Below are 72,089 nucleotides of genomic sequence, written 5' to 3' on the forward strand. Positions count from 1 at the left end.
TTTCTGGCCGTTCTGCACACTCTGCGCAGCCTGACAATATGACCGTTGGTGGGTTGGAGTCGACTCGCGCGATCAGGAGTCGACTCGGCTGTAGCAGGAGTCGACTCACGCTTTTCCGGAGTCGACTCGGCAACTGTTCCAAATTTGAATTAAAGTTGCCGTCTTGACTGGGAGTCGACTCGTCTTGACCTGGAGTTGACTCGCCAACTTCTGGAGCTGACCTGGCAATTTTGGAGTCGGCTCATCCACTGAAGTCCGTGGATCCAATTTTGAATTTTGTCCACTCGAGTCGACTCGACTGTCCTGGGAGTCGACTCGAATCTCAGAGCCCGAACTCCCGTTTCTCTGTCTTTTGGCTCATCCAGTCTTGGAGTCGACTCGAACTTCCTTGGAGTCGACTCGGCTCTCAGTTTCCGAAAGTTGGTCTTCTGCCTTTTGACGTGAAGCTTGTCTCGGAGTCGACTCGAGCTGTCTGTGAGTCGACTCGAATCTCAGACCCGAAAACTGCTCTCTGACTTTTCTTTGTGTTTCTCTTGGAGTCGACTCTTACTACCCTGGAGTCGACTCGTTGAACATTGGAGTCGACTCGCGCACTTCGGGAGTCGACTCGTTGACAGTTTCTGAGTTGAAGCTTTCTGTCCTTCTGTCTGTTCTCAGTCGGAGTCGACTCGTACTGATCTGGAGTCGACTCGAGCTCGTGCCAGTGAACTTGATACGCTTGGAGTCGACTCGTGATACTCGGGAGTCGACTCGAGTCTCAGACTTTGGTTCAGCAGACTTCTTACCTTATCCAAAATACTATGAACCAAATCTAGAGACACTTGGACAGGATTTTCACTGAAACACTCAATTGAATTCATTAGTAATCACAAGATATACTCAAATGCTTTGAGCTCATCAAAATCAAATGGGGTTTTAATCAATCACTCCACATGGTGATCATCTACCCGTGCAAGGTGAAGATCTGATCTTCCTAATGGTTTTAAAAGTTTTAATTCTTACCTAATTACGAAAGGTCTCGAAACAACGTTCATGCGATGAACGTTGATCCCGCACATGCCCCCTTTCCGCTGCCATCTGATTTTTGTTTTGAAATATCAGCGGCATGGGCGGGTTCCCAACAGTGGTATCAGAGCCTAGGCTTCATAGATTAAGGTAAGAATTAAATATCTAAAGGCTTATTAGATCTGAAAATTGAATGATCATGCATGCTGAAAATTTCTGCATGCAGATTTTTCAGGGGTGCTGATTTTTGCATGCTGATTTTTATGTGATAAAATGATGATTCTAATTGCGTTGTTAATGAAATTACAAAGTTTAGAATCATGATTAGCATGATCAGCAACCTATGTCATGACATAATCAGTTAGTTTTTAGATCTGAAAATTATAATTGTTGCATATGGTGATGATCATAGGATTCAAACCCTTTTGGTATCAAATGTAATGACCTGCGATGTGATCTGCGATGTCATGTAATTTTTCAGATGCTTGCATGCATCTTATTTGATGTTTTGAGAGGCCTGCGTGCCTCCTAAAAGGAGATATAATTTATTTTTATTTTTATTTTACATCTGGTTGTATTTCTGTGATGTGATGTATGTCAACGATCAAGTCGAAGACGATGCATGAGATGAACAAGGGTCTAAGCGGTTGATGGCGATTGGATCAAGAGTTGGTCAAGGATCGAATCAAGGAGGCTTGGAACCAATTCAAGAGTTGAAGACCAGTTGATCGATTGACGTGCATGTGCTTGTAATACGACCTAACTAGAATCCATGATCATCACCTATTTAAAGTTTAGCTTTAATTTGATGCTGCGATTATAACTGCCTATGATGTGCCGTTTGCATGTGATGTGAATGCGAGTCGGGTAGATAGGTTTACATGTGATGTAGCAAACCCAATTGAGACCTAAATCAAAACCTCCTCAATCAAGTCGAGAGTGAACCGACATGAGCAAGTCATATTAGATTAATTGATCTAATTGGTGTCTAGGAAAGCATAAAAGGTGGTTACTTAATTAGGACCTTACTCTCTGAGTAAGGAGAGCCTCCCACCTGCTTACCTGGCCAATTATTCGATTACCTCTTATGAAGGGCTCAAGTTGCAAACACTAAGACTTGATTAACCAATATTAAGTTAATAGGTCTTCCACTGTAGTAGAGCTGCTAAGGCCTTTCTGATGTTGATTTGTCTCGGCTGGACACAGTGGTCAAGTTGCATCGGGGGGCTGGACCTCTCTATAGACATGAGATGTTGCAGGGTAAAGGTGGGGTTGGGCACCAATAACTGTTAGGTGAGGACCCAATGACGACTTTATTCCTACGGTTATACGGTGGGTCTGACTTAACTAAGAAATGGGACCAATAACTGTTAGGTGAGGTCTTCATGGCTTAGAGACCAAGTTACACTGCACCATGCTTGAGAAGCATTGTACAAGAGTTGTACACTCATCCATCTATGTGTCACCAATAACTGTTAGGTGAGGTGGCATGTAAATCGGTGGGACCGCAGTACCCACTAGAAACCCTAGTCGTGTGGGATTTCCGTTTTCCTACCAGGGGAGTGTGAGAGATTCGAGAAAATAGTGGGAGTTACATTTGTTCTAAAAGACCTTAGAACAGATTAGGATCAAGTACAAAAGTCTAACTAGAATCTTTACTCTCTGCAGATACAATGTCAGCTTCAAACCCTTTGACCCGTATTCTTGAGACCAACCGACTGACCGGAACCAATTACAAAGACTGGCTTAGAAATCTCAAAATTGTTTTGGACTGTGAGAAAATAGGCTACATACTCGATTCAGATATCCCCACACTACCAACACGTCCTACTGATGTTCAGCGTGAGATGCATAAAAAGTGGTTGGATGATGACATTAGAGTAAAATGCTATATGATGGCATCCATGTCTAATGAACTCCAATGCCAGCATGAAAATATGAAGACTGCTAGGGACATACCGACACACCTGCAAGAGTTATATGGTGAGCAGAGTCGCACAGCTCATTTTGAAGTGTCCAAGAGGCTTTTCAAAGCAAAGATGCGCGAGGGGCAGTCTGTCCATGATCACGGTCTGACCATGATCAAGGACCTGGAGGAGCTTGAGAAGCTCGGTATGGACATGCACAAGGAATTACAAGTGGATTTGATCCTACAGTCACTTTCTGATTCATTTGGTCAGTTTATAGTAAACTACCACATGAATAAGATTGAATGCACTAAGACTGAACTAATCAACATGTTGGTAACTGCTGAGGGAGCCTTGAAAGGTTCAAGGGGCAATGTCCTTGCTGCTGAGTTGACTTCTGGTTCCAAGAGAAAGTCTACTTGGAAGAAAAAGAAGCCTGCTAAGAAGCAGAAGAAAGACAAGAAGCCAAAGAAGGAAGTTCAAAAGAAAAAGGCTAACGACAAAGAAAAATATTTCCACTGCAATGTCGAAGGCTACTGGAAGAGAAACTGTCCTTCATACCTCGAGAGCCTGAAGAACAAGAAAGGTGACACGCCTTCAGAAGGTATAGACTTGCTCATAATTGAAACTAATCTAACGGTTTCTTCTACTTCTAGTTGGGTTATAGATTCTGGTTCTAGTGCTCATTTGTGCACTACTATGCAGGGTCTAAAGGAAAGTAGAAGGCTGGCGGAAGGTGCGGTAATCCTTCGGGTTAGCAACGGGGCAAAAGTTGCTGCTGTGGCTGTGGGCACCTACCATCTGCGACTACCGTCTGGATTTAGTTTATTACTTAGAGACTGCTATTATGTACCTGCTGCTAGCAGAAATTTGATTTCTGTTTCATGTCTAGCACAGGAAGGTCATGTTTTTACTTTTGACAAAGACTGCTGTTCTATTTATTTAAGAAATAAAATAGTCGCACGTGGTTTCATGATCGACAGTCTCTATCATTTACATATGGATGTATCTGTGAATATTACCGAGCAAGAAGTGAGTGCCAAAGGATCCAAAAGATCTAGAGATGAGATAAACCAAAGATATTTGTGGCACCTCAGACTTGGCCATATTGGAGAGGATAGGATGAACAAAATGGATAAAGATGGGCTTCTCGGCTCATTGACTTCCGAGTCATATCCAGTTTGCGAGTCCTGTCTTCAAGGAAAAATGGCTAGATTGCCCTTTGTAGGACATGGGGAGAGGACTACTGAAATACTTACCCTAGTACATACAGATGTATGTGGCCCATTCGATGTGCCAGCCAGAGGACGTTATTCTTACTTCATTACCTTTACCGATGATTATTCACGATATGGGTATGTGTATCTTATGAGACACAAGTCTGAATCTTTTGAAAAGTTCAAAGAGTTCAAGAATGAAGTAGAAAAACAAACCGGAAAATCTCTTAAGGCTCTTCGATCAGATCGAGGAGGAGAATACCTTAGTGGGGAATTCCGGGACTATCTCAAAGAAAACGGCATAGTCTCACAATGGACACCTCCGGGTACACCTCAACTCAATGGGGTGTCAGAGAGGAGGAATCGGACCCTGTTGGACATGGTCAGGTCCATGATGAGCTTCACTGATTTACCTATGTTCTTTTGGGGAGATGCCTTACTCACAGCGATTTATTTATTGAATAGAGTTTCCTCTAAATCCGTTCCTACCACACCGTATGAGATATGGCATGGTAAGAAACCAAGTCTGGGTCATCTCAAGATTTGGGGATGTCCGGCCCACGTCAAGAGACTACAGGCGGACAAGTTAGAGGCTAGGACCATAAGTGCTCGTTTTATAGGATATCCTAAAGAGTCATTAGGATACAATTTTTACGTCTCAGAGGATCACAATGTGTTTGTGAGCCGTCATGCCATCTTCTTGGAAAATCAGTTTATCCTTGATAGAGGCAGTGGGAGGAAAATTGAGCTTGAAGAGAAAGTCTCTGAAAAGCAATGAGTCATGGATCCTATAGAACCCATTCATAAAGAGCCAGTACACGATGTCCCTCGACCACCTCGTAGATCTAGTAGGGTCTCCCATCCTCCCGATAGATACTTAGGTATACTAGAAGAGGATACCGAGGAAATGTTCCTAGTGGGAGATAGGGATCACATACAGGATCCCAAAACCTACAACGAGGCGATATCTGATATCGATTCCGAGAAATGGCTGGAAGCTATGAAGTCAGAGTTAGACTCCATGCATTCCAACCAAGTCTGGACCTTAGTAGACCCACCAGAAGGTATTGTACCTATTGGATGCAAATGGATCTACAAGAGGAAGATAGGTTCGGATGGAGAGGTAGAGACCTATAAGGCAAGGCTTGTGGCAAAAGGGTATAGTCAGCGCGAGGGCATTGACTATCAGGAGACCTTTTCACCTGTAGCCATGCTAAAATCCATCCAAACATTGCTTGCCATTGCAGCATTTCATGATTATGAAATCTGGCAGATGGATGTGAAAACTGCTTTCCTGAATGGATATCTTAATGAAGATATCTATATGGAACAGCCTTTGGGTTTCACTTCCAGTGATGGAGATCACAAGGTCTGCAAGCTGCAAAGGTCCATCTATGGACTAAAGCAAGTATCTCGGAGTTGGAACACTCGTTTCGATGATGCAATCAAAACGTTTGATTTCATCAAAAATGAAGAGGAACCGTGTGTTTACAAAAAGGTTAGTGGGAGTGCTGTCATTTTTCTCGTACTGTACGTAGATGACATTCTCCTGATTGGGAATGATATTCCCATGCTAACCTCGGTCAAGGTCTGGTTGTCAAAAGAATTCTCCATGAAAGACCTTGGGGAAGCATCCTATATTCTGGGAATAAAGGTCTATAGAGATAGATCTAAAAGGATGCTTGGCCTTTCACAGAAAATGTACATAGAGGAGGTGCTGAAGAGGTTCAGCATGGAAAACTTCAAGAGGGGTCTCTTACCCCTTAGGCATGGAATTCATCTCTCCAAGAAGATGTGCCCCAATACATCTGAAGAGATTCAACGCATGAGCAAGATTCCCTATGCATCGGCAATAGGAAGCCTCATGTATGCCATGCTGTGTACACGACCTGATATAGCTCTTGCTGTGAGTGTCACAAGCAGATATCAGTCGAATCCAGGTGAAGAACACTGGACAGCTGTGAAGAATATTCTTAAGTACTTGAGAAGAACTAAAGATTTATTCTTGGTTTTTGGAGGATCATCAGAGTTAAAGGTAGAAGGGTACACAGATTCAGACTTCATGACTGATGTCGATGACAGGAAGTCAACATCTGGATATGTGTTCTTGTGCAATGGTGGTACGGTAAATTGGAAGAGTTCTAAACAACCGATCATTGCTGATTCTACTATGGAAGCTGAATACATCGCCGCCTCTGAAGCTGCTAAGGAAGGCTTCTGGTTCAAGAAATTCATTGCAGAGTTGGACGTGATGACATCAGATGCTATAACACTCTACTGCGATAATAATGGCGCCATAGCCTTTGCTAAGGAGCCAAGGTCTCATCAGAAGTCTAAGCATATAGAGCGGCGCTTCCATCTCATACGCGACTATGTTGAGAAGAAATATGTAAAGGTGCAGAGAGCAGACTCCGCGGATAACGTGGCGGACCCGTTCACTAAGCAGCTGAGTCAGCAAAAGACTGAAGCCCACCTTGAGAAGATGGGCCTAAGATATATGATCAATTGGCTTTAGTGCAAGTGGGAGATTGTTAGATGTATGCCCTAGAAGCCAATTTGGCTGACACATTGTTGATTCTAGGGACATAATTTTGTACTTGACTGTTTATTATTGAATAAATAAAAGGCATCTTTTCATTCATATTATTTATGTATCTATGAATCGTCCAAGGAATTAATAAGATGATGATACATATTCTCAAAAGTTGAGAATTTGAGCCATGTATCATTGGTGATTAATTTCTAAATGCTCCTGATCAATGGATCATCACGAGGACGGTGATCGATCCGATCAGTGCACAGATCACTTTCTTTCTGGATGGACGAGACTTGAGTCCACAGTGTAGGGACACTGAAGTGATAGTGCAGGTGCTTGTTAGAGAACAAGGGTACTGAGCGTGACCAAGACAAGAAGTCACTTGGATGTCTATCCACTCGTCAGTGACTTGCTTGATGTTGCAGTAGTGTGACTGGTCCTTTGACCTGCGGTGCTTCGGCTACTCACAGTGAGGTTATTGTAGTTTGACTGCACACATACATGGTCTCTAGCCATATGGGTCCATGCAGTGTAGATTGGCTGCAGTAAGTTCACTGTAGGAGTAGGGTATGCACCTATAAGGAATCTATCGACCTTGATAGAAGAGGAGTGATCCTATGTGATTTGTTAGACTGAGTTCTAAGACCTTGGCCAGGGCAGTAATATAAAGTGGAAAAAGAGTTTTCCACTATCGAACTCAAGTCGAATAAATCTTGACATATGACAGACGATGGGGTTTGACGAGTTGTCCATGACCTCCGTCCTGTAGAGATCCACGATAGTAGGACTATATCACATATTAACTGCACCTAGAGGTTCATCTTTCTATTCTACTGGGTAGCCACTACATGCTGCTAGGTGTCACTGGTGGATGGTGGGACTCATAGGGATTATCTTGATGATCGATAAACCCTAATGAGTTGAGTTGGAATCGTTCCAACCCATTGAAAGGAGTTTTCAATGATAAAATGATAGAGATCACAATATATCTCACTACCAGTCAGAATAGAACCTATGGGGTCACACACACTAGAAGTATTGACTGATCCGATGGTTGAATAGTAATTATGAATCACGAGTAATCAATTCGATTGATATTCGGTTGAAGAAGGAACAAAGGGAATTAATTAATTGGACTTAAACACAAATTCTACTTCGGGTAGGATTCCTAGAGTCCTAATTCGATTAGGACTGGGAATCCTAGTTGGAGTAGGACTGGAATTCCTACTTGGAATAGGATTCCTACAACCCTAATGAGATTAGGAATTTTGAATTAAAATTGGATTCCTACTTGGAGTAGGATTCCTAGAAATCCTAATTGGATTAGGACTTCGGATTCAAATAGAGTCCTAATTGGATTAGGACTAAAATTAAATACATCCTAATTGGATTAGGATTCCTTAAGTCTAAATTAATTATTAATCTAATGAATCAACATGACTCCTAATTGGATTAGGATTGAAGAGTTCAATTGAGTCATGGTTCATTCAAGTTCTAATAGGATTAGGACTAGCATGGATTGAATCCAATTGATTCATGATTTGGTTAAAGCCTAATAGGATTAGGACTTAGCCATAAGAGGGACACCTAATCCTCCTTAGAGGAGGATTAGGGCATCACAAGAAGGAGGGATCACGCCCCTCCTCCTCTCCTTGTGTGCGGCATGAAGAGAGGGGCCGGTGCCCCCTTCTTATGGAATTAACTCTAGGGCTCCTAGATTGTAGGAGCCCTAGATGGCTATATAAGAGGAGGCAAGGGGCCGGCGCCCTAATGCACTTGAAGCCCTCCTCTTGCTGCCGCCACCCTCCCCTCTCCTCCCTTGGTTCAACCACAAGCAAGGTGCAAGGGAAAGAAGACCTTGGCGACATCCCTTCTTCCTCCTTTTGGCTTCAACGCATGAGAAAAGAAGAAGGCTGCGAAGGGCTTTGATCTTCTTCCTCTTCTTCATCCTTCTTCTTCCTCCTCTCAAGTGCAATCAAGAGTTGATTGAAAGAGAGGAGATCAGCCATCAAAAGAAGTCTTTGCAAGGGAGCTAGCACCCCGGGAAGACAAGAAAGATTTGATCGGTCCTCTACTTCGTGTGGATACCCGTAGAGGCCGGACGTTTGAACGGCTTCAAGCGAACCCTCTTCCGAAAACCACGAATTCAGATTTGCGGTGATCATCTACCCACGCAAGGTGAAGATCTGATCTTCCTAATGGTTTTAAAAGTTTTAATTCTTACCTAATTACGAAAGGTCTCGAAACAACGTTCATGCGATGAACGTTGATCCCGCACATGCCCCCTTTCCGCTGCCATCTGATTTTTGTTTTGAAATATCAGCGGCATGGGCGGGTTCCCAACAGAAAGATGCTATTTTTAATTTTTTGCCAATTTGTATAACTGCTTTCGAAAGACTGAAGTCTGAACTAACCTCAGCACCCATCATAAGGTCCTCCGATTGGAATCTGCCATTTGAAATCATGTGTGATGCATCTGATTATGCAATAGGTGCCGTCCTAGGTCAGCGAGTTGGGAAGCTTCCCTATGTGATTCATTATGCGAGCAAAACTCTGAAGGACGCCCAATTCAACTATTCTACCACTAAAAAAGAGTTGTTGGCTGTTGTCTTTGCTCTTGACAAATTTTGTCCCTATCTGATAGGATCCAAGGTCCTTATTTATTCTGATCATGCTGCCCTTAAGTACCTTCTCACAAAGAAGGATGTCAAGGCAAGACTCATTCGTTGGATTCTGTTGCTCTAGAAATTTAATCTTGAAATACGAGATAAAAAGGGATCCGAAAATGTTGTAGCTGACCACTTGTCCAGATTAATTATTGAATCATCTGGAGAATCCATGCCTGTATCCTAGACCTTCCCTAATGAACAATTAATGATGATTTTCCATAACAATGTTCCATGGTATGCTGATGTAGTCAACTATCTAGTTACTGAACAAATGCCCAATTTATGGACCAAACAAGAGAAATTTTGCTTCCTAGCTTGTGTAAAATGGTATTTTTGGGATGATTCCATACTTGTTCAAATACTGTCCTGATCAAATCATCAGACGATGCATCCCTGAACACGATCAAAGGAATGTCCTTTTCTTTTGTCATGACCATGCTTGTGGTGGTCATTTTAGTGGGAAGAAAATTGTTGCAAAAGTTTTGCAGTGAAGATTTTATTGGCCCACACTTTTTCGAGATGCGCATGACTATTGTAAATCTTGCGATCGATATCAACGATTAAGAAAACTTTTGAGAAAGAATGAGATGCCTCTGAACCCTATCTTAATTATAGAAATCTTCGATGTTTGGGGTATTGATTTTATGGGTCTTTTTTCTATGTTATTTGGGCACCAGTACATTCTTGTGGCAGTTGACTATGTATCAAAATGGATTGAGGCTATCGCGTATAAGACCAATGATCACAAAGTGGTGATCAAGTTCCTTAAAGAATCTATCTTTGCTCGTTTTGGCACCCCTCGTGCTATCATTAGTGATGGGGGGAAACATTTTTGTAATAAAATCTTTAAAGCCCTTATGAGAAAGTACAAATTTAATCACAAGGTCAGTACACCATATCATCCATAAACAAGTGGACAAGTTGAAATTTCCAATCGGAAAATCAAGACCATCCTTGAAAAAAACTGTTAATACATCTCAGAAGGATTGGTCTCTTAGGCTAACAGATGCACTGTGGGCATATTGGACGGCTTACAAAATACCAATTGGAATGTCTCCATATAGAACTATCTATGGCAAGGCCTGCCACTTACCTGTCGAGTTAGAGCACAAGGCCTATTGGGCGATTAAACATTTAAATTTCGATCTTGACAAAGCGGGAGAACATAGGAAGCTTCAGCTCGATGAGCTTGAAAAAATTAGAAACGATGCTTACGAGTGTGCCAAGAAGTACAAAGATCGCACGAAGATCATGCATGATAAAATGATCATTCGTAAGAAATTTTACCCAGAACAGAAAATTCTTTTATACGACTCTCGATTACATCTGTTTTCTGGGAAACTTAAATCCCGCTGGACTGGCCCATACATTGTGGAGAAAGTGCATCCGCATATGCGATAATTATAGGCAGTACCAAGGATGGCAGATCTTTTCAAGTTAATGGACATTGCCTCAAACCATACCTAGATTATCTGAGTCTAGAAGTTGAAGAAACACTTCTGGTAGATCTTGTTTATACTAATTAAGTTAGGATTGTCTAGCTGAAGACATAAAACTTAGCGCTCTTGGGAGGCAACCCAACATGTAAATATTATTAAAAAATAAATAAAAAAAATTCAATAAATTACTAACATGCAGGTTTGGAGGTTTTTGCCCCAATTGTCAATTTACCTACCCATATCAGGTAACTTCTCCTCTGTCCTATTACTGCTTTAAATTTTCTTTAACATTGAGGACAACGTCAGATTTAGGTATGGGGGTGAGAATATTTTTGATTTTTTTGCCTAAAAGATTTAAAAAAAAGAAAAAAAAGAGGGGATTTCAAATTTCTAACTCCAATTCTAATCTTTTTAGCTGTATAAACTAAGAATTGCTTTGACAATAGCTTTGAGTTAAGAAATATAATAGCAGTTCTAGCTTGAGTTTTCGTCCCACCTGTCTTCTGCTAACATGATAGAAGATGATTTAGCACCTACACGTAAACACATGAATAGTGGGGTATGTAAACTTACAACTAATATGAATACTTTTAATTTTCAGGATAATTTAAAGTTATATGTGTGATGAACATCCTAATCAAAAAAAAATATTGATAAAAAATAATAAAATAACATAAAAAATAAATTAAATAAAATGAGTTTTTATCGTAAGTCTTCTCACTGAGTAACCAGGCTTCTTGCTTGGCAAGCAGCGAGTGTTCGTGTAAAAAGACGAGGATGGCTGAGATTAAACGTTGAGTGAGTAATTTAGCCTTGGAGCCTAGTTGACTTGAGTTATTAAGCCTGTTAGGGTGTCTTTACACCTAGTGCCCTGAGCCATCTAGATCGGAAGTCATTGGCCTAACACTCGCTACATGGGTTAGCTAGAAAGCTTAATAAGGTAGATATTGCACAAGTCATTCTTCTTAGCATTCAGTCTGATTAAAAATAAATAAATAAATAAATAAATAAATCTGGAGTGTTCATTACCATTTAACTCTAGAAAGTCTTGAAAATTGGAGTGATCATGTTGGAAGTAAGTGAAAGCCACTCATTTATGTGATACTATCATGCACCTCACTACATTCTTGACTTGTTAGCAGATAGATGGGGTGTAATGAAATTTGAGTTAGAGTATGCTTAAATATGATAGCAACAAGTCTCTATTGTCCTTGCAATTCTAGTTTCATACTATAATACTTGTTCAAATTTTAGTTAAAAATTGAAAATCCCTAACTGATGAAATTTGTGGGTAACTTCACTGCAAACCCTCACGAGACAATACTCGTCCACTAGGGTAACCTCGGGGTTTAAAGGCTTGTTGCACATACTAAGTGAAATCGTGATGCTCTACGAAAGTGGGTATGTATCTCAGTTTTATATACTTAGCTTCAATAAAAAGTCATGGATTAGACTACATCTTTTGTGCCCTCATTTTATCGTTTGTTCGTTAATTGCTAGAGACTAGCAATAAGCTAGTTGGGGGGTGTGATGAGAGCACAAAAGTGTGATCTAAACGCTGCTTAAATTAGTATTACTGCTAACATATAATGATAAAATCACAAAGTTAATATTATATTTTTGTTTGGCATAGGTAAGTATAAATTAAAATTTAAATGCGCATTTGGTAGGGTTTAGAGGGATGCATCATGACCCCAAACCGCGCAGGCCTAATCCTGCCATGATCTGATCGAGCACATTTGCATCCAAACATCCGAGCCCGCGTGCAATCTCCCAGTGATCCTCGCATTTCCTCCTTCTGGTTAGCACCCGCACTCTTCCGGAATAGAGATTCTCACTCTCACTCATCACAAAGAAAAAGAACTTTTTAACCTCCAATTCCATGAAGAATAGCTGAAAATACGATTCATTCCTGAAGTTACTATTCATGCTGAAATCACTGTTCATATGAACAGTATTCTGAGATGACACTGTTCATATGAACAGTGTTCCATGAAAATACTGTTCATATAAATAGTGTTTGAGATGACACTGTTTATATGAACAGTGTTACGTGAAAATACTGTTCATATGAACAGTATTACGAAAAATATACTCTATTCACTATTCTTCTTCTTCCTCCCGCAGTGCATCACGGCCGTCCATCTTCCACGGATCACCTTCCAGATCAGATCCCGCGCCCGTCCGCCTCATCCGCATCAAAGCAGGCTCCAGTCTCCTTCGCGATCCATCCCAGCATTCGTGCAACTTCTTCCATTTCCTGCACCCGTTCCACAGCGCGTCTCAGCTTTCGGATTAGCAGCCATTCACGTGCAATCCTCCCAACGATCCCATGGTGTCCTCTCCGAATTAGCATCCGCATCATGGCCGTCCTCTTCATCCGAAAAGCTCCCCAGCCGGGATGCACATCATTGCCTCCCCCGCGTCCACCATTGTCCCCCATTTCAAAAATCTTCCCACGATGCTTGCAGCCCCGCGTCCGGATACTTTCATTTCTCGCCATCAAGGAGTCGCTCCAGCTGCGTCTCAGCTCCCTTCCGCATCCCACGACCCCCTCTCTGTGATCGTTGCATCTACGCCGGATCTTCACCCACGATCAGCTCTCAGCGATCACGCATCCTCTCCACGTGCTTGCTGGTTGATGGGACCTATATAAGGAGGCCATCGGCAGGGGACGAGGGGAGGAGAGGTGCTCGGCTGGTTCAAAAGAGGAGAGGTGCTCGGCTGGTTCAAAAGAGGAGAGTGCTCGGTTGGGCCAAAGAACAGGGGAGTAGAGGAGTGCTCGGCTGGTTCAAAAGAAAAGGAGGAAGAACAGAGGATGCTCTGTTCTTGAGAAAAAAAAATAAAAAAAAGAAGAGAGAGTTCCACTGTGGGAGAGAAAGGGAGAGAAAATGAAATTTTCTTATTTTTATTTTATTTTTATTTGCAGAAGAGAAGAAGCATTAAGCTTCCAATCTCCATTTTTATTTTTGTAATCAGTTATCTTTTTATGAAATCCATCAATGCTCTTTCATGCAATCCTTATTCTAGGTGCAGTTTAATTTCTGTTTTTTTATGCAGTCTTTTAATTTTTCTTTCATGCAATATATGAAATTTTCTCTTATGCAATCTATGTTCCAGGCTTCAATCTTCTTAAGCACTATTTTCATCCATGCCAAAATTTTTCTTTGAATAGTTAAATATTTCATTAAATTTATAAATGCTCTTCGATTCCAAGTATCTGTCTTTTCTTATCTTAAAATAGAAAACATTCTCTGGTAGACTAGAGAATCATTCAACATTCCCAAAGTAATGTTTTTCTTTTGTTATTCAAAAATTGATTTTGAATCCGAGTGAACGTTTTGATTTTTATGCAACTCCAACCGCCTTCCTGTGGATCGATCTCTTACGAGCACTATTCTTCGAGTAGAAAAGGTAAGAGTGTAATTAAATTAAACTTTGTTTGTCGGTTCTAACAATGATATGTTTAGCGTATTTTTAGGTAAACAAGAATTCGACAATAGTAGTCGCTTAGGTTTCAGTCCCTACATCATTTAGATGAAAATTCTGAATCCCAAAATGTTTGTTTTTCAATAGAGCAAAGCTAGATGACAATGATAGACTACTTGATTTTACCGAGAAACTGGAAGCTGCTAGCATTGGAACTGTGGAGTCCGGAAAGATGGCCAAAGATCTTGCTCTCCTCAGTCATGGACCAAAGTACCATCTGACTCTCATGTCACTATTATCGTTTCTGAAATGGTAGCTTTCGTCTGTTATAAACCATCAAACAACAGATGATTTTATGTGAGCCTTTTCGTCTCTTGCAGGGTGACTCGAGACCAGTGGTTGAACACTGAGGAGTTCATTGATGCAGTGGCAGCGGAGCTGAGAGCAAGACTCCTGGGCAAATGAAATTTGTAAATCCTACTAAAGAAATTTGTAAATCATTTGTTGCCAAAATCATTTGTAAATGAACACTGAAGAGTTGCTTCTGATTTTTGTTTGAGTGTCCTTGGATTTTTGTCACTTTTGCATGCTATTTTTTCATTTATCACCAAAATGATTGTTGCTTCTGATGTCATTTTGAGTGTGCCTTCATGCTACCCCCATCTAATGTTTGCTTTTTTCTGCTGCTCCGTATTGGTTGCATGTGTGAATAGGTTCGACATGCAGAAAACAATTCTTCCATTGTGTGATTAAGAGCTTTTGATAATTAATAAGAATAGCATTTGTCAGTCTTCATTATTTATGGAGCTGAACTATTAAAAATATCAACATACGATTGTTCTCAACAGATCCGTAGTCTGATTAACTTTGCTTGCCTTGGGGGCCTGGGGCTAAAACTTATTCATCTCATGGACTTGACCCGGCCCGACCCAATCCGAACCCGGACCCGACCCGACCCGAATGACCCGTCGGGGTCGGCATCGACCCAACTCGACCCGATCCGGTTGAAATTTCAACCGGATCGGGTCTGGGTCCAAAATTAGGACCCGAACAAAAAATGGATCGGATCGGGGTCACTCAGGACCCGACCCGACCCATTTGCAGCCCTAGGAGCAGGCCCTCTGATGCTTAAGTCAGAGAAGGACTTTGAATGGAGAGAAATAATGGAGAGAAATGATCTAGGAAAGTGTTTTTTGGTCGGGGAGGAAGAAGAGGTCCCTCGCTTGGATCTTCCCCCCTCTTTTTATGGGAGGTGCAATGGTTATCTGTGATCGAGCGTGATTGCGCGAATCAATGAGTTACCATAAACGGCCCGAGATTTCGGGCTAGCTGGTGATCCGTTGAGATCGTGTGGATTCAAATATTGACAGCCGTTGAGGCGAAGATTGTGAAATTTGATCCCAGATATGGAGGACTTGATTTTCGGTGGAGTAGGGAGGTCTGCTTCTTCCTTTGACTAGGTCTTTCTTGGCCTTGAGGTCGATCGGGTTTAACTCAGCCGAGACCATGCCTACCAAGGTCATGCCGAGATCGAGATCGTGAGCTCTGGGGTCGTCGATGCCGAGACCGAGCGCTCTGAGGTCGGGTGCTCTGAAGTCATGACTGCTGAGAGTATGCTTGTTGTCGTCACGTTCGTCGTTAAGTGTCGGCGATTTAACCATGTGCTTTGAACGATCCATTTTTTCCCCAACAGTTTCCATGTAGTTCTCTTTGAGATTGGGATTTTCAAGGCTACGCTATTGAAATATTAGGAGCTAACTATAGTGCTAGTAGTTCACCAGCATGAGCACAACGCATGATAGTTTGCTATATCCCATAATGATAAATGTAGTTTAGTAATTTCTTGTAATACAAATGTAAAATAAGCTCTCAATCATTTATTTGCTTTTCATGTTTATACAGTTTTATTGAATTATGAGGAAAATAGGTTAATGCCTATGATGGGTAGCAATGAAAATGCAGTTGAAGTTTTAAATACAGTTTGTTATAGTAGTTATCAAGCTATGAAGTCCTCTAATACAAATAGCTCCCATGCTAGCAAAAAAAGGAAGTCGGAGATATAAAATCATTATAGTGAAGTAGAAAACCAAAAAAAGGCTAAATGTAATTATTGATATTTTGTTTTTTCAGCCGATCCTAAAAATGAAACAAGCCATCTTCACAAACATGTAAAGAAAAAAGGCAGAAACAATTAATAGGTAATGTGACTTCAAAGATGGTGTTACATTGAATGATTTGACTCCCTATTCATTTGATCAAGATAGAAGCCATGAGGATCTTGCAGAAATGGCAATTCTACAAGAGTTGCCATTTACAATAGTTGAGCACCCAACTTTTCGAAAATTTGTTAGGAACCTTAGACCTGAATTTCATATTGTTTCAAGGACAACATTGGCATCTAATTGCTTTAAAGCAAATGGAAAACGAAAAAGAAGACTTGATGATTTATTGGAGGTAAACTATAGAAGAATCAACTTAACATCGACATCAAATCAAACATTGAGATACATGTGTCTCACTACACATTACATTACTAATGATTGGAACCTTAAAAGGTATATTATCAATTTTAAGATAGTTCCTTCACCACATATGAGGTTAGTCAGTGACTGTATAACTAGCTGCATTTTATCTTGGAATATTGAGAAAAGGTTGGGTTCAATCAACCTTGATAATTTGTCAGCAAATATAATTGTGGCTATGAAACTTCAAAGATAATTTAGAAGAGATTTACTTTTGGATGGTAAGTTCTTTCATGTGTGTTGTTGTGCACATATTCTTAATTTAATTATGAAGGATGGGTTGAAGGTAGTGGAGGGTGCTATTCATAGGATCCGCAAGGTTGTTAAATATGTAAAATCATCTCAAGCAAGATTGAAAATGTTTAGAAAAATTGTGAAATAATTAAAGATGAATAGTAAGAAAAGAATATGTATAGATGTACCTATTCGTTGAAATTCTACGTATCTCATGTTAAATGATGCTATATAATTCAAGAATGTGTTTATGCGACTTGAGGCATAGGATCCTAATTTGAAGATGCGCCAACTGAGGATGATTGGTTTCAAGTCACTATTATTTGTAATTTCTTAAAGATTTTCCATCATATAACTAATTTTTTTCACAAACAAAAGTCCAACTACAAATTTATATTTTTATAAAATTTGGAGAATACAAATGCTATTGATTCAAAAATCTAGGAGTTCAAATGCAGTTGTGGCAATGATAGGAAAATTTAACAAATTTTGGAAAGAATGCTCTCATATTCTTGTGGCAGGGGTTGGTCTGGATCCAAGACATATGCTTATTAAGTATTGCTTTCAAAAAATCTATAGTAATGGTGATTGTGCTTCATTTTGAGATCAAGAAAGTGTATGATGCTCTTCAAAATCTTTATGGTAATTATACAATTTTATACGGCACAAATGTCTCTCATGTTCAAGTGGAGGAGATGGTGTCTACATCTCATGGTAGAAAAGATAAGAGTCTTTTTTTGCAAGACAATGAAGAATTTATCCAAGAAGAAGTTGCCTAGCCATTCAAGTTAGAAATAGAGATGTATTTAGAAGAGAAGATATATTATGATCTCTAGTTTGGATGCTTGCATTAAAATATAAGTCAATATTACTAATAAAAACGACTTGCAATGTACTTTTTTTAAGCAGCTTCATCCATTAGGGGATTAAAATTTTGACATTCTAGACTATTAGAGATTCAATGAATCGAAATATCGAATATTGTCTAGAATGGTACGTGATATCATAGCAATTTATTTTTCTACCGTTGTATCTGAGTATGCATTTAGCGCTGCTGGCAGAGTTTTGGATGATTTTTGTAATAGCCTATCCCCAGATACAGTTAAGACATTGACATGCACATAAGATTGGCTTCAAGACACCTTGCCTCATCTTGTTGGTTCAATTTCTAGAACATCCCTAACTTTATCATATACTAGTGCTTTAAATTTTTTTAATTTTTAATTTTATATTTTTTTAATTTGCAGATGACCACCTCCTCATACTAATTACAAGGTTGAAGATACGCAGCGGAATAATAAATTTCTATCATACAAAACTTAGTTATTTAAATAACACAACCTTGCAATGTCCCACAATCATAACAATTGTCTAAGGTAACAGTTCAATTTAAATAAACCCTAATCTAAGATAGCATGCGCCACAATCCTTCTAGTCACTCTCCCATATTGACAACCCCGATAGGCCAGTTCTCAAAATCTGTAAAACAATAAAAATTTGTAGAATGAGCTAAATAGCCTAGTAAGCAATGAACACTCTAGCTAGATAAATCAGACAATAATATGTAGAAAATAAGTATATATGCAGTACTAAGATACAAATCAAATCTTTCTTAAATTCTTAGAATTCTTTTCATGGATTCGAATTCTTTCACATATTCAGTTCATCTTATCGATCCTAGTCTATGACCATATATTTCATGTGGTAGGATCATAATACCGACTAATCTTCTTGCGGTGAGTCCTTCAGAACGGTCAATTGCCAACGTATCTGCCCTCATTGGTGGAGTCCTCAACATAGCTAGGTCGAAGTTCAATTTGTTCTCTGTTTCATATTTCAGTTATGAAATCATGCAGTGTCAAAACCCAAATATCATTCATAACTTAATATCTTTTAGTTATCAGATTCAACTTAACAACCAAGAACTATGACCACATCATCCTGTGGTAAGGTCATATCACCGACTAATCATCTTGCGGTACCAACGTATTAGCCTCCATTGGTAGGGTCCTCAACATAGCCCGACTGCGAGTCTGAATCTATTTTGAGTGATTATCTTTTCTCACATTATGTTCAATGTTCTAGACCGAAAGATGCGATATCGAATCAATCAAACACAATTCATATCAAAAGTAATATGTTCAATCAGAATCATACAATATTCTGAAAAATAGACATATAATACTATGCATCAAATTCGTAAATCAAGAATAATTCGACTCAGAAATTATTTATAATTTATCGATAAATCTAGAAAAAGGTTACATTACTTACCTTGAACACAATCCAACTAGCAGATCCAATAAATCTCAAAAATCTTTCTCAGATCCTGATATTTAAAAATTATATTTTTAATAAGAATTTATCATGATTATTCTAAGAATAGAATCCTAATTCTAATATCCTCATATGGTTGACCAGATGGGAGTGCCCGAGATTCTGGTCGGTCTGATCAAAATAAAATTCATCAAATAATGCTCGGACTAGGGCACAGATGGTTCAACAAAGATCGGGACGATCAAATCTAATATTATTTGGCAGGAGCCAGAATTGGGCCGACACGCCACCCAACAGTTCTAAATCAGGATCCTTCATCCGAGTTAATTCAAAATCACTGTGAAAAGTCCTTACTGGATCCAACTACCCCTAGAGAGAGTAGAGAGAGAAAGTCCAGTAGAGAGAGAGTCCTATAGGGAGAATCTAGAGGGAGAAAAGATGGAGAATTGAGAGAATCTCCATCTGGTTTAATCAGGGGTCTAGATTTGGTTGTCAACAACACGGTCAACCTCGATCAATCAATATGTCTAGCCATGAATCAAGAGAGAGAAAGTAAGAGAGACAAAGCATGAAGAAGTGAGAGAAGAGAGAGAGGAAGAGAGAACAAGCTACCTCTAGCCAAAGGAAGAAGAAGGAAGAGGGAGAGGGTGGCTGCAGGTGGTATTTGGAGTCAGAGACCCACGACCAGCACTATGGACGGCAGCCGACGGCAACCAGCCACCGGCAATGAGAAAAAGCCCTCCTAAACAGGAGTTCAGTCCCCTTAACCCATGGAACAGAAGCATCGCAACGACAAGGACTCGGGCCATGGGTTCCAACTACTATGAGGAACTAGAGGAAGATGCCGACGACAAGCGCCGGCGGCAGAGGCAGCCGAAATCGAAAGAAACATGGCCGGTTTTTTGAAAATAGAGGAAATAGGGCATCATCCTTTTTTGGCAAAAATCTGACGATCACCATCCTAATCGGGGCTCTCAACAACCTCGGAAGAAAGAGAGAAAGAGGAGCTCAAGGGAGGTTGGGTCCTTATCTGGTTTCCAGCGATGATTAGCAGCGGCGGCGGCGCGAATGGCATTGACACAATCAACGGCCGCGAAGGATGTTGAAGAGGAATCTGGTGACAGTTAGATCGGGGATCAAACATTTTGGTGTGTGGCAGAAGGGGGATGAGGGGGGAGCTCTAAATAGCGGTGGAGGAAAGTTGGAATCTAGCCCTTGGTCAGATTCCTTTCGATGAGGTTGGGAGGAAGGAGTCTTTTTCTCCAGTTGCACGTGCTGAGCACATGCGGCCCCCCTTTTTTTTTAATTTTTGGGCCGAAGCAACTGGTTCAAAGCAGATTTCTAGGCCGGTCAAATGGACCTGGCCTAGTTCGGTTCCGGGCTTTAAAATGCCGGGGTATTATAATATTGTTAAGAATATTGTAATTTTTATGCATAGTTAACTATATATCTATTACCTAAGTAATTTTTTTTTTTAGCTATTTTCTATCAAGTTCAAACAGCATTGGGGTGTGACTTTGAGAATTGAAGGGTATGAGACTCCTATGTGATGAATGTTTTAATTTGTATGTCTCTCCATGTGGGTGCTTTGGCTATTGATATTAATCAAGATATATCTGTAGATTGTAGTTAGAACCAAGTGGTTTCATATTCTGTAAGTAGATCATAAGGAGTTGTCATCTTGAATTATGACCCACCTGCCATTCTATCTGTAAACAACATTGCAACCATGAAGGAATGGCTGGCCTGTGCTTTAGATAGTATCATGTCCAAGATTTGATAACGGTGCCCGCATGCAACCACGGCATCATATTCATAAAAGGAACAAGTGTTCTAACATTGGAAAGTAGCATTTTGTGGTTTACAGTGTATGAGACATGAAATGTTGTATATAGTGTATCAGAATATATAGGTGGGGAATGGATCTCTATTTGGAGTCGGTTGCCTATTTCTTCCCAGTCAGCATTAAGTGGTCAGAAATACAGCAAACAATGATGCCAAGTTCCTAATGTTATATAATACTGCCTGTATTTCTTTTTTGAAAAATATCAAAAGGATTAAGGATTTGATAGAATTAAGATGAGGTTTAACCATGGAGTAATTTGAATGCAATTACAGCCTGTTTGCTTTAGGGGTTTGTAACTGAAAATCCAATTGTACATATTCACTTTATTTTGTGTTTTAAGTCTATCATGACAAGTTGAACTCTTTTGAGTTTTTACTTTACAAGAAAAGTATTTTCAACAGAGTTAGAATCTGAGAACATTTTTTTTAAAATTTTTAAGGGACTGAGAAAATCTTACATGGGATCATGGCAATCGTTATGCTTTATTAATTTATTAATTAATTTATTTATTGGGTTAGGGGGAGAAAATTTGCAAAAGTGGAAGTCCAAAGAAGGGAAGTAGACTTGCATGGTGGTAAACTAAATTTGATGTTAGAGAAACTTAATTTCATATTTTATCCCGTCTTTAGAGTAGGCACATCGAGATTCAATTGGCAATACTAAATTCATTATTGCATGACAAATATAATAACACAAAACATGCCAACTGGACACTACCATTTAAACGGCATATTGTAGCCATCCAAGGTTACAATCAAGCTACGACTGACTTTAGTTAAACAAGCTTTAATGGATCGATTGATGCTACAATGCTACTAAAATCAGTTATTTGGTAAATTCGTTGTACTTTAACAGTCTTTTAATGAATTGGACCTCAACAAATATATCCGATTCGAACCTAAACCGAATCCGATTTTTTTGAATTGGGAGAAGTTATACATGAACTCGATCCAATTCAAATGACCCATTAGATCAAAAATTGTAGCCGTAAATCCGATACGACTCGACCTAATTTTTTATTGAGTTATCCAGGTCCAAAATTAGAAAGAGTCAACTTGACCCATTTACACTTTTATCGACCATGCATAACGCATTCTGCATAAGCCCAAGTGGAATCCTATATAAAATTATTTTTTTACCTTAACAGCTCATTAATATTTTGGTGCAATGTTCAATTGCCGCTCTAAGAACATGGATGGTTATTAACGAAGACACGTGTATGTAACTAATTATTTTTTAATAATAATTATCGGATGCTGTACAGTATTTGATGAAAACTGTATACAGTAGACAAGCTGTACCTGCAAAACGAAGATGCGCATATAGAAGGTAGGCATTCCGAAAGTCAAACCACTCGCTTCACGTCCCGTCAACGTGCGAATCTCCTGACGTCGCCCAAATCCCCCCGCCCAAGCCGAGCCGTTCTTCCTCGCGCCGCACCGCGCCAGCTGGCAGCCGAGCCCTCACTCCGAAAGGGGGCAAGGGACCAATGAGCGCCACAGGGAATCCCAAAACGGGACCAAACCGACGAAAAGAAAACCTCGCCCACTTAAATCCACCCATTCCCATTACAGCCCACACTGCACCCACTCCCCTCAACGCATAATTAGTAAACTACCACGCCTGTGGGCCCCAGTCGTGTAGACGAGGGTGGGTTTCTGGTCGGCGTATGGGACATGGGAGAGAGAAGCAAAGTGCACCGTATCCGAATCGTTGACGTGGCTCTCTCTTCGCCGTCCTTTTTTTCCCCTCTGGGCCCCACCCTTCCCCGGGGCACCGCACGCGCGGTTCCGGCGCCTTAAATGCCAAATCCGGCAACCCCCACCCGCTTCTCTCGCCCACGCCTCCCATCTTCCGCTCCCCCATTTTCGCGGCCCAGTCCAACTTAACCCACTCCGTCTCATCGTACCGTCCATTCCATCAATTCGCACGATTGTTAATGCGATAAAGCGAGCGTTATGCTGGCTCGCGAGACAGGGGAGAGGGGGCGGGTTTAGGAAACCGTTTCCGGTTTCAGTGGGGTGGGGAATTAATATTTTAGCCGATTTCTTTTCGTCATTAAAGGCTACAAGTTTTAAATAGTAATTTTATTAATATTATTACTACTAGTTTTTTAGCTCGGTTTCGCTCGCGCGGGTGGAAAAAGAGGGGAGAAAACGACTGGTTGTCGGGGCGGATGGCTGGTTTTTATTCCTCTCCTCGTTTGTGGAGTGGAGAGCGCTTCCCCTCCTCGCCCTCTTCCTCGTCTCTTTTCTTCTCGCCCTCTTCCTCGTCTCTTTTCTTCTCCTCTCAATTCCTTGTTCTCTCTCTTGGCTGCTGCTGTTGCTGTTCCTCCTCCTCGTCCTCTTGTTTCGCGATCGAAGACGCCGGAATCTGACGCGCGCGGTGGAGGGGAATGGGGGGTGCGGCGGGGATTTGGTGATGGGTGGTGGTGGATGGAGTACGAGGGAACCAGAGTCCAGATGCACGGCGCCAGGCCGCCGCCGGCCGTGACGGAGGGATCTTCCTCGCTCGACGAAGGTCAGGGCTAGGGTTTCTTGCGTTCCTTCCGTCCACTGTAGTAATGGTAATGCTGATGGTGTTGGATTTGTTGCCTTGTTCCTCGTTTTGGGAGTTCGGCATGAATGGATCGAAAGTGGGCCTCTTTTTGTTCAATTTAGTACGGTCATTGGTGGAATTCTCGGTCGTTGCTCCGGTTTATGAAAATTTTTTTGAGAAAGCTTCGGGCTTGGTTTGGATTGATGGAATTACCGCTGGTTTAACCTTGAAATTTGGAATCTTGATCTTTTCTTTCCCCCTTACTGAAACGAGGCTTTTTAATTTATTTTGGTAAATTTCGTGTTTTCAACAGTTATTGCTTTTCTTCCTGTAATTTTTGTATTCTCTTTCTGTTTGCTTGGCTTATTGACCTCGGAAGTTGAAAATTGTTATCTCGCATTCATGTGATCGCAGCTTTCAAACTATTATTTGACTTTTAAAGCAGTGCTACTCTGTTCATGTTGTTATGTTGTATTTTGGTTTGTAAATGGTTCCGTATTTTCCTACAAGTTGCCTTTTACGTTACAGATCCTGTTTTTTTCCTCAGAAGTTTTCTCAGAATTGTATTTGCTTAATTGACGAAGGGTCAGCTGGGTCATCCCTGGATGCTTTTTTTTTTGTTGAAGAAAGAAGCAAATTTATTCAACATGGTCATTTTGTTCTTAAAAAAAATCTATCAATCTGGTGCTGTTGCAGAGGCAATGTGGCAAATGAATTTGAGAGGGAGTGAGTCAATGGAATCTGGACCCTATCCCGAGAGGCCAGGAGAGCCAGACTGTGCTTATTACATCAGGACTGGCCTCTGTAGATTTGGAATGACTTGTAAATTTAACCACCCACCCAATAGAAAGCTGGTAAATTCAAATACTTGCTCGATTGTCTCTGTTGTATTTGACAGTTTGAAATGTCAACAATGTGGTTATTCCTTCTTATTTCCCTTTGATGTCTTTTTTTACTATGACATTTGTTTGTATAATCAGCATATCTATAACTGCAAAGTCAGTTGGCCTAATGTCTTGAAGTTTTCTTGTCTCCTCTCTCCTCTTCCTATTTAGCACTGAGTATTTACATAGCATCATTTACATGCCATTCTGTTCAATTGCCTGCAAATGTGTGCAATTGGGTTGCTGAATCACTGTGATTATGCAGACTTTACCCTCCAAATTGGAATCAGTTTCTTCAACAAGATGGCTTTTTCATTCTTTTGTTCTTTTTTTTTTGGGGAAGCATGATTTGGTTGACAGTTTTTGAACTGACTGAACAAACTCTTGTTAGTTTTTAGTATGATTCTTGGGTGGACAACTGGATAATGTTGGGGCATGGTCCATTCTTCTCATTGTAACACCATTTGTCATTTTGATACTGGTGATCCTTGATGTGATATCATCATTTTGCCCCATTTCCATTAAATCACCTTTGATAAACAAAAAAGAAGGCATAAATCTACAAATGGGGGTTAGATGATCACATGGAGCAGAAAGTATGGTGCAAAAGCATATAAATACTTGATTTCATAGTTTGAACAAGTATCAGATTTATGTACCATCATTACAATTCATGGATATAATATACAATGTGCATCTTGGCAATTGATGGCATTTTGCCTTCTTCCTGTTTCTTGAATATGTTGTTGTAAACTAAGAAGTATAACTTATTGGTTTCTCATTTGTATCTCCATGTAAAAGGCATATCTTTTGTGAGGCAATGTAGAACCTAAACTATGTTTGCTTGTTTGTCCATCATCTTAGGTCTATATTATGCATACAAAGATGAGTCACTTTTCTTAGTTGTTCACTGTTTATTCTTCCTATTGGTAAATTCCTTTCGTGAATGGTTTAACTATTAGACCGGAGAGTAAGTGTGGGAGTGAACTACTTATCTAATTGGCATGCTTACGTGCATTTATAATACCCGCATAGACTAGCATGCTATGTATGTCCAAATTCCTTCTTATGCAAGAATAGATTCATAAAAAGAACAAAGAATGCTGGTGGAAACATAAGGTAGATGAGTATAGTTGAACATATGCATGCTATGTAAACAACCAACTGCCACCCCACCTCCCCCAAAAATTGCGAGGTTGGTTACTATGAGAGAATATATTTATAGATTTTTTTCACTAAAATTAGGATAAACTTAACTCCTACAATCATGGAGTGCATTGTTAGGTTGACCTGCCTGTGGATAGTATAGATACTTTGGCTTGCATTAGAGACTAAAACTTGCTACTCTATACTTACTGTTTTACATTACACTTTGATTTTCAGAGCATCCACATCTATTCGCATCAATGTTTTGCTGATTTAGGTTAGCAGAAGAAGAAGGAGAGGAAGACAAATTGATAGAGAAGTAGGAAAACAAATAGTCTCTTTGATTAACTCATGGAAATCATAGAAAATAGCATTATGGGATCTAGGAGCCTAAACTTGTGCTTAGTTTCTCTTGATGCCTACAACTTTAAAATTATATATTCATTAGAAACATTTTTTAAAGAGTTGCACATTTTTGAGCAAAATCCTAGCTCTGCCAATGTAAACAACCATGCTAATTTTTGTAGTGACCCCCTTGGACTCAAAGTTGATGATACGCCAAGAGTTTTGACACTAGATCAATGAATCAATGGATTCAGCATGCTAGATGTAGTCAAATTGTTGATGTGAAAGGACTGGTAAGAAGGTATATGTGCGCACACATGTGGGATCACAAGCATATATTTGTCTTGATAATTAATGCAAAAGTTTGAGGGAGAGAATAGTATGGATGATGATTCAAGTCGGTTGGTGAGCTGATTTTGCACTGAATAAGAAGGAATGCTGAATACACAAGACAGCAGCTGGTCAAAACCTCTATAAGTAGTGTCATGCATACACTCTTTAGAATATTTGGTGTTATAACCTAAAATTGAGATCTCTTTATTTTGTCAAACATTGTGTGCCTTTTCCTTAGAAATAAGGTTTGTTGTATAGGTATTGGTCACCACACTAGTACTGTATTGGTACGGTACAAGTTAGTATTGTAACTCCCATACCGATACATGGTACATTGCTGGACATGAGATGGTAACTGTACCATGCATTGGTGCAGTTACTGCAGTACTATATCAAGCCCCCTTATTGTACTGTTATCTTACCGGTATGTACAGTTTGCCCGGTACTGGGCAATACAAGTTGGTACAGCAAACCATGCGTTCAATGTATGACAACCTTTTGTTCCTAATTAATTAATGTAGCTTGATTAAAGAAGCAACTTAGGTCTTGATTGTTTCAGTAGTTTAAGTTTTGGCATGGAGGGTTAGGGCCAAGAAAAGTTTAAGAAAGTGAAAGACAAGTTCTTTTGCCATTCTTAGTTTGTATTATATGCATCACAAAATTAACCACTTTTACTTCTGAAAAATGTTCTTAACCCGGGAATTGGCTTTAAAGGATTCTGATATTCTTTAATAACCAGATATTGAAAAAGTTATTTGGATGCAGTTTCATATTTTTAACTAGTCCTTTATAAATGAAGACAAACTGTGAGATTTTGAATCAAATCTTCTGAAAGTTCCCATGTCTATTCTCCGATACATTGTCAAAGCGATATGTGCCTTTGCCTGCTGTTTATATTGAGGAACAATCTTTCTTTTATATTCTTCCTTTTTTTTAAAAAAAATATGTCAGTATAAATAAAGAACAATGGATTTGCTTGTTCTTAGTCCCAAGCTAGTTAGCGCTATACTGCCTATTACTTATTTCTTGCCTTGCATGTTCAGAGTATCTCCATCTTTGTGATGTGGCTAGCTGCACTAAGTGTTTTGCATGTCTCTACCAATAAGGCCCTGTTTGGATAGTTAGGATTTCTATTTCATAAGATAGAAAAAGGGAAAACTATGGGATCTAGTTCTTTTTTTTTTCATTACATTGGTTGATGCCTGTTATTCAATGGGAGAATAATGCAACCTTTTTTTTCAAAAATTTATGTTTGGATGCTTAAAGAATAGATAGACCTCTGAATTAAAACATAATGTTATAAGCTAGACACAAAACTTGGGATCTACTGGCAACACTAATAAACGAGCTTTTAACAACAAATATTCAGAGATCCAAATAAAGCAAGCAAATGAAAATGCTCAACAGAATCATGGTAATTGTTTTCTGTTTAGCAGAACCAAATCAACATCTGAAAATGAAAAAAAATACAAAAACAATACTTATTAGAAGACCTCCAGTTCCTTAGTTTGTAGGATGACAAACTTGTATCAATCTGAACACATGACAACATTGTGAAATAGTATTGGTGAATGGGGCTGGAGTGGGAGATGGAGGATGATGAATGATAGAGATGCTGGTGCACCTTAGGTGGCCGCTGAGGTGTAAGATATAAAGGATCAGGGGACAGGATGTTGTGTGTGTGAGAGAGAGAGAGAGAGACTGAGAGACCTAATTTCCTAGGTTGAAGTCCGTTTTTTTTTTTTTTTTTTTGGGGTTGGGGGGTGGGGGGGGTGGGGGCATGATGGTCGAAGGCAATGTGATTTCTGAGAACATGATGTGCTCTACCTATAGGAAGTATCAGAAAGAGGCAAGCTTGATAATGAAGGCAAAAAAGAAAGATTCAAATCTACTTTTCTATGGTGGGATCTACACCACCTATCTTCTGAACTTGAGGTTTCACCAACTAAACATGAATACTGGTTCTTTAGTGGCTTTATACCCGAAGAATATGAAACCGTATTGGATTGGCTAGAAAATCCAAAACCTTTATATGGAGACCCTATGAGAGAAGTTCTCTTTACTTATATTTAGCCCGATAATTTAAAATAGAAAACCACTCATTATATTATATCATTATCATCAGGTTACGATTCACTTTCCTATTAGTTCTTTTCATGAAGCTAAAAAAGGGGAATTTAACCTAGAAGTATAAGGACTACTGAAACTTTGCAACACCCTCAGAAAGGGTTTATACAAAGAATAATTTATAGTTTATGTGTTGGATCAGAACACATGCATAAGTTTGTTTGTTGCATCAGCTCTGGAGTCCAAGCTCATGGCCTTGTTCTTGTAGTGGTCGAAATTGAAAACATGAGAGATTTCATGAAAATCCATCGCGAACCACAGTTCAAGTTTTCTTTACTTTGATAGAACACAAAGTAATTCATAATTGCCAATCATCAATTCAAGATGATCTTTAGACAAATTCTATACATATTTTACATATAAATATTAATGCCAATGCCTCTGGGGTATCTCTGTTCTGGTTGGAATAGAAATTACTAAACATTTAGCATCCCTCATCCTTGATGCTATATTAAATATGAACAGAGAGTTTTTAAAGCATGGCTTTTTGAGTTTAATAGGGACAAACTATTGGTCTTTTTTTCATAACATGAGATTTTTAAATGGATAGAAGGATGAAATAAAGGTCATGTCAGATATAATCTACTGTGTGATCTATTTTGGAGCCACAAAGGTGCAAATAATTTTTTTCTTCAGCAGAAGTCTCTTTCTGTAGTTTATGTTATAAAAGAAAGAGAATGTAAATGAAAAAGAAAGTTTATATTTTCCTTTTTTGGTTATATAACAAAGGACATTTGGGATAGCTAAAACACAAACAAGATAAATATATAGAGCAATAGAACTGTCTGTTTTTTCTTTCTGCTCCTATAAATGGAAGATCATTTAACAATCTGGATCAGATGGATGTTATTCTTTCTTTAGTACAATAGAGGAAAAATTAATTTCCATCAAAGAGCCATATGTGATGATAAAGGAGAGGTATATTGAATAGTGATGCACTGATGTTGTTAATGTCTTGTAGTGCCAAAAATGCAATTCTGGTGACATTGTAACTCTGCAGATAGATTGGGATGGCACCAGATAGAGGCAAAAAGATGCTAATAACCATGGTAATGAGATATAGTGGGTCCAATTAGTTTGCATGAAGCTTCTAATTATAATGCTAAGCACCAAAAGGATTGTTGAGATGATGGCCTTAGCAATGAAGACAATTAAAGGGGTTGAAGATGTGAATTGGGATGGTTAAATTGAGCTATAATTTATATAAAAAGATGGATTCCAACAATAAAGTGAGTCATATTTGTGCTTTGGTTTCTATGTAAAACAATTAATATTTCATTGATGGTTAAGGAACAAAGGAAGCTTTGCTATAGAACTAATTCAAATCCTTCTTCACTTTTGTTGCAAATTTTATATCAAGGGAGAAAAATTAGGAGCAGCTCAGGCTCCTGAATAATTGACAAATATCAGAATGGATCATTAAGGACATATCGGTCCTCGTGCAACAGATAGGACCTTTATATTGCATGACTGTCCAAGTCATTCTCACCGATTCTTCTATTATTAGTTGCATACAGAGGAGCTGATTTTGTTCCTAGAGTTTATAGCTAAATTATATATTATAGAAAAGAATTGCTTCATGCATCTGGATGATATTGTTATATCGATTTTTTTACTGATAATGATTTTAAATCACCTTGTATGGTTATTCTAGTACTTATTTTCAGTGACCTTTTTTATATGTATTATTTTTTGTTTGATTTTATACCTATAAGTCCACTTCCACATGATTGATGGTCTTGATGAGGTCCTGCTCAATGTCAGGCTATTGCTGCTGCAAGAATTAAGGGGGGTTATCCCGAAAGAGTAGGGCAACCAGAGTGTCAGGTAAAGCTTTTATCTTTGTTAATCCTTTTGGGAATTGAACAACTTGTTTTCCCATCTTTTTCTTCATTTCTTAGGCATGTAGTATGATCTGTAGTGAATACCAGGGATCTCTTACCAAAACTACTTCTCTATAAATGTTGATCGGTAGTGTGGAAGGTGGTAGCTTGCTGCTCTATAGCTTTTATGTTATTCTAAGTTGCTAGTGATTATTTTATGTGTATGTTCAGATGGATCCAGGTTGCTACATCATCATATATTAATAATCCTGAAACCTGGCTAGTTGCATGTTTTAGTTATGTTATGTTCTTTAAGCTGTTCAAGTCAAAATAAACAGAATAAATGCTTCTTTAAGCTTTTCAATTGATTTTATGTGTGCGGGACCATGGAATTATCTTATGATACCATAGGCATCCATAGAGAGGTAAATAGGCTGCCATATATTGAGAAACTTGGGAGCTACATGTGTAGCAGCATATTCTCACAACATGACACACAGATGTTAATGAATGGAACAATTATATTCTTGACAAGGTTGTCTACAAATTATAAAGTTTTATTATACATTTATATGGTTTGCCTTTTGGATGTTGTTGAGGATATCCATCAGAGAACTTTTTTTTGATTTGTCTATTAATAAATTTAATATGTTCTTTAGGGATTCTAATACAATTTTCTGACTGCATGAGATTAAACTGTGTATAAATGAGAAAAAAAGACTCCTGGCCTGCCAACTATCCTCTGGTTTCCCGGCCAGCCCTTTAATTGTGCTAAGTTGCCTTAGCTATGAACACTCTTGAACTATGAAAAATCATTGTTGATACATAAAGTCAGCCCTGGAATGGGACAAGGCTTGTTGGTCAAGATTTAAGATAAATCTTAGTTTGTAATGATGACTAAGTTGCTTAAAGATGGTTAGCTGTCAATATATAAATCAAAATTCTAGGTACATTATGTCATACCTATGCTACTTAATAATCAGCATGGTACGGGCGTTATGTCTTGTCAAGCTGACATTTGGTTCATAACTTCATATTGCTAAGTGTGGTAATAAATTGAGCTGGGTTTGTGACCACTATCGGAGGCCAAGTGGCTTGACCTGAACCAAAACTGACCTGTTTGTAGGGCAGGAATTCTCAGTCTAAATCTGCTGACTTTGACCTGACAGGCTTTCCACTAGGGCTGGGGAACTGGTGGGAAGACAGGGAATAAGGCAATATTGCAATGAGCCTCCTGGATGATCATGTTGGATGATGATGTGGTGATGGGAAATGGGCCTTCATGTGGGATCCTTGGATTGGATATGAGAGGAGAAAAAGGAGGGAATGATCTGATTGGGGAGAAGGAAGAATTTTTTTTCGATTTGCTTAGATCAAATCTCCTGAATGAAATAATAAATAATGAGAATTTTAGAAAGTGGGGTTTTAATCCCTTTACTTACATTGACTTTTCATGATCCACAAATTTGCTACATATGCATCATAGGTGGAAAGTAGAGTTTATGTGCTTTGCTTTCACTATCTATGTTGGGGCTCTACTAGAGGGAAAGTAGAGTTTATGGTCTTTCTTTTTCTCCATTGATTCCCCTTCTCTAAAACAATGGCAAAAATCCTCTATTTATACTAGAGAGATCCTCCTTATTTGAGTTGGATTCTTCTTCTAGTTAAAAAACGGAGTAGGTACAAGTTCTGTATTATTCCATAGATGTCCACTCTTTTTATTTGAATCGGATTCCTCTTCTAGTTAGAAGAAGATGAAAACTTCTTCCTTTTTATGTTAGTGAAGTCCAACTCAAATTGGGTTGGACTCCCTCCTAATTAAAAGAGGATATGGATAATAAAAAACAGTGAAAATATTTTAAAAATTTCAAATTTGGACAAAAACTAGATCTTGACATCTATATAACTTCGTCTCAGTCGCATCATTAAATTCTTCTTGAATTATGGCTTCTTGAAGTTTTGGTACTTGATTGAGCTCTTGATGGTGAATCTTGCTCTCCAACCCTACCTAAAGTGGTCAAATTAGTCCACTGTTAGACTATCCTCCGGATTGAGGAAGGAGGAAGACAAGGTGGAGAGGGTAAGGGGGAAGAGGATGAGGTGGACATGGAAGAGGATAGGGTAAAATAGGAGATGGAAGAGGAAAATGAGGTAAAGGAGGAAAGGGTGAACCGTGAGGGGTAGTTGAGAGAAGATTTCTGCATGTTGGAGGGGGAATTGTTTAAATTGGAATGAGATTGGGAATTTAGCATTAGAGCAACAAATGAATGGTTGTGATTAGTCATTTGACCATAGACTTTTTGATGATCTACAGACTTGATTAGTAATCTCCTATCTTCTAATTTTATCAGTCTCTTGTTTATCAACATGAGCTGATAATTGATGGAGTATAATCATCAAAGGTGGCATATCTATGTATATTCAAAATTACACATGTTACAAGGTTTCTAACCTATCATGTTAGAACTCGTTGTTCTGGATGCCAAAAACAAAAGGTGCCTCAAGGTGATAGAACCTCCATAGGCCCAGGTGCTAGGCACCAAAAAGATGCATGTCTAAATAAAGCAAAGTATCGATCTAGGAAAAATTCTACAAATGCATTATAAATAAATACTATTTGTATCCGAAAGAGCGCAATTGTTATAAGATTAATCATTCAAGTTTTAACATCCTAAATCTAATCATTTAGATTTTAGAACATTAAACATCATATTCTACAACTCTACATCATTCAAGGCATCACATTGAAATGCCACTTTTCATATATAATTTAAGGCAACAAAGGTTAAACACCTTACAACCTAAAGTAGCTTCAAAATTTAAACATGGGATCATCAAAATATGACTCTTTAAAATATGTTCCTAAACAAAACATAGCAACAAAGGGAAATCACTAGACATCCTAGATTAGCTTCAATCCTTCAAGCATCATCCTAATAATCATCACTCGAACTCTGATCACTTCCATCTCCACTAGATTTATAATCAGCATTCTCCTTGTCTCTTTTCTAAACCAGCCTCCTCCATTAGTCCTTGATTTGTATGGGCTTCACTAGACCAGAGTACCCTTCAAAATAAAGCTAACACAACTTTCAAAAGAAAGGGTGTAAAAGGGAGACAAGGTATAGTGTTGGGTGAGGTGCTCAATTGAATGCCTCCCTCTTTGGCCTAGGCGCATGCTTGGTGTTACTTCACAATTTGTCTCACCTACACTTCACAATTTGTCTCACCTAGGGATTATTAACTTTGCCTTGTTCAAGTGCCTAGCCAAGCGCTCGGAGTGCTGCTGAAAATAATTTTTTCTGCCCCAAAGTTGACCCAACCTGCTAGCATGTTAGACTTGCTGGACATTAAGGAGCCTAGTGAACCTAATGGATTAGGTTGGGTGGCTCATGTGCAAATTGGGTGGCGTTGTGTAAACAGTTTTGCAAGCTGGTATAGAATGAAAGATAATTTTCTAAAGAATTCATCTATTTCAATCTAAACCATATTATACATTTATATAATTGTTAGACATGTCTTGAACTTGGGTTTTGTTACATTGCTTTTGTATAATTTTTTTATAAAATTTGCTTGATAAATCCTAGATTTACTTTTATGGAGGTAATAAACAAGCAAGTGGTTGATAGCCAATCACCCTTTTATCTTTTTTTATTGTTATTTGTACGGTTGCTATTGCCTCGTTTTTGTTTCCAATTTATTCCACTGATTATGCACTTCTACCTCTACTCCATCTCCACCTCGTTCCCTTTCCTTGGCCACCCTGATGAGCTCTCGTTGCCTTCATTCAATCCAGGTCATAGACAATGTGCTTTATTGCTTTATAACCTCCCTTTCTAAACATCCACTCCCCTTTCCTGCCTCCGGCAATGGAAGGGTATTATTTCGTCTCCCTCGTTGTGTAATATTCCTCCACACTACCCCAACCCTCACTACCTCCTCTTAAGCCCCTCTACCTTTTGCTCCATCAATGCCACATGTCCCTCCACACAATCAATTAGGTTCTACACCACTATAATGCAAGACTTTTTGCAGTAAAGGTTCATTAGACCGTACCAAGGTTGTATCGACTAGTGACCCATTCGATATGGTACCTATACATACTGTATTGATCCGAGGCGTACTGAACCAAGTAAAGGGAGAGGAAGAGGGGGGAGAGGGAGAAGGAGAGGAAGAGAGAGTAGAGGGAGGGAGGGAGGGAGGGGCGCACGGAGAGGGGGAGCAGGAGAGAGTGGGAGGAAGGAAGGGAGAGAAAGAGAGAGAGAGATAGAAGGGCTTATGGATAGGGGGAGAGGGAGAAGGAGAGGGAGGAAGAGAGGGAGAGAGTGGGAGGGAGGGAGGGAGGGGGAGAGAGAGAAGGGATTATGGATAAGGGGGGAGAGGGAGAAGGAGAGGGAGGGAGGGGCTTACCTCGGCGGTGGCGACAGCTGAAAGCCAAGAACCCTAACCCTTATTGAGGGTCTTTATGACATCTATGGAGGGCAATAGTGTCATCTTTTACATTGATTGATGGGTGATGGTGTCAATTCGATGTCGTTCGAGGACAACAATATTATCTTCGTCATCATTCAAGGGTGACATCATTGGTAGGCATTGGTGTCGGTGTAGAAGAGGGGGGGGGGGGGGGGGGGAGGAAGCGAGAGCAGTTGAAGCCTTTGGTCGAAGGGTTTTTATAAGCCGAATTAACCTGAATGATCAAATCATCCAGATTTCGTGTTAGTTTGGTTCGGTATGGGCCAAACCACTGGGCTTGGGTCGATTTGGCAAATGTTGCATACAACGGTGTTGTTGTCTTCTCTACCATGACTGCTGCCAATGCTCTTTTTGCCCTCGATGTCCAAGCAATCTCGTGCCAAGTTGTCCATGCAAGGAAGAGATGGTAGAATGCCATCATGGCATCTCGGTGAGCATGGCAGTCACTGACAAGCGGGAGAAGATGTGGAGCAGTTGGAGAATGGCCCCATGTACCAAGATGGCCTTCCATCACCTCTCCTATGAAATCTAAAACGGGGGATCAGTAGAGATTTCTTAATGATTCATCTAAAATAGCCTTTCCATTTTGCTTAAATTATTGTGGTTGTCAACAGTAGTAGCTTTTGGCCTATGGGTCTAACTTTGATCCATATTGGCTGTCTATAATGAAATGGTCAGACATTATTTGTTAGGGAAAAAATTGTCATTTGATAACTTTGGAGCACCATAGCAAATTCCTTTAAACTTTTGGATTGCACTTTGTATTTTTATAAAGATATCATGTTGTATGGATCCTCTCTACTGGGTGCTTTCATAAGCATCTTTGGCAAACCACATATGTCATCATTTTAAAATAATACAAATTGCGGTGAATCTCGTGAATATTTTTAATGAAAGTGAATTTTTTGAACAAAAGGTTGGCTGAAAGCTTGGAAAAAAGATTCATGCATAGTGCTTAGATAGTGAGGCAACACCTCCCATGCTCTCCAGATAGATGATTTTCTGGTGTTTGTTTTTTTTTGCAAAAGTAGAGGGTTCCAATTGCATAACCTTACTTGAGATAGTATTGTTTTCTTCACTACACGTAGAATACTTTGAACCATGGAAATTGATGCAAGCAGGCAATTATTTGGATTTTGGATTGAATATCACTTTTCTGCGGCCCACACCAAGCATATACGTGAATTGTATTATGTGTTGGTGAAAGTGGCTAATACTGTTGTTTACTTATTTCTACAATTCTATCATAAAAATGAATCACCACGTATGTTGGAAGCAAGGTTCACCATCTCGGTACTGAAGCCCGTACTAGTACCATCCTATTATAGTGTCGGTACATGGTATGGTACAGTAAGGTTCAGTGTATCGAGTGTTGGTACGGTATGGTGCCGTGCATTGGTTTGGTATCGGTATAGTATGGTACCGAAACGGTACAACAAACCTTGGTTGGAATATTATCAGATTAATTAAAGTCATAAAATTTATAATAAATTGTATGAATTGTTGAATTTGTTCAAAGTTTAATGAAAATTTATTCTGAAAATTGTTAGTTCAAGCATCTGCAAGGAAATTAAGTTATAAATTTAAACCAAAACTAATTAATAATATACTTTTGAATCTAATAATGATGATAACCTTTGCATTAGATGCAAGCCTTTCATATTTACATGGCATATTATGTTATCAAACACAACCAAAGTTGGTATTATGCCATTAGCAAAATACAACCCAATTTTGTGTTTACCTCACGTAAACCTATATATATATAGATATATGTATATATCTATATATATGTATATATCTATATATATGTATATATCTATCTATCTATCTATCTATCTATATATATATATATATATATATATATATATATATATATATATATATGTATGTATGTATATATGCTAAAACTTGGTGACCCTTGGTTGATTTTATCTCTAGTAAATTAAATATTTTATAAGTAATGCGTAGTAATTATCATTAGGTAAATTCTAACATTATGTTCTGAATGGTCTGAATTGCAAGCTTGGAATATATAGATCTGAATTGCGAGCTTTATATAAATATAAGTAGATTATTTATTTTGCTAATTTATTTTAATGGCAAATGTTGCAATAGGATCTTGATTATTTTGAATTGGCTATTTTTTGTTACTATGGAGTATCGATGCTGATCCAAATAAGTTCGACTTTGGTGCATGTTAGTTGTATCTCTTTTACATCATGGGCTGGCTTTGTTTGTGTTTTTTTTTTTTTCCATATTGAGCAGGAAATATAACTTCCCTCTATCCACTCTTTTCCAGTATTACTTGAAGACTGGTACATGCAAATTTGGAGCTACATGCAAATTTCACCACCCCAAAGATAAAGCTGGAATTGCTGGGCGAGTTCAATTAAACATTTTAGGCTATCCCCTTCGGCCGGTTTGTGTGCATCATTTGATTTATCTTTTATGCTTCTGCTTTCCTCTTTTCCTATCATTTAAGTGTATTAGTTCTTAAGTGGCAGTGATGATTATCGTATATCTACGCTATTTTACCTTGTATGTTTTATATTTCTTTGTCATGATTGGCTGTTGTTGACCATTTGTTTCTAATTTTCCTATCATTTAAGTGTATTAGTTCTTAAGTGGCAGTGATGATTATCGTATATCTACGCTATTTTACCTTGTACGTTTTATATTTCTTTGTCATGATTGGCTGTTGTTGACCGTTTGTTTCTAATTTTCCTGTTGTAGAATGAGAAGGAATGTGCTTATTATCTAAGAACTGGACAGTGTAAGTTTGGGAACACTTGTAAATTTCACCATCCACAACCATCTAATGCGATGGTTGATTTACGTGGCTCTCCTGTTTATCCTCCTGTACATTCTCCCACAACCCCTGGGCAGCAATCTTATCCTGGGGGATTGACAAACTGGTCCTTGTCAAGAACTTCTTTCATTCCAAGCCCTCGATGGCAAGATCCTTCAAGTTATGCTCAATTGATTCTTCCTCAGGGGTTGGTTCAAGTTCCTGGGTGGAATCCATATCCTGTAAGTCTTGCTCGGCCTTTTCTTCTGCCTGTTTAAAAATGCGTGATTCATGGAGAGAGATATGATATATTATCTAATTTCTTCTTTGTTTTGCTTTTATATTATCTCTTCCCTTCAAACTTCATGGCAGCTATATTGGCAAGTGGTTTTAAGTATGTCATGTAGCTATTTTGTATAGGAGAATATGTATTCTAGAAGAACCTAGATGTCAAGGATTATGCAACAACAAAATTATTCAACACCATTTAGTTGTCTTTGGTATGAACTGGATGTGTAAAATTCCAAGAAGATTGCTCATCTGCGTGTTTTTCTTGTGCTGAATCTGTTTATGCTTGCAGCTTCTCCAACCTTTATGCTCACTGAAATATAAATAATAGTGCAAAAGCCACAAAAATAATTGATTATATGGATTCAATAAAGCTTGAAAGATTTGAATGAGGGATGCTAGACTTAAGATCATTTTTTGTCTCAAATTGTGTGATTGCAATTCTAGTCAACATTAATGCTTTAAGGTTAAGAGCAAGGTTTGCCGAACCAGGGCAAACCACCCAATTCACCCTTTTCCCACTGGTTCGGTTCGACCCTAAATTTTGAACCCTCCCTTAAACCGCCCTGAACCACTCCGATTTGCTACAAACTGGGCGGCTCGGAGTTGGACCGGTTAGGGCCCCCCACCTTTTTAAAAAAACTTGAATCATGGTCTATTGAACGGTTTAGCCCGTACCGAACCAACACCGTACCAAACTGGTAGCTGACTGGCACGGGCGTCGGTACCAGTTCAGCTAACCTTGGTTAAGAGAACTCTTTTCCTTTGGTGCCCTTTCACTAAATGGCATGGGGAAGATTAGAACATGTCTTAAGTTTTTCCTCTTTCCTTTTTCATGTAATTAAACTAGAAAAGGATACAAATGATTGTCAACATATGTGCATTATTTGTCATTGTTTATTCTATCCTATCTTAATTTTTTCATTGGTATCAAATCATTCCTTTTCGTTGTTTTTTTGCCTCTCTCTCTCTCTCTCTCTCTCTCTCTCTCTCTCTCTCTCTCTCTCTGTGTGTGTGTGTGTGTGTGTGTGTGTGTGTGTGTGTGTGTGTGTGGTGTGTGTGTGTGTGTGTCTTCTCCCTGCTTTGGTGGATTTTATATTTATTTCTTTATCATCTTTATGAATGCAGCTTACACGCCATTCCATATCTCCAAATTTTGAACCTGTAACCATTATAGTTTCTGCCTGGAATTGGTTTATTCTACATTTGTCAGATTATTTCTCTTTATTTAATCTACTTATAAACTGTATGCCTTGTTTAAAAACTAACTAGCCATACTTCCCCATCTCCAACGCTCCCCTTACCCAAACTCTCTATCTCAAACACACAGAGGCTGTGTTTGGTTAGCAGTTACATGGTAAATAAGGGGAGGTTATCACCTTAACGAGCCAAAACATTAGCAAAAAGTGGCGGATCAAGTTATTCAGTTAAAGGGTGAAAAAATCCATTTAACCTACGTATCTTTATTTCATGGGAGAGAATTAAATGAAGTTAACCTCCAAGATCTCTCTTTTCTTTCTTTACTTTTTCATTATTTTTTCACAGAGAGAGTACGAATATGAATAAGAACGAGAAATTAAAAAAAAAATAGATGACAACCAGACGAAAAGGGAAAAGAAAGGTGATAGGAAGTGTCCCACTAAGGGTTAGCTATCCTTGTACTTTCCAGTATGTGCTTATCATGTTCCTACATACAATTTTCTTGCTTTGATTCTCTATTTTCTTTTGTTTTGTTGGCATATTTATATTTGGTTTCTTAAAGTCTAGCAGAATTTTTTTGTCAGACATTTTACTGGGAGCTAGAAAAATAAGTATAAGCATAAGAATAATACATAATGTGAAATTTAAAGTATCAACTAGTTCTTGCATAATAGATCTTCACGTCACCTTGAGGACTTCATATTATAGTGTTATATCATCTGTTCTGTTCTAAGAAAGACTTTTGTATTCTTTGTTGATGTTTGACTTTGATTTGATTGCTCAAATAGCTGAATATTAATGTGGACATCAACTTGGCCTTGGTAAGCTTCTTGTGCTTTTTTTATTGCTCCTGTCATGTGCAGTGCTAGACTTAATGATAACACTCATAGACCTAACTAGGAAGCTAATATTTTATTTTATGATCATCAAGTCATCTTGAAAACTCTCATATATAGTGTTATATCATCTGTTCTGTTCTACATGAAACTGTCATATTTTTTTGTTGATGTTTGACTTTGATTTGATTGCTCAAATAGTTGAATATTGATGTGGACATCAACTTGGACTTGGTAAGGTTCTTATGCTTTTCTTTTTTTTTATTGCTCCTGTCGTGTAGAGTCCTAGACTTAACCTAACTAGAGTGCTCATATTATATTTTATTTTATTTTTCATATATATAATATATAAATGATCCCACACTCACAAAAGTCTTATCATAAATTCTTTTAACTGCATTATTCCAATGTTTGCCCACAACACAATTGTCACCAAATTGAACCCAACCATGATCTGTGCTAAATTTTTGCACATCATGTAAGTTTTTGTATACTAATAATTGGTCGTCATATCCTTATCACATGAAGATAGATGCATTTTAAACTTAAACTAGCATGCTAATTCAATCCCCTAATTGAAGTTTCATTGTGAGGAGTGAGGACTATTGTCATACACCTGGATCTATGCCTTCCATCAGCTGAACCTTTTTGATTTTTCCTTCTTTGATCAACTTGAGGACTTTCAAGATCAAGGGCTTTAGTACCTTCATCCTTAGCCGGTCTCTAGCTTCAACTAAAGAGGAAGAAAAATGAAGAAGAAAATTGCAGTCTTACCTCATTCAATTGCATCAATATCTCCTAGTACATTATAGGTGTATGATCTAATTAAAGAATGCAATTTATTATGTTTCTACTTTAACTATAGGTTTGCTTCTGCTCTATTTTGGCAAGCAACCTATCGGATTTATACAACTTGAAATAGTTTTATGGGCTTCCATCCAATTTAAAATGTCAACACATTAAGTTCTTTGATGAAGTTCACTACAACTATTATAGTTAAGGTTTGCATACCGACCCATATCATCCTGCACCAACCGTTCCATGCTATATCAGTATGGTTCTTCTTCTGAGGTTTGATTTGGTATATGAGCCGACACGGTCCATATATCCGAACCGAATGGAACTGTCTTGTACCGCCCAGTACTAATCTGTATTGCTCAGTTTCGGACTGTATGGTGGCTAGGTGTGAGCAAAAGCGCTGGAAACCTGTCTTAATGCCTGATGTGTACTGTACTGTACCGAACCGGTAATATATTAGTACGGTTCTCAATACTAGTTTTGTGGACCTTGATTTAGATTTTTAAACTTATTTAGTAATGGTTCTTCTCACTGCTGTTTTTTAATAGCTTAATTAAGAACTTTGTCAAATGGATTTTGGGGATTCATAGATTGATGGTTTGACTTCTGGTTGGAGGATTGATGTTGATTAAACCTCAAATGGAGTGGTTTTATTATGTTGCAAGTCACTGCTGCTGGTCTGCAACCAATTGTTATATTTTATTGACATCCTTTTGATCATTATCACCCAGACATTCCATAGTGGATTGGTCAATGGTCAGTGGGTGATAGGGAATTCCAGTCTCATCTGATCTCCAAGTAAGCTGTGTTACTTGGGGAAGAAGAGTTGGGAAGCAAGTGATCCTTTAGGGCAACAGCTTGAATTGGAGCCAATGCTTTATGGTGTGGCACCATACTGGTACAAAATGAAGGGTGAGTATTATACAGACAATCAAATTGTATGGAAAAGTTTTAAAAAGTCGGCCATTTGTCATATTGTACAGTCAAGTTACGGACACATTTACAAGACCTTTGGAAAGAGAGAGAACTATTAATTGAATCCTATTGTTTCAGCTAGAGGGAGAGATTGCAACATGAGTCTGGTTTGTGTCTCATTGCTGGTTTATTGTGTTTTGGCAGGTTACTAGGCTAAGTTATAAGGATTTTGCATAATTTGGATCCAAATTGATGGCCTATGCATATCTATGGCTGATCTCTTATAGGTGTATTCAGGTCAGTTCTCTCCATGACGGCTGCATATTTGAAAGATATGAGGATTTAAACTGCAGGACTTGTTACTTGAGTCTGTGGGGTGTTTTCTAACCTGTGAGAGAATTTTTGTTTTTCTTCTCTTCTACACTTTCCTGATGTAGGACAGCCTATGGTGGGGGTCTATAGGGGCTAGGAAGCAAGGCTTGAACCTATAGGTTGCTGAAAATTCCAGTTTAATAATAGGTTTGGTATTCTAAATACAGCAGAGCAATCAGCCATTTTTTTTGTTTTGGCTGGAAAGAGGGGTCTCTTGGTGGCTTATAAGCATAAATTCAAGTAGTAACAAAGATAACGACAGATTTTTTCCGACAGTACTACAGATCTGAGATGCAACTGGTATTAGGGCTGCAGGGATCAGCAACAGGTTGTAATGGATGTCAGGTTCGCAACAATATCAGAATATGATTTGCCGTGTCAATAGCCCTGATGGGACCTGAAAATAGACCCTGACAAGTGGCTGTTTGCCTTCGACAGATGGCTAGCGGTGGTACAATGGCAAGGAAATAGCTTTCTGTATTATTAGGTCTGCAGGCTACGAGGGTCTAGTATGGTTCTGCAGCAGATTAGTTCCAAGCAGCAACTAAAATGAAGGTAGAAAGTCGTAAAATTGAATATAATGAACAGAAGAAAAACTGAAGGCAGTTGCAAGTAGTAAAAGAAGAGGCAGGATATTTCCGGACTCACTCCATGACCTAGGAATCACACCTAGGGTTTGAAGGTCTCGCACCTCCATTACAAAATCATGCCACAAGAAGGGGAAAAAAGAAACCAAAGATGCATTCTTTTATTCATATGTTGCATAAATCTGATTGTGCGACATCCTATATTTAAAGAAAGCACAAACGCTAACCAGTCTTTTGGACTTCCTACAATATCCTTCATAATGCAGGTTACTATTCATGGTTACCTGTAGTCTGAACGGTGCTGCGAACAGTACTTTCTAGTTTCTACATTGTTTTGTTTTGTACTATTGTTTAATTTTCTACTAACCTCTTGATGGCTGATGTGGCTTCTATTATTACATCATGCCATGCTATTGCCTCATCTAGTATGGCTTCAGGATCATGTAACTTAGGCTTAGCCTTACACTCATAAGGCCCATTAAAGCTAAATTAAAGAAAACAAAAGCAAGATCCTGCAAATCAAACTAAAACTAAATTTCAAGTGAAATCCCAAGTTATGTCCCTCTCCGATCTTGGTCTTGATCACTTCCCCTGTTGAAATTCTATTAATCTAACTCTCTTATGCTTGACTATTTTTGTCTTATTATCTGCTGAAGGGGCTGCTTATTGCTGTACCAAGGGATATGTTTTGTTTATTAATGGCATGTTGAATTATTTTCTCCTTCTCGAATGCCTGAGGGATATAAATCGACACCATGTTACTTTACCTGCTTTTATTTTCTTCATTAGTTGGTAAGAGCATGAGACTAAATATCACTAACCCCATGAATATGGTTGATTCATTAATGCTTTGAAGCATTAACTAACACAAATTTTGACATCTTATATCATGCCGTATTGCCATTTTACGATCTGAATTAAATAGCTCTGTTGCTGTAATCTTAGGATCCCTTTTACTTCCTTTAGAGTCTATTTAGATCACAATGCCATATCCGTGTGATACCTCCCATGCTGGAGGGAATGAAGAGAGAGTGAAGGACAAGATATGTTGGAAGTACCAAAGATGGCCATTGCTCCCCTCAATCTTGGATTTTCTGGATTGTAAAATCCATCTGGAAATTTACATTCTTGCCTCCTTATCTCTCTGACTTCTATACCTTATGATTTCTTCTTTCATGAATATTTTCAGGTTCGCCGTACCGACGTACCAGTGGGCACCGGTATCGGTACCGTACCGAATCGAACCGGTACAGTACCGGTTTGGCTGGTTCGTCCGGGTTTTGGCCTCGGTGTTATTTTTTTTGGGGAGTTCTCTCTCTTTTGAATCTTTTTTTGATGTTTCTATGTTTAAGTTTTAGGTTTAAACTAGATGATGCATCTTGTTACTTCCAAATGATTCAAATCATGAGATGAATAATATAAAATATCTTCAAATTAAGATACAATCAGCTAAACCGACCGGTTCCGGTCAGTTCAGCATACCTTGATTTCCATTCATGGGATATATTGCACAAATAAGGTGGTCAAGGGTCTCTCTAGGTGGGTGCATCATGTATTGCTATTCATGTTAGCTTTTGGGGGTTTGCTAGTAATTATCAATTTTACTATTTAACTATTCAATTTTATTTTTTATGTTTTCTGTTTAGCATAATATTCAAAAGATTGCATAAGTGATTTGCTAGCAATGCCATCATGATTAGTATTAATCGATCTTTGCAGGGGCAGATGGGGTCTTCATCTCCAGACAGCCAACAACAAACACCAGGTGCTGGTCAGTATTACGGTACATCACGCCAAAGTGAAACAGGTGCAGGAGCTCAAGGAACATTTTCTTCCTACCGACCAGGCTCCATCCCTATGGGTGTTTATGCCTTGCAGAGGGAGAACATATTCCCTGAGAGGCCTGACCAACCAGAATGCCAGTTCTATATGAAGACCGGAGATTGTAAGTTTGGTGCAGTTTGTAAGTTTCATCATCCCAGGGAGAGATTGGTTCCTGTTCCAAATTGTTCATTGAGTCCATTGGGCCTTCCTCTGCGTCCAGTAAGTCTCATCAGTCATCACTAACCTCCACAATTTACTACTGCTTTAATGAAGGATCCATGCATGTCAAGGACCACGCCTAGTTGCTTTTGCATTTATGACATTGCTGGAGGATGCCTTGTCCTATATCTGTTTGGCCTATGAAAGATGCCATGACATGATCTAGCGGACCTCCATAATCTAGGTTTCGATTAAAGATTTGTGCATGTCTAGGACCATATCTAGTTACTTCTACATTTATGACGTCGCTGGGTGTTGTCTTTGTCCTGTGTCTATATAGCTTTTGATAGGTGAAATGACATTATCTAGTACCATTTTCTGTACATGAAGAAACTTCTTTGACCATTTTCATTGATTTTCTATGAAATGACGCTGTGTATGGATGTCTTTCTACTGTATTATATTTGATTGTACATTTACAACATACTCCATATTCCATGTGCATGCAAGTTGTTTTTCCATTCTATATGGATTTACTTGTTCTAAAATATAGATGGATACATTTAAATAGTGAAATATTCATTAGTTTCTATTCTATTATAACTGAAACTCCAACCTCCATCTGCAGCATGATTAGTGTCTTCACTGTTACTCCACAAACCCTTTGGCTAATTATAGTATAAGTTGGAAAGTTCTTTTAGTGTTCAAGTGGGTAATCACATCGAACCTTTAATATAAGCACCCTAAATTTTAAAAATTAACCTGTTTGTTAATACCCTATCTTCATGATATCCCCTTGTAAATAATAACACATAAGCAAAGTATTCATGCTTTAGAGTATGGTCAAAAATAGCGTCTTCTATGCTACTATATAACTAAAGTCTATTCTCTAAGGGAGTGTTTGGTTGTGGAAGAAGTAGGGGGATATCCCCTCCAATGGGGGGATATCCTTGCCAAACACCAAAAGGGGCCATGGAGTCGGGGCTTATACCACATGGGGGTACTTTTCCACAAAAATGGTGGAATAGACATATTGCGGAATAGGCTTGCCCCTATTCTTATCAATTACCATTTTACCCTTATTCACTTTATAAGCACATAAAAACGTGGGAGGGCAATTTCATCTTTGTGATAAAATCCAAGGCATCTTCAAATTCAATATTCATTAAATTTCATCTGATTCCCTCCACTTATTCTCTGCACTTATTCCTTGGACCAAATGCTAAAATGCATATATTCGACAGAGTAGGCCAATCTCTTCAACAGTACAAGGGATATCCCTTCCAAAATTTATTTCCAACCAAACACCCTCGAAATGCTGCACTCTTGGTTTGTCTCCAATCTTCCTGCATGAAATCCCCTAATGAATTGTATTACTAGAAAAAAGTTACCAAGTTTTGACAGGGGATAATCATATGAAGCTCATAGAATTCAAGTTACATGTAAGCCTCTCAATTTTAACATTAAGAAATATATTAATGTCGGTATCTTGTTGCATAAGCCCCCTCGATAATAATGGCATATGAATAAGCCTGCATAATTTAGAGGATATTTACATACAACATAAAATTCAACGAGTGTGTGTTGTGTGTGCATGCCACTCTTCATGTTTAGAGCAGATCTTACATAATAAAAAAATTGATATGTACTAATTTATGAATAAACTCATTTTATACAATTAGTTTTAATTTCATCTCTATAATGTTAATACTGAAATTGCATATTAAAAGCACTTTAGCCTACAACCTGTAATTTAAGTTTGTATCTGTATCACAAGTCTCAATTTATCTCCTCCTATTGTTTCTCCATGAACTGCTCTTGTTATTTTTAAACTTATCAGCTTATTTCTTCTATGAAGCTTGTGACACAAGCAGTCTTGTTGATCATATATTTCAACGAGTCAGATCTTTAATATGGTGTCTTGTTGTTGAGTTTGCATCCATACACATTCTTAAAGGTTTGATGAGAAGTTTGAGTCCACTGGTCATCATTATCTTGAATCTTGATATCCTGCATCCATGATAGGTTTAACTGGTTACGTTGCAGTTACCTAGCATGTTATTCTTTTCTTGCATTATTTTGTCATGATAACTGAAAAGGCTGCGTTTTAATGTTGAGGGTGTCTTTTTCTTGCTTTGGTACAAGCCAAATAGTTATAGATAATCAACTTTGAGTTATACTAGCCATGCAGTTGCTTTGTATCTCGATCAAGTTTTGTTTGAATCTAACTTTTTTATATGAAATTGCTTTCAAACTGACATGTAATGGGATAATGGTTGAAATAAAATCAAGGAATGCAAAGGCTTCTAGTGACTTTTATTACAAATGTTGTTTATGTGCATGTATCATATATCTAGTCTGATCGAAAACACATTTAGTTCTTTGTATTTATTTGGTTTTCAAGGGTTTTGAGTTTTTTTGTGTATACTATATGATGACTTAGATCTGATGTTCATGATTTTTTTATGCTGGGAAGTTTCTTTCCGCACTTCTTTTTTTTATCTGGGAAGGGCATTGTAAGTTATTACCGAATTTCTGCTTCCAACAGGGGGAACCCTTGTGCGTCTTTTATGCTCGATATGGTATCTGCAAATTTGGTCCTAATTGTAAATTTGACCATCCCATGGGAACTTTCACGTATGGTATTTCAACATCCTCTACAGCTGATGCCCCGAGGCGTCTAATAGGATCATCATCAGGACCTCCTGCATTAACCTCATCATCGGAAGGGCCTGCTGATGCTGGCATTTCGTCCAGAGACTCCAGACGACTTTCACTGTCAGAATCTCGGCAGATAGGTTCTGGTGATGAAACTATGGAGGCAGAGGCATCTCATACCAGTTCAAGTATGGGGCAAGTTTCTTCTTTTTCTTAGTCTACAGGATTATGACAATTTCTCTGTAAAATGAGTTCCAGTGCTGGAGATGTACATTCTTTCCACGAAGAGCTGGGTTTCTCACTTGCCGGCAAATTCAAGGCTTTCTCAATTTCCTAAATTTCCAACGCTTCACCTTTTAAATCTGCATCATATCATTTTCAGTAAAAAATAGGAAATGTCTCCTTGGCATTGCAAGCCCATGTGCCTTTTAGCAGGGAGTCTCTTTCCTTGTTTGTCCTTCGTGTAGAATACTTGCTCCAATTGTACCAATTCCCCTCTCCATCCCCTTCCCAGTAATGGCTTCCTGTAATATTTTGGTCTAAATGCTTCTTGTCTTTCTTTGCTTGTATCTTCTTGTGATCATCTGTTAATCATGTCGGTAGCTATTCCTAGGTACAATTGATCGTGTCAAGCTTTGTTTCTCCAATATCTGTAGGGGTGTAGGAAATTTTTCCTTATTTCCTAGCCCACACTCTCTCTCTCATATTGTAGATTGTGCTCTGCTGCAAAATTTCACATGGGCAGTTCAACATGTTAAATTTATATGGTAAAGACAGCGGAAAGACTGAAGGATCTGACTTGTACCTGAGTAATGGAACCAAAGACTGAGTCTGCTGATTATCAAAGGAGACATACTTTATCTTATTTAAAGAACATCTTCAATGTTTCGGTGCTTCCCCGGATGATCTTTGAAAATACTTGTGCTGTTGCCTCTAGGCTTGCTTGTTGTTACATGACAAGAGATAGAAACTCTAGTTTTCAGTCCTTCCAACAGGTTATTTGAAATTTTGCAGAATCAGTCGTAAGACTGATAGAAATTTCTATTGCTAGCGGAAACATTCATTTGCAACTTTTTTATTCAGGAAGCCATTGTAAGAGTCAACACCAACATGAGATACTTTTGGTACTCATTGCTGTTTGATGAATAAAGTGTATCTGATTAATATTGGTTGTGATGTGATTATTTTTATTATTTTCTGGCATCACTTTCTGAATGTCATTAAGCTCATTGAATTTATAAAGCATTTTTCACTCTTAAAACAGGAGAGATATAGTCGCACATGTTGAGTCAAGGCATGCACCTGCAATACTGATTTAGATCTTTAATGCAAGTGAATATAAATTCTGGTAACTTTGCAAACATTCTTCAGTGCTTTCAGAAAATCCAACCACATCTATTTTAAATACTTTTAGTATCTGGATATCCAGTAAAAAATTCAGAAAAATGATTCTGAAATATGAATTGTATAATCTAGGATTGTTTGAATGGCAAGTCCTCAGCCACCAAGCTACCACCAAGCTACAACATTCTTTCCTATGTTATATGAGGAGCTATTTTACTTAATTCAAATATATTCAGGCTATTCAATTAATTTTTTTTTGAAAAATTAACTTCTATTTATTCTTATATTCACATATAATTTTTCTTACAAGCTCGCCGAGATTAGATAATTCATGATTATTTTTATTTATGCTATAATTAAAAAGTAATAATGATATTTGCTGCAAAAAGTATTAATATTTTTATATTATGTTTGTCTTAAATATTTTTAATTTTTAATATTTTAATATAAATCTAGTTGAATTAGTGATCCGATTCTGGAATAGGTCGGTATTCGTGTTGGCTTAATAACCATACTTTAAATACTTACCTGTGTGTCATGTTCAATCTGCATTGTAAATTTTATTTTGTTCTTTATGATTATATAATGAATGTATTATAGGAACGTAGAAAAAACTGCTTCCAAGGGATGGAAGCAGTTTGGATTTGTTATTTGCAATAAAAATCTCAAGTTTGCAGTGATATTTTGACTGGTTCAATGTGGGCGTTTTTTGCTGTGCTCATATGGTCATGGTCGGTATGATCGATTCTATGAAAAAGGTGATAACTTGAGAATTTCACCATCAATTTGAATGAATTTGATATGAAATAGTTTGAATTACCCCATACATCTCCAGATCATGTTTCCCTTGATGTCTATGATGCAAGCTTAGATTCGTATGCATAATCCAAGATACTAGCAAGAGTAGAGAGAGAGAGAGTGCTGACTAACACACTGTTTTTTTTTTTTTAAAAAAAAAAAGAAAAGCAAATATTGCAGTATATTTTGTATGCTAACTTCTCATGAAAAATTTACAGGCTTTTCTCACGTATCAACTAAATTATATTTTGTACTGTCGTATAAAGCGAACTCTTTAAGACCATCTTCCATTCAAGATGGATGCTCACATCCTTTTAGACATATGGAATGAAGTAAATTTGAGAAACAAAGATGGAGCTAAATTGACTCCGGAAAGATCAAACTAGATGTAGACCCTCATGGCAAATATGAAATAAGAAAACCAAAATCTTCAATTACTATTACGTTGCTGTTCTCCATTGAAGATGCTAGCCATCTCAAAACCTTGTTATAAACTACTTATCTTCTAGGGCTTGTTTGACAACATCCTGCCAGATTTGGTGGGACATGCAAAGGAAGACCATCAAAGCAAAATTGGAAGAAAAGAGAGCATTGGGGTTCACGGAAAGAGATCTTTTTTCACTTCCCACAGTCGGATCAGGCATGATTTACCTAAACAGGCCCTTGATAAATATATATTCCTCATATGTACTCTCAAGTGGGGGTGCAAATGATACCCAAAAAGTTAATAATCCGACCGGATTATTTTATAATAATCAAGTATAATCTAAATTAAGTTTTTGATTATCTTATTGCATCGAAGCTGGATTCTATGTCTAGGATCCAATTTCTTATTGGATGAAACTCAGATGTAGCCTTATTTGAATTCGAGAACTTGATGCCTATGTATAAGTAGTATATATAAATATAGGAATATGAAGAAAATTATTTGCATGCATTAACTTCTTTTCTTCATTTTTAGATCTGCATCTTTTTCTCATTCATCCTCTCTTTATCTCCCGCCTATTGTAACTTTAGTTCCAAAATCTAGCCGATACTTAACTTTAATTATGCTTCAATAAATTTAAATGTATTTCGAAAGCGATTGGATTTTTTCAAAATCATCCGTTTGTTGCCTAGTTCATGCTCTTTCTCGTGCCTCAATCGACCACTACTTTATTCTATATGGATCACTATCATGATAAGAGTGCTTTAGGTTTTGGAAATAGGTAAAACTTTGGTTCGTTGGCTACAGAACTCATGTACAAAATTTCACCTCAAAAGAACTTGAATCTAAACTCAAAGCTGATTACCTAATTGAGCTTGGATGTTGATTAAAAGCTTACTCATTTTGATAGATTCGAATCTAAATTCAAACTCAATTTTTCTTATTGAGTTTGGATGTACTCATAGCCCTACTCTCGAGTAAAGTGTATAATAAAATATAAATATGCCCATCTCAACTATTAGGTACAATTAAAAATGTCATGACTCTGTCCGGGAGCATGGATTGGCTTTCAAGGTTTGTGTTGAATTAAATTAAATATTTTAAAATTTTGAAAACTAAATTAGTCAACGGCCAAGTGGCAAGCATCCAGCGCAAGAGCAAATATGGAAAAATTTCCAAAGAAAGCAAACCATGACAAGTGTCATGCATCCAGCGCAAGAGCAAGCATGGAAAGGCCCCTCGAAGAAGGAAGAAAACGTGGACGACCAAGATGCAATAAGCCGAAGGATCAAAGGAGCACAAGAAGACACGTCATAAATCCGCGGGAGAGGAATCTTCTTCTTTTGACGCGCCTGAGCCTATATAAAGGGCTCTAGGGATCATTTCAAAGAACAATCAAAATTTTTTCTTCTCCCTATTCCAAGAGTCTAGATAAAAAGGGCTCTAGGGATCATTGGAGAGAAAAGAAATAAAGAAAATTTTTCTTCTCCTCCTAATTTTTCTAAGTTTCTTTTGAGGTATCTGCAAGTGTGAACGTGCTCTTCTTTCTTCCCTGGAGGCGCACTGACGGAGAAGACGTGGTTCTGTATTGGGTTGTCGTATCTCTAGGAGATCTATGCCAGCAGACCCGTGCGTGGGGGGCATAAACTTTCCTGGGACAACGCATCAGCGTACTTCGATCCACAGGCCATCTTCTCTCTCTTTCTTCATTTTATTATTATATTGTCAAACTAATTATTTGCTAGTTTATTCTTCTTAATTATTGTTTTTGAATATTAAAAATATTTAATTTATCAATTATATTTGTGCATCTAGGCTAACAATTCAGGAAAGTTTATATGCTGTTAGCACTAGATTTTAAATTGCGACATTTATTATATATTTTGTTGCATAATTATAAATTGTTCTATTTTAGCTGTTAAAGCTTTACTTTAGTACTTAATTTTTCAAGCAAAATATTAGATTGCTTAACCTCCAAGAGGTTTATTAATACCTCCATTTGGACTCCTACGGAGTAATTTTCAGATTCCATTCAAACGGAAATTCGAAAATTGGTTAATTCATAAGAGCTAACTTAATATTGCACTTAGGATAAAATTGAACGATATCAAGTGAAATTATCTATTGAATAACGGTGTCTAAGAAAAGCTTGTCAAAAAGGCATACGTGCCTAAGAAAGGCTGGTACTTAAGTGAGCCAAGTGCTCCACCACCGATCTGGAGCTGATCTGGCTATTATTTTTTGGATTTTTCAATTAGACATCTAAAGTTCAAATTAGATATCAGTGCAATAATTTGATATAAACCTTCTCATTTCCACAAGTGTCAAAACTGTGTTAAGCTACAAATTAATGGCTTCCCACACATCTGCAAATCTTAGTGCTAAATCTGAAAAGTTTGATGGTCAAAACTTTAGGAGGTGGCGGAATCAAATGCGGTTCTAGTTCACCACCCTAGGCTTGATTTCAGCCATTGGTGAGAGTACTACTAAAGTCAATAATAGGTCTAACCCATTTGCTCACCTTCCCCATTTAATTTCAGCATGTGCCCTGCATGGGAGAAGTTTGAATTTGAATTTGAATTTCTCCCCCATGTGGCTGATTAGGAAGTAGTTCAATTATCCTGCCAATAAGCTATGTATGGCACATGAGTCTTAAGTCTACATAAGGGAGTCATAGGCCTTTTGTGAGGATACATCTTTGGTCATTGTATTTGCTTTTTAATGCACTTGAACTTAATCCCAAAATTAGAATTTAAGAATAATGACAAATGTGAGATATGTGTAGAGGCCAAATTACTAAAAAACCCTTCCACTCTGTAAGTAGAGATTCTGATCTTCTTAAACTCATACATAGTGATATATGTGACTCAAGAAAAACCTCAAGGGGTAGAAACAAATATTTTATAACTTTCATAGATGATCTTTCTAAATACTGTCACCTTTATCTTATCAAAGCTAAAAATGAGGTCTTAAATAAATTCAAAGTCTATAAAGCAGAAGCTAAAAACCAACTAGATAAAAAGATTAAAATCTTAAGGTCTGATAGAGGAGGTGAATATACCTCTTTTGAGCTGACCCAGTTCTGTAAAGAACATGGGATAATTCATGAAGTAACAACTCCTTATTCACCCCAATCTAATGGAGTAGCTGAGAGAAAGAACAAAACCTTAATGGATATGGTTAACTCTATGTTAATTAGTTCAGGAGCACCAGAAAATCTTTGGGGGGAAGCACTAGTAACTACATCTTATATCTTGAATAGAATTCCATTCAAACATAATGATAAAACTCCATATGAAATTTGGAAATATAGAAAACCTAACTTAAAATACTTAAAAGTGTCGGGGTGCTTAGCTAAAGTAAAAATTCCAGAAAATAAAAGAAAGAAAATTGAACCCACAACAGTAGATGCAATATTTATAGGATATGCAATTGAGAGTAATGCTAATAGATTTTTAGTATTTAACTCTCAAATAAATGAAATTAATAACAACACCATAATGGAAGCAAGAGATGCAATATACTTTGAAAGTATATTTTCTTTTAAAATAAGGATAAATGATCAAATAAATACCAATAATAATTTAGGAACTAGTTCTAGCAGAACCAGATTTAGAGAAGAAGAAGAAGAAACTGAATCTAGAAGAAGTAAAAGAACTAGAATTGAAAAGAACTTTGGAGAAGACTACTACACATTCCTAATAGAAGACTCTCCTACTTCTTTAGAGGATACCTTGAAATCTCTAGATGCCCCCTTCTAGAAAGAAGAAATAGATAATGAAATGCAATCCATAATCCAAAACCACACTTGGGAATTTGCAGATCTACCCCCAGGAAGTAAACCTATAGGGTGTAAATGGATCTTTAAGAAGAAACTTAGGCCAGATGGAACTGTAGACAAATATAAGGCTAGGTTAGTAGCCAAAGGTTTTACTCAAAAATCTGGGATAGACTTCTTTGATGTTTATGCCCCTGTAGCTAGAATCACTACCATTAGAATTCTTGTTGCCTTGGCTTCCATTCATAAGCTGGTTATACATCAAATGGATGTTAAAACCAATTTCTTGAATGGGGACCTAGATGAAGAGATCTACATGAACCAACCCGAAGGTTTCATTGTCTCAGGTCAAGAGAAAAAGGTATGTAGGTTGATTAGATCTCTTTATGGTCTAAAATAAGCCCCCAAACAATGGCACCTTAAATTTGATGAAATAATCCTAACTAATGGATTTAAAATTAATAACATAGATGGATGTGTATATTATAAAAAGAAGAATAACAAAATTATAATCTTATGTTTATATGTAGATGATATCCTAATTTTTGGAACAGACTTAGAAATTATTAATGAAGTAAAACAATTTTTATCTCTAAAATTTGACATGAAAGATTTAGGAGAAGCAGACCTAATCCTTAATACTAAAATCATGAGGAATGAAAGTGGAATAACTTTGTCCCAAAGCCACTATGTGGAGAAAATTCTTACAAAGTTTCACTACTCTGATTGTCATCCTGTATCTACTTCTTATAATCCAACTCTTCATCTAAAGAAGAACTTAGGTGATCCAGTCAATCAAAGCTTGTATGCCCAGATCATTGGTTCTTTAGGATTTTTTGCGAATTATACTAGACCCGATATTACATACTCTGTGAACCGACTGAGTAGATATACTCACAATCCTAATACTGATCATTGGACTGCTCTAGAAAGAATTCTCAGGTACCTTAAGGGTACCATATCTCTAGGATTACACTATTGTGGTTATCCTGCTGTTCTGGAAGGTTATAGTGATGCCAACTGGATCAGTGATACATTTGACACCAAATCCACCACTGGTTTTGTCTTCCTTTTAGGAGGTGCAGCTGTATCATGGAAGTCTACTAAACAAACTGTAGTGGCTAGGAGCACCATGGAATCTGAAATGATTGCCCTAGATACCACTAGCATTGAGGCCGAGTGGCTTAGAGATCTACTGATAGATTTACCTCTTTAGACTTCACCATTACCTTCTATATCTATTCATTGTGACTGCAGATCTGCTATAGATAAATGCAATCAAGAAAATGCAAATGTGAAAATGAATAGGCACTTGAAAGTGCGCCATAAATCATTGAGATATAAATTAAAGAATAACTTGATTGCACTAAATTTTGTAAGATCCGAAAGAAATCTAGCTGATCAGCTTACCAAAGGATTGTCTAGAACAGTGGCTCTAGAGTTGTCGAGGGGGATGGGGCTAAGCCCATAAGTCACCACGGTGGCGGAACACGGAATTCTGAAATTCCGTGTTCTAGAGGAGTGAAAGAGGTAACGGAGTTACCACTTTCACTAACCCAACTTGAAAAGGTTCAATGGGTAGAAACAAGCTAAATAGGTGACTAATGAGGAGCACTATTTATTTTTCCCATTCTTAGGGCAACAGTGCTCATAAAAAGCAAGAGTTAGGTTGAGTTTTTACTCTTAATGAATCCGAGACCTATGAGGCAGGGTACCTACTTGCTCGTATCCTTTTTAGGATTCACCTATATGCGTGTAGTCGTGAGGCCGCGACTGTGGGAAGTGGGCTGTTCCCTAATAACACACATGAAGAGATACCTGGGCATGGTCGTGAAGCGCAAACCCGCTTCGAGCATGTTCACGTTATATTATGTGTGCTGTTGATGAAATGTGAGCCATGGACCAAGGTTCAAGGCATAGTCCACCTTGGCTCCACAGAGGTAATCAATTGTCACTAAGTGAAGGTTCAAACCGAAAGGTACCTACACCTAGTACATAATATAAGATACTCAGCATTTTATTTTATTTTTATTTATTTATTTATTTATTTTATTTTGATTTTAAATTTTTTTAAATATTTAATTTATGTGGGGGATTGTTGAATTAAATTAAATATTTTAAAATTTTGAAAACTAAATTAGTCAACGGCCAAGTGGCAAGCATCTAGCGCAAGAGCAAATATGGAAAAATTTCCAAAGAAAGCAAACCATGACAAGTGTCATGCATCCAGCGCAAGAGCAAGCATGGAAAGGCCCCTCGAAGAAGGAAGGAAACGTGGACGGCCAAGATGCAATAAGCCGAAGGATCAAAGGAGTACAAGAAGACACGTCATCAATCCGCAGAAGAGGAATCTTCTTCTTTTAACGCGCCTGAGCCTATATAAAGGGCTCTAGGGATCATTTCAAAGAACAATCAAAATTTTTTCTTCTCCCTATTCCAAGAGTCTAGATAAAAAGGGCTCTAGGGATCATTGGAGAGAAAAGAAATAAAGAAAATTTTTCTTCTCCTAATTTTTCTAAGTTTCTTTTGAGGTATATGCAAGCGTGAACGTGCTCTTTTTTCTTCTTTGGAGGCGCACTGATGGGGAAGACGTGGTTCTGTATTGGGTCATCGTATCTCTAGGAGATCTGTGCCAGCAGACCCATGCGTGGGGGGCATAAACTTTCCTGAGACAACGCATCAGCGTGCTTCGATCCACAGGCCATCTTCTCTCTCTTTCTTCATTTTATTATTATATTGTTAAGCTAATTATTTGCTAGTTTGTTCTTCTTAATTATTGTTTTTGAATATTAGAAATATTTAATTTACAATTATATTTGTGCATCTAGGCTAACAGTTTGCAATCTTGGATGCACATTGAGGTTGTTTTTGGTTCCTAGATAACTAATCAGGTGGTGACAAAAATAAAGAAACAATAACCATCACTTAACTAGTTAACCATGGAAAGTATTGTTTGCCTGCGGTCTATAGTTAACTGCACACCTTTGCTGGGATGGTAGAAATGGTGTTTGGTTGCAAAAAGCATGGTTAAGGCTCACTTTTGTGCTATATGGACCTCAATATCCTTGTGTAAAATCTCTACTTGTATGAAAATGACTAAGGACTTCATCCATTATATGCATTTCAGTTATATAGTCGTCCAATATAGTTGGAAATAGCTGTTATGAGGATCCGTGCGGGTATGTGTTTAGTCCCACATCGATTATTCGCTGAAAAGATCTTGGGGTATTTATACAGGACTAAAGAACTCAAAAATAATACCTTCTGGGTTGCTGTTTTGAGTGACATCCTGAGTTGTGACAAATGGTATTAGAGTGAATTCGGCCCATAGCCTATGTAGACTAGAAGACACTGTAGCATGGGTTCATAGAGGCTGACTATGGGTCGATTGTGGTGTTTGTGATTAGATTTGAATGAATTTGAATCCTTAGCTTAATAAAGACGTCAGAGCTCGAACGAGAAAAGTATGTGAGGACCTATAGAGGCATTCTAAACATTGCTCCCTACTAACCATTCAAGCATCATTGCTACTCTGTAAATATATGAATAGGAAGCATAACCTAAGCAAGGGCGCTTAGAATCAAACCCGTGGTTGCAACGGTTGCCTAAAGGATGTCTAAGTTGCAACACGACCCTCGGTAGTATTAAAAAAATTCTATATGCCCATACTAATTAACATAAATTTCATGTGTCTAAACCATGTCTCAACAGATGCTTGGAATCTTCAGATATATTATGAAAATGGCATGTGGCAATATCATAGACCACTCCAAAACAATCATGCAAGCACTATGTGGGCGTTGTCATAAGTAGGTCAATTGACCTAGATGGAGAAGGGGGTCAGCCATTAAGGGATTCCAGCTAAGGGCAGTAGGCTGAATCAAGAGGATTCAAAGGATAAACTGAAGCTGACCACTTGGATAAATTAGGTTGAAAATGCACAAGAAGGGTATGGGTGCCTATGAGTTAGGCAATGGTACTAGTCCAAGTAGTTTAAATATGATCACTAAAACTATTACTAGCAACCAACAGAGAAGAAAATGGAGAGAGTAGCGGTAACAAACAGGGACTCATGTTAAAATGAGAGAAACACTTATTCTAGAAGTTGGTAAAGAGAATGTAGTATATAAATATGAAATTGTAAAAAGATAAGGGATCCACAGTAACTATCTTTCAATAGCAGCAATAATAGCGGTTGAATAGTTAGACTAGTTCATCTTTTATCTTTTATCTCTTTCCTTCTACCTATCTTTTATCTCTAATAACATAGAATTTAGTTATCGCCCTCTCCAAGTGGGCAACATTTCAATAGTTAAATTCCTTGAAATTCAAGATGATTAAACCTATTTACCTGACCCGGTCATTAACCTATTCTCTTTTCCATAACATCTTGAGAAGGGAAATAGTATTCTAGCTTGCAATTAACACTATAACATTAACAAAAAGATTCAATGCATTCATCAAAATCACTATGGCACGAAGCTGATCACCATAACAAATTGCGCAAACACTAAATGAGATTCATGGATGCTCACTTGGATTCATAAGATCGTGGCATTAAGTAAACCACTAGATAAAAGAGAAGATTGGGGCCGAGGAGTCGGAGTTGAAATCGAGCGATATCGGTGACCATGGCATCAAGCAAACCACTACATGAAAGAGGATGGGTGTGGAAGAAGGTAGAATAGGTCACCGACAACTGCCAACAATGGCCAATTTAGAGACCACGATGACCTATAGCTACCTATCGAGTCACACGCTACAACCTAAGAGAACCCTAGCTGAGTAAACGGTAGGAAAAGTTCGAGGATTTTAATTACCAAGGATGGTTTGGACATAAAATTTGGGAGCTAGGGAGCTTAACCAACTAGTTAAAGTTACTCCTACATGCTCTTGAAATAAGTTTAACCATGATTTGGTGGTTAAAATGCTTTGATTGAATAAAGTTAATCATGCAAAAAGTGTGTTGTTTGGCTGGTTAAGTGGATAAGTGGGGCTTAAATAGGTTTTATCTAGAAACCAAATGTAACTTGAGTCTCGTAATGAAAGAGTTTTTTAACAGTATTAATGGTCAAAGAGCTATCCATATTTTTCTTCAAAGATTTGTGACCTTTGTTATTAATAAATATGTGGTCGAAGCCAGATACGAGAGCCCATGTTGGCTACTTGTTATCCTTCACTTGACACCCCTTCTAACTTTTAGGCTGGAAGCATGGTCATATTCATTGAATTTAGACTTAAGGGTAATGTGGGTTGGACTTATATGCGATAAAATAGCTAGGAGCAACCTTGATTTGGATGGTAGGAGAATAGAAGGTAGATATTAATATAAACTTGGTGAATGGACTTGGATTATTTTGGTAACGTTAATGGTCCATTTTGGTTGGAGGTAATCTAAAAATAATTATGTCAGATTAATATGTTTGGAATGAAATAAGAATAAGACAGATAGTTGAATAAATGATGGATTCGATGCCTATTTTATTGAGAAATAAGGTAAACTAAATGCTACTAGACAGGTGGTAGTTTTTCTACACCAGATATTATCATTATTTGACGAAAATATGCCCACGTATATTATATTAGTAATATTATATTAATATATTATAAATATATTGAAATATTATATTAATGTACTATAATTAGTAATATTTATTAAATAAATATTAGTATTTTTTTATAATAACTTTTTAGATAAATAATTACTATTAATCTTACATACCCCAACCACACAAAGCCCACGAGCCTATGAATTCTCCAATTCCCACATCCGAAGGGGCATCTCGGTTCGTCGATGGCTGTGCCATGTGGCCTTTCCAGGCGTGAAGTCCCAATTGGCCACCTAGGTGGGCTCCATTTGCTCCTAGTGTTTTTTTTTTTTTTTTGCTTAGGAAAAGGAGAAGGGTGGGAGGAAGGGACAAGCCCACCTCCGTGTAACAGTTCTCACCCCACCAGAAGAATATTCGATGTGGTCAGAAATGACCGTGTGTTAGGCACGCCAGCCGGTTTAACTCATACCCTCCCCACTCGTGGGCCTGGCTCGTTACCCCTCTGGGCTCCGGCATGGTTACCCTCCGTGTGAGTATGTCACATCTAGCACCACCGAGGCTACCAGCGGACCAATAAACCTTCCTAAACTACGCGTCCGAGCAGGGAGCATCCATCTGGTCTCCACAACTTAATCATGTCCGTATGTTTCGAACTCGGAACCGCTTGGTTGGAAGTAAAGCCCAGTTCTACTGATCTACCACCTCGTCCTCTGATCGCACTATTTTTCTCTCTTTCTTTCTCCACATTTTTACTACTTTAGGAAACGTATTGTCCCAAACTCCAACCAGCCTTGTTTTGGTCGTAAGAATCCTAACTTTATCTTTCTCTTTTTTTTTACTCATTTTCACGCTCCTTTCATTGATTTTTGCAAGGGTTAGCCAAGCCTTGGCCTCGTTGGATTGCGTGAAGGCGCGCTACTCACGAATATCTTGCAAGCAAGATTTTTGATATTTTTCTCATTTTTCACATTTCAACGGGTTATTTGTAATTGCTCGTCGTGATATTTACGCCAAAATCTCTTCGATTGTGCTCTTTTGAGTTTCTCCGTTCTAGAGTTTATTTGAAACTCGAAACTATATCAATGTCTGATGTTGCTGTAAGAATATATAAAATATATAAATAAATCTACCTCATCTTATGAGTGTAAATTTTTGAAATAATTGATGATTTTAACATGGTATCAGAGCGGCACTCTTTAACATCATTATTAAAAATTCTACATATTGGGCTTACCCATTAAAAAAAAATCTAGCTCACATGTGAGGAGGGGTGTAAGAAAATATAAAATATATAAATAAATCGATCTCATTCAATGAGCTTAAACTTTAAAAAAAAATGGTGATTTCATCCCTTTCTTTTGAAAAGAAAACAAATTCAATCGAAAAAGTAGGCAAGTCATCTGGCTTCTGATTTTGTTGTTTTTTTATGGGTTTTATTTTGCTCTAATTTGTTACATTATTCAAACTTATAGAATTTCTTGGTTGGGGTTTGTTAAGGGGGGCATTGGTATTTGCTGGTAGATAATAATGAATGCAGCATTTGCCTTTTGTAATTTTTCACACAATTAGTGCTGGAAGCACAAAAACGTTCCAAACAAAGATTTCGTCCCATGTTCAGGCATATCAACGTACGTATCCATACCTCGATATCTAAATCTTTGGTTTCCAAACAAAGAATGTTCGATGCAGACTGCAAATTTTTGCGTATCTTTTCCGACCCATCGGTTCTCCTTATTAGGTTCATTACCTACGTGTAAGTAGATCACCCCAGCGCCACCTTGGTATCGGCGGATCAGACGGCAACTCTACCGGGCAAATCAGGTGGAGGACATCCGGTCTCCATATTTAATTGACGTCCATGCATTTCAAACCTGGGTCACTCCGGTGAAATCTTAACCCGGTTCCATCCGTGCTACCACCTTGGTGGCTCTTTTTTTTTCTTACGAAGAATCCAAACATTTTGAATTTGTCTATACTTGTTCGTGGTATAATCAAGAATTATTGATCATAAATATTAAATGTTATTTTTTTAGTGAGTGACTGAGTGGTGGTACTGTTACCTCGCTTGTGCTTGTGTTTGCATGCATTAGTATATAATTGTATGGGTTCGTTTTCTCGTGGATATTTAAATTTTTTGAATCCCTTATGGGTTACAGTTGAAGTTCTGCAAATTTTCTTGGGCTTGGACTAAGGTTAAGTGGGGAAAGGGCTGCATACATGTTTCCGCAGAAACTTTGGGAGACCTGATTATACAATGATTGAGATATTTTCTGGGATTCAACTGATTAATACTTTTACTTTGGGTTTTGTTTTGTGTCTTTTGTTTTCTTTTTTTCCTTTTTTTGGTGTAATGGCGTCTCACTACATAAGGCCGTGAGCATGTCCTGAATAGTCACAGTGCAAAATACACTCTAATGCCAATGATACATGCTTCAATGCCCCTCATATGAAGACGCCCGTGTGGTGTGCTACGAAGGAGGCGACCCAGTTTGTCATACTATTCGCCTCCCGAAATACATGCATGGCACTGAAAGAATCGAACTCCTCCAGCAGACGACAAATGTCATAGACCAGAGGATGCAAATCTATCCTGACTCCTCCGCTCTGAATCCAATCGATCACTATAGTCTAGAAAGAGTCTTATTGAAAGAGCCCAAAAGTTGTTATGCTAATTAGCTCGAAGTCATCTATAATGTGTTGATTCTAGTTGTTCCTTTAGTGGGGAGTAGCATGTAGTTTCTTCCATAAATAACTAATCTTGGCAGTTAACTCTAGTCATAGCTTACTTGGATGGTTGTTGCCATCCATAATACTCCTTTGATAATTTCGTTGATGCTTATGTCTTCGATTATTATTTCCAAATTTAACTTCCATGGATGATTTTCTTGATAAGTAATTTTCCCCGTATGGCTTTCTCAATGCCTTAACAATTGGTTGAGGTATGTGGCATAGTGCGTATGTGGTTTGTAGATGCATATGTGGGTGTTATTTTAGAAATATTTAGCAACAAAAGTTATTCATAAAATTTAAAAAAGTAGAAAATGGAAATAAACAAATAATATTTCAGAAAATAAGAAAAACAACTAAGTAGATAGTTTCATACTTATTTGGGAGCATATGCTCATATTTCAGGTAGTCTGACATAGCACATAAATTTTGGAATCATCGAATGATGAAAAGCGAAAAAGGAGCAACAGGGACACATGAATTATGAGCAAGCTTAAAGTATCTTTTGACGGAGGACCGTCCAATAGAAAATCTAAGCACACTTCTATTATGTGCAAATATAAAAATTATAATTTTATTTATTTAGAAAATAAGATTTTATTTTTATGTGGACTCTAGGACTACAATTTTGTAGACTCTAGAATTAGAATTTTATAAGGATTCTAGTATTTTATTTTTATGCAAACTTTTATTAAAATTTTGAGTTGTCTATATAAATCTATTGTTACGTTAATTGATAATACAATTCACATTATTGAGTTTTGGGAATATAAAATATTGAGTTGCCCTCTCTCTCTCTCTCTGCCTTCTTCTCTCTTTTTCTTCTTCTTTTATCCTATATCAATTTGATATCAGAGGTTATTTCGTTCAGCATCACCTTGTTAATAAATAAGACATATACTTAACCTACTAATTTGCCAAAAAGGAAATTCAAAAATCAGTCTTCTACTACTGGAGTCATTCATCTTGTCACAAACTCACAATGCATATTTGGTTGGCGTGCATATTCAAACTACATGGCCTATTTTAGAGCTTGGAGGCTTGCTATGCGGTGCAACCATGATGCAGCGTGCGCACCGAACCACTTTAGCATATTCAGGTCCATATGCTATCAAACTTTAAGGATGCCATTTATTGTTTTCAGATCATTCAGTCACTTGATCAAAACACTAATGACTGGCAAATAACCTTATGGTGTAAAATGTAAGCATTTGCCTGCCACTACTCAATGCTAATGTGAGACCTTCATGGAGCTGTTAATCAAATAAAATCATGATAAATAGGCTAAGGTTTCAATTAGTTATCATATTTTTGAGTGATCAATTTGTGATTGTAATCCATAGTTTTCAATCAATCAATCACTCAGTTAAATCAATCAACCAGTCAATCGATCAATCAATCCATCATAGCTTTCAAAATTCTGACATAATCTTATTTTGTCATATGAGATTATATGAATTAAACAAAATAAAATTAATTTTCCAAATATCTGACAGGTAGATGCATTTGAAATGGGTAGTACTTAGATGAACCTGGGTGTGCAAACTCTCCTTATATGTGCCATCAACCACATTAGATGGGTCCCACCTATATTTGATGTGTGGTTCACACCAACAAGGCTATCATGTCACCTACCCAGATGTGCACATGCAGTAAGGTGTCACACCCCGAACCCAACATCCGAATCGGCTATATGACACAGCCGCATACTCCTTAGGGCAAAATTCTAGAGAATATGCAAGGCCTAAATATATATTACAGCCTCAGTATCATTGAACGACAATGATCTCAATTTATAACAATTAACAAAATTAGTATAATTACAAAATTTAATCATCCAACTAGTATCAGTGATGGTCTATCTATTCATCTTTTTACTCATGATCCCAACTATAGCCAAGTACCAAGCGATCTGCAACTCTGAAAGGAAAAAAAAGAGATGTGGTTTGAGCTTTACAGCTCCATAAGAATCCCCACATATCCACACTAACACAATAATAATGTAAGTTTGAAAATCGCAAAAAACCGTTGCACACATCATGAAATCACAAACTAACTATCAATAATGTTCAAATAATCAATATAAATATGTAAATCAAATATTAATAGAAATCTAGACGCTCAAGAGTGATATATCATACGATATCTTATAAATCTTCAATAGTATTTTTAATGCTTTTCATTTCATACCTTTCTAACTTGATCTGAATCAATTATCTTTTCGACTTTGGACCAAATCTCGATCATGTTTTCTGCCCATGACAGGGCCATCAATAGGTGTCACATTTTCAGTCTATGATGGGGTAACTGATAGTATCACATTTTCAGCCTGCAATGGGGTCTTTGATAGCATCATATTTTCAACCCGTGACGGGCCTTTGATAGTATCATATTTCTGGCCCGTGATGGGCCTTCAATAGTATCATATTTCCAGCCTATGATGGGACAACCGATGATAACGAGATCAACATAAAGTCCTTGTTCATTTAATCAAGTTTACATCCACATATCAATTTTTTTTTTTTTTTTGGGCTTTAGACTAACCACGACTATATTTTTCGTTTGTGACAGGGCAACGAATATAATATGATTAGTCCAGAGCACCATGTCCATTAGTCCGATCATGTAAGTATAAGTTATACTCATATATGCATCCATCATACTATCAATCACAAGCATACATGATCAAAATATGATTTAATACAGAAACTATCATAAAACTATTCTTGTTTCTTACTTATCTTGATTATTAGTATATCATACATATATATATACATATATAATATATATATATCATGCAGGTCAGTGTATAGGAATTCATATCTCTTTGCAATCCAACGCAGCTACAATGCTATCAATCCACACCTAACAAGGCTAGTTAATTTAATATCGTTATAACGCCAACTTATCCCTTATCAATCACTCGCCATATTAATGAATCAATTATTCAGTAATTACTTAATTTTAGAGTTCTAATAATTGAATTTTTCATATTCTCTATTGTTCTTTAATTAAAAATTAAATATAAATAAAAGGTCAGGGTCATAGCTCGATTTACAAACTAGAGTATAAGATTCCGCTGGGCTTCTTCCGATTTGGATGACTATAGCCTCATACTAAATCGGCTGACCATAAAAAAAATAGATTCGTATAGGAAGATATAAGAGACCAGCTAGATGACAACACTCAATTGTTTAATATTGTTAGTTCTTTAAGATATTAAAATTAAATTCTAGTTATTTAAATTGAAGTTTGAATATTGCTTATTTAAATTTATTCTGCTGCTTGTTTATAATATCATGATAAGATGTTTGCATACTTGTGGAGAAAGTTCTTTATAAGTATGTGGCGGTTGCCACAATCCCTAATTTGCGATCTCAGGCCAGAGGCATGACAAGTTAACCTGCATATTTTTCAAAATACATATAGCCACCACCACAGTGGTCCATGGAAACATGGCGGCCAACCACATTTTGTCCTTCTTCCTAGTCAAGAGTAAGTATTACACCAAGACATGAATGTATGATCTAGTACCAAACAAAGTTGAACCCAACCAGATTCAAGACATGAAGCCTGTCTCTCCTCCAGGAGGTCCTCTTCTGGTCTGTTGCTTGCAGGGTGTTACTCGGCATCTTGGTCTTGGAGGAATGAAACATGGGTTGATCCTCCACTACTCTCCCTCCTAGGGGTAGGAATCAGGTCAGGTCGGGTCGGAGATAGACTAGATTGGATGCGGATCGGATCAAAAAGTCATTAATTCGAATCCAACCTGTTTATTAAACAAATCAAAAATTTAGATATGAACCCAACCTATTTATTAAATAGGTAATCTAGCTTGACCCATATAACCTGTTTATTAAACAGAATAAATAGGTCAAGTCAAGTTAAACAGATTAAATATGTTAAAAAAGTTAAGTAGGTTTCTAACAGATTAAATATATTTAAACAGATTAAATAGATTAAGTAGGTTGGGTTAAACAAGTCAAAAACAGGTTAAGCAGGTTTTAAACAAGTTAAACATATCTTAAGTGAGTTACATAGATGGGTTCATAATAGGTCAAAATGGATCAAAGATCTAAATCGGAACCAAATCTATTTAATAAACAAGTTTAGGTAAGTTGACCCATTTATGACCCAAACCTGAATGTACTTGAGTCAGGGGCATAGGTTCGGTTGCAAATTACCATCCCGACCCCCTCCTTCCACAACTCCTAGGCCTGCAATATAAAAAATAAAATATTCAAATAATAAGTGTTAAGGTTGAGTGAAGATATGCAGGAAGGTATTGAAGCAATTAGTAAATATATCATCTACTAAGATGGCAGAGTCTATAACTTTGCTCTTTTTTCTTTTTTTTTTCGCTAATACGGGTGTATCATACCTGACGGGAACGGATACACCCAATAAAGTCAAAAAATAGGATACCTCGAAGTGCCAAGGGCAACTCCCCATCATCACTCCACAAGGTGCCTCCGGAGTGACAAGCTACATATGCAGCTACCCAATCCGCGGCACCATTACCTTCACGATAAATATGCTTGGCCTGAAAGGCCCATCCATCTCTCGCCATAGCCCAAATGTCATGGAGCAAATGATGATCACTACCGCCACCCCTTGGACCCCCTGGATCCAACTGATGACGGTGGCTGAATCACCCTCCAGGATGATGGACCTAGCCTGTAAGACACACCGGACATGGTGAAGGCCCGCCCAGGCTGCTCTCAGCTCCGCACTCGGAACCGAAGTGTCAAATAATTGACTACCACCAGCAGCCACAACCTTGGCAGACGGGTCCCGAATAACAAAACCCCCGCCTCCCCGAGTGCCACCATCCAGGACAGGCCCATCAAAGTTGACCTTGAGGAAACTCGGAGCTGGGGGCTCCCAGGTAAAAAATACCGTACGGAAAACTGCCGAAGCAAAATGGGAACCTCAGATGTCCCAAGCTATCAAGGTCCCTCCAACATGGATGGTGTAACACAGCTCTGCCGCCTGAATGCGGGCACTCTCGACCACAAATCGTGGCGACATACGTCGTTCGCCGAAAGTGCGAGTATTCCTAGCCAGCCAGATCTGGTAGGCAGTGCAGCTCACTCGAACGGCCTCCTGACGAAGCTCCGGGGACTCCGAGCCCTGACACATGGCCTGTAAGAACAAGTCCCTACAGCGCCATACCTCATGTGGGACCCCTGCCAGACGCCAAGTACTCCTAGCCCATGTGCACCGAAACAGGGCATGGTCTACCGTCTCGGCCACACGACAATCCCCATACACCAATGGGATCCTCATACCTCGACCTCCAAGTACAGCTCTTGTAGGAAGACGGTCCCAGACCACCTTCCAAAGGAACAACGCTACCCTCGGGTGGAGCTCCAGTCGCCAGATCCAGGCACAATCTGGGCCAGGCTCGTACTCCCGCCTAAGGATGCGGGAGAGATCGCCCATCCTGACCTTGGATCTGGACGAGGACCTCCACGCACATACATCAGGTCCACCACTCTGTGGGAAAGAGAGTGAGCGGACCCGCTCCGCCAAATACTGCCCGAAGTAACGGGCCAACCGAATCTCATCCCAGCCAGCCGCCCCAGGAGTCAGAGATCACAGACCTGTAGACCCTCCCCAGTCTCGACACTAACCATAGTCGGCCAAAGCCACAGAGGAAGGCCATTGACCCATGGGTCCCCGGCCACGTCGATTCTACGCCCGTCGCCTATTAGCCATTGGGTGTGACTCGACACCAATGGCAAGTACCTCGCTATCTCATGCCATAGAAAAGAGCATCTCTGCCCTCCCCGGGCCCAGCCCTCTAGGCCTGCCCCCCCATAACGGATAGTCATGATCCGGCTCCAAAACCTCTGCGGCTCCAGGATGAAGCGGGAAGCATGTCGGGCAAGGAGCAGCTCTCGTCTCTCCAGGAGAGACCCCACCCCAAGACCACCCTCCTTGAGGGGGAGGCAGATACTCTCCCATGCCATCAGGTGCACCCCACGACCCCCACCATGTGAGCCCCATAAGAAGTCCCGAAGGAGTCGCTCAATCCTCTGTAGAACAGACCTTGGCACCACCATATTTGCCATAAGATAGATGGGCATGGAGCCCAATACAGATCGAATCAGCGTGACTCTACCCATCATAGACAGGGACGCTGCCCGCCAACCCTCTAGGCTGCTCTGGACCCGTTGCACCAGCCCGATGCACTCGGAAACTCGCAATCTCCTATCCGAGATCGGAACACCCAGATAGGTCCAGGTTCCGTCCTGCTCGGGCATCTCCAGAATCCTACGAATCCCCCGTCGAACCCCGAGTGACGTACTTGGGCTGAAGGAGATGGAGGATTTCTGGGCATTCACTCTTTGACCGGATTTAGTGCAGTAGGCAGCCAAAACCCTCCTGATAGCCTGAGCGTCCGCTACGCGAGCCCGGGTCAGGAGGAGGCAGTCATCGGCAAAGAGTAAATGTGATATCGGCTAGGCCCCTGGAGCTGGGACATAAGCCTCCAGCTCTCCGGCGGCGCATGCCGCCCACAGCGACCGAGACAAGACATCAGTACAAATAATAAACAAGTATGGAGATAGCGGGCATCCCTGCCGAAGCCCCATAGTAGAACTGAAAAAAGGGGATGGAGAGCCATTGACCAAGATAGAAAACCTTGGTCCCCGAACACACCCCAGAACCCACCCAATCCATATCTTATGGAACCCTAGACTCTCCAAAGCTAGCCTAAGAAAGCTCCACCTGATTCTATCATAAGCTCGTTTCATATCCAACTTGACAGCCATCAGGCATCGCCGCTTCGAGGCCCGTCGAAGATCCCACATCATCTCTTGGGCCACCATGACATTATCGGAAATACTCCTACCTCTCACAAAAGCACCCTGCTCCTGACAAATGATGCCAGAGAGGAAGGGCTTCATACGTTCCATCAGTATCCTTGCCACAACTTTGCATAAAGTTGTGCACAAACTGATCGGCCTAAAGTGGCTCGGCTCGGCCGCGTCCTGATGCTTAGGTATAAGCGTGACAAATGTAGCCTTCCAGTTGTCAGGCATCCCTGCTCGACTGAAAAAACACATGACTGCTTCCACCACTGCAGTCCGGACGATACCTAGTATCTCCGGAAGAAGAAAGGTGGAAAGCCATCCGGACCAGGAGCCCTATCCTCACCCAGAGCCCAGATAGCCTCACGCACCTCCCCCTCCGTCACTGGTCGAACCAACATAGCGTTCTCGGTCATATCAATTTGGGAATCAACCCTCGGGAGCTGGCCAGCTGCATCAGACCCACTATCCTCCGTCCAACGAGATCAAAAGAAATCGAGCAGGATATGACTGATGGCCAAATCACCCTCCACCCGGTGGCCCTGCTCATCCTGCAAGGATCGAATCATATAACTTTGCTCTTCTACCATCCAAAAAAAAAGAGAGTACTTAATATGGATTCCATTGTCAGCTCTTTGTATGACACCTGCACTTGTTAGTCATTTTTATCGTACTACTAGGGAGTTGTGTACGTCCTGAGAGATGAATCACCTGCTGGAAACAGAAGCAAAAGAAATATTAGCATAAATTTTAATAGAGATTAGCTGATATTATAATATTTGGATGCACAAAATAGATATAGTAAGCAACAGTATCATCTACTTACTATTAACATCAAATACTTAGCAACAAGGAAAGCATAACATAACTAGCTACAATGATTAATGACTAATAATGGCTAAGTAACAATGAATAACAATAACTAACAAAAGTATAAATCTATGATATCACTTGAGAGACTAATATATTATGGTTTTTGATGGGGACCAAATCCTGGCATGCTGGAGCCGGAATTGAATCTGCACTTGGCTCTCATAAACTAAGATTTCATGCTGTAAATTTTTTCGTATCCATTACCAATTTTGAAAAAAGAAAATGTCACACACACAATTATTTATGAATGAAAATGAGGAGCATCAGCACTTTCTTAATCCTAAAATTATAGGTTGGATAGTATCTATTTGAAGTTTTTCTTTAGTGCCAATGCATTCCATACAATTAAACACATGACCACTGTTGTCATTGTTCCAACTAAATACATAACCATTACTAACAAACATTAAAGTTAAATTTGCCCTTATTAACAAATTTGTTCTTAAAACAAGCAAATATCTTTCCTCGGACTAGCAAATTTGTTCCTATGAGATACATGACCACTAATATAAACTATTCCGATTCAATATATGACCATTACCAACTACAAACACCTGACAGCAAGAAATAGACCAAGGATGGCTTAAAAAATGCAAGGAGGATTATCTTTAGATCCTCTTAGAGTAGCCATGTTGAGCAAGGATACTCATATGGCCCTTTGAGTCCAACCAATGCTTCGATCGAGCCAAGAGTACTCTTCAAAAGCAAAAATAGTTAAAACCTATATGATCTAACAATCATATAATGAGGTAAAGAATGAACAAAAACTTCAAGAAACTGAAAAAACCGTATCCCAGATGATTCACTGCCTCCCTCTTGCTAAAATGGTTAATAGTTTAGGCCATTGCATAGCTACATCCAATCATCCAGCTTTTACTACAACAGCAGAAAATAGACCGATGCCTTCAAAACCCAAATGGAAACCAGAAACAAATCCTCCATAAATGGGCTAAAAGAGAGGTGTCAGTAGGAAAATAGACATCAAGAAAAAACTCTTTCCATGCATTTCAAGTAGGAAGAAATAATGAGTATCATGGATGGCTCACCATAATAATTTAGCTAAAAGAGTTGGTAAGTAGGATTGTTGATTGATCTAAGCATTTCAAGTTAACTCAAGCTCACCATATTATGCGTCCTATCATGGATGGCTCGATATAACTTTTTTTCCCCAAAAGGAATGTTAGGCTCATAACAAATTACATATATATAATCTCTGATTGATAGCCTAGTTCTTTATAAAGGCATTGATTAATATGTTAACTAAATTATTAGAAGCGCAATAAACTTTAATTCAAGCTCAAATAAATTTTGGTTTGATTTGAAATTTTCAAAATAACTTGCGCTCGAGTTATGCCCAATCAAGCTGAATTTGATGAAGGGTCAAGCATGTTCGTAAACTTTAAGTTCGAAATTAATTTGAAGCTAAGTTTGATCGTACTCAAGCTCAATCCAGCTCATGTACACCCCTACCATTGGAAAGGTCATCTAACGCATGTGATCCATTCAAATTTTGACCTACATTAAATCCCAACTATTTCAAATTCAAATTGGCTAGGATGCATCCTGCTTGGGAGCCTTGTCCTCTCCCCAAGCCTGCTCTCAAGGACACAAATGGGAATTTTCCCCACCCCACCAAGGACAAAGCAGGGGTGGTTCTATATACACCCCCCTATTGCTAAGGACACCCCCCCAAAAACCCAAAAAAAAATACCCAAACTAACCTTTAGTGTAATTACCATATTGCCCTTGAAATTTTCTCAGTACACCCCCCCTTCCTCCTCCTCCGTTTCGTTTTGAAAAGAAAAAAAAAAAACACCCCTCAAACCCCCCTTAAACCCCTCGATCCATTTACATCGTTTAGGCGATCTTTGAAGGAGATTTAAGCCCCATTCGAAGCATGGACAAGCAACTAGTGATTTGGGACGAAGAATCGGCCGCAAAGGTACGTGTTCCACCTTGTTTCGAATTTTTTTTTTTTTCACGGTTCGTGCTCCGTTCGGCACTGGATCGCCGAACAAAAGGCTTCTGTTTGGCTGAACAGTGCCGAACAGAAGCCTTCTGTTCGGCAACCCTCAACCGAACTCTTCTGTTCGGCTGCACAGTGCCGAACAGAAGGCTTTTGTCCGGCACTGTGCAGCCGAACAGAAGGGTTCTGTCCGGCTCTGTGCAGCCGAACAGAATGCCGGCGACGAGAGGAAGAAGGGGGAACGGGAGGGTTTTGGGCGTTGGCGAGGTGCTTTGGGCGGAACAGTTCAAAGGGAGACGGAGGGGGTTTGGCCGCCGGCGAGGTGCTTGAGGCGAGGTTTTTTGGGCGGAAGGGAGAAGCCGGCGGGTGTTTTGGAGGGGAAGAGCGGGGTGGGGGGGGTTTGGGGGGTGTAGAGAGCAATTTAGGTGAGGGGGTGGGGAGGGTGGGGGGTAATTTAGGAATTTTTAATTTTTTAGGGGTGTCCTTAGCAAATGGGGGGGGGGGGGGGGGGGGGTGTAGAGAGTATTTAATTTTTTTTTAATTTTTGGGGGGTGTCCTGAGCAATAGGGGGGGTGTATATAGAACCACCCGACAAAGCAGAGGGAAGCCCATCATTGTTATTACCATTCTA

General features: G+C 38.6%; 2 protein-coding genes across 5 annotated transcripts; one reads left to right on the forward strand and one right to left on the reverse strand.

Annotated features, from left to right (window-relative positions):
* The first annotated feature begins 23,248 nt into the window (after window positions 1-23,248).
* Window positions 23,249-48,371, forward strand: LOC103723238 (zinc finger CCCH domain-containing protein ZFN-like). 4 transcript variants are annotated; one of them, XM_039117249.1, is made up of 7 exons: window positions 23,249-23,601; window positions 24,316-24,473; window positions 30,219-30,281; window positions 37,053-37,172; window positions 37,487-37,783; window positions 44,257-44,580; window positions 47,184-48,371. In XM_039117249.1, exons 1-7 carry the CDS (start codon window positions 23,517-23,519, stop codon window positions 47,202-47,204), a joined length of 1,068 nt encoding a protein of 355 aa, XP_038973177.1. In that variant the 5' UTR covers window positions 23,249-23,516; the 3' UTR covers window positions 47,205-48,371. The 4 variants fall into 4 exon arrangements, with proteins under 4 accessions (XP_038973177.1, XP_038973176.1, XP_008812314.1 ...); XM_008814092.4 differs by having other exon boundaries at window positions 23,257-23,601; window positions 47,069-48,371; XM_039117247.1 differs by having other exon boundaries at window positions 23,258-23,647; window positions 47,069-48,371.
* Window positions 48,372-66,733: 18,362 nt separating this feature from the next.
* LOC120105106 lies at window positions 66,734-67,246 on the reverse strand. The gene has a single exon (XM_039117239.1). The coding sequence runs from the start codon at window positions 67,244-67,246 to the stop codon at window positions 66,734-66,736; it is 513 nt and encodes a 170-aa protein (XP_038973167.1).
* Window positions 67,247-72,089: the final 4,843 nt, after the last annotated feature.

The sequence above is a fragment of the Phoenix dactylifera genome, unplaced genomic scaffold, assembly GCF_009389715.1.
Source record: "Phoenix dactylifera cultivar Barhee BC4 unplaced genomic scaffold, palm_55x_up_171113_PBpolish2nd_filt_p 000194F, whole genome shotgun sequence".
Lineage (NCBI taxonomy): Eukaryota > Viridiplantae > Streptophyta > Magnoliopsida > Arecales > Arecaceae > Phoenix > Phoenix dactylifera.

Coding starts and splice junctions, on each gene's coding strand:
- LOC103723238 (XM_008814092.4), top strand. CDS start 23,517: ATGGAGTACGAGGGAACCAGAGTCCAGATGCACGGCGCCAGGCCGCCG. Junction 30,282..37,052: donor TAGGGCAACCAGAGTGTCAG/GTAAAGCTTTTA, acceptor ACTCTTTTCCAG/TATTACTTGAAGACTGGTAC. Junction 37,173..37,486: donor TAGGCTATCCCCTTCGGCCG/GTTTGTGTGCAT, acceptor TTCCTGTTGTAG/AATGAGAAGGAATGTGCTTA.
- LOC120105106 (XM_039117239.1), bottom strand. CDS start 67,246: ATGGGCGATCTCTCCCGCATCCTTAGGCGGGAGTACGAGCCTGGCCCA.